This window comes from Otolemur garnettii, unplaced genomic scaffold (genome assembly GCF_000181295.1).
Source record: "Otolemur garnettii isolate 467f Iridium unplaced genomic scaffold, OtoGar3 scaffold00001, whole genome shotgun sequence".
NCBI lineage: Eukaryota > Metazoa > Chordata > Mammalia > Primates > Galagidae > Otolemur > Otolemur garnettii.
In genome coordinates this window covers 7817502-7886241 of record NW_003852396.1, presented here as the reverse complement: position 1 = coordinate 7886241, position 68740 = coordinate 7817502, and the positions used below count along the sequence as shown (strand labels likewise).

The window sequence follows — 68740 nt, the reverse complement described above, 5'->3', positions numbered from 1 at the left end:
AGGACAATTGCTTAAGCCCAAGAGGTTGAGCTTGCCGTGAGCTGTGATGCCAGAGCACTCTACTGAGGGCAACATAGTGAGATTCTGTCACCATAAAAAAAAAAAAAAAGAAAGAAAGAAAGAAAGAAAGAGAAAAGAAAAAAGCCAGGTATGTGGCACATGCCTGCAGTCCCAGCTACTCAGGAGGCTGAGGAAGGAGGATGGTGCAGTAAGCTATGATGATGCCACTGCACTCTAGCCTCAACAACAGAGTAAAACCCCATCTCAAAAACAAAAACAAACAAACAAACAAAAAACCAACACATAGATAGTGCACTGGGACAAGAGAAAATGGAAGGATGGGAGAATAGCGGCGTGCCTGTCCCCAGTGCATGTTTAAGAAAGGTCACAGCATGAGCTAGGTGTGGTGTCTGACTCCCTGGTTCCAGCTACGCAGGAGGTGGAGGCAGGAGGGTCACTGGAGACTGGGCATTCGAGCCCAACCTGGGCAACATAGCACATAGAGAGACTCTATCTCTCATACAAATTAAAAAGTAAAAAACGGCACTTCTAACATCAACTTTTCAAAAAAAGTAATTTGTGAGCTGGAAAAAATACTTTGTAAGGCAAATTAAAAATACATCTCATTGTATCTTGATATTTATTTATTATTTTTACTTCATGACCCCTCAGGTCATGTTTATGTCCATGCTTGTTGACGCCAGGATGTGACTCACCATATTTTGCCTGTAAGCCCTTATTTGCTATCATAATGGAATGGGCCGGCCCGGGACCTAGAAGATTAGAGGTGTTTTTCACCTTTACAGACTTGGAATGAGCAATGTTCTCTCAATCTGCCACCCCTACATTTAGTCTCCTGGAAATGACTTGCCACCTCGAGGTTTTATCTCTTGATTAATGGGTCAGATCTTAACTTTTTAACTAGGTGACTTTTCTACGCTGTGGCTTCATGGATCCCTGTGGCTTTGTCCTGTGAGGAGACTGGGTGACCACTGATAGCAACTGGGTCAAAATGGTGAGGACTCAGGTCAGGAGTGGTTTATTTATGGCAGCCAGAAGCCTGGACTGAGGTCAGGTCAGTGTAGGAGCTATTTTGGAGTCTCATCTTTGGGGCTTAGAAAAAGAAAAGGTTAAAAAAAATGTAGTGTCATAGCTACATGGGGCTTGAACTACTGTGGGGAGAACTCAAGGTGGTCATGCCTATTCCCATTAAATTATCAGTTCTTCTGGAATTGGGAGTTCAGGGAAACTCTCCAACGGTTTAGCAAATACAGAAATGTCATCAAGTTTTCCAGCAGACAAGCACAGACCCGATGCGTTGCTCAATGTCTGTATGGTAAAATTATATGGTGTGGTGCGTGTGAGAGGGGAAAAGCCATAAGTGGAGGACATTCTATCCCCAAGTACAGTGGTGCCAATTTCACTTGGTAGCACCACTGTGGCTTCCAGTAACCTAAAGAAAAATATTATCTTAAACTGGTTCCCTAATGTGATGCATTTTCTTCAAAACAGAAACAGTGAAATATGACTCAATAGTGACATTCTAATGGGATCTTGATGAAATTATTTTGCTTGTTCTTTTTTTTTTTTTTTAGAGACAGTCTCACTTTATCACCCTCGGTAGAGTGCTGTGGTGTCACAGCTCACAGCAACCTCCAAGTCCTGGGCCTAGGTGATCTCCTGCCTCAGCCTCTCGAGTAGCTGGGACTACAGGCGCCTGCCACATCACCCAGCTACTTTCTGTTGCAGTTTTGCCAGGGCAGGGTCTGAACCCACCACCCTCGGTATATGGGGCCGGTGCCCTACCCACCCAGCCTCTAGGCACCACGCTATTTCACTTGTTCTTAATCCCATGTTTTCTCCTGGTTGGTTCATTATTGGTTGTTTTATAGAGGTCTGAGTAACAAGAACCTCTTTATTTTAATTTTGATTTTCTTTTCTGCCCAAGGTTTGAGAACTCTGCCTCAGTAATTATTTAGAACAGGTTTGCCCAAAGGCTGATTCGAAGTGCTGTGTGGAAATAATACACGTCCAGTATGAATCAGTGTCTATGCTGGGATGTTGCTGTTGATCTGGACAAATCTGACTGTTCTACAAGTCAAAGTTGGTAGTAGTGAAGACACAGGCAATTTCAGAATTACGTAACAAATACACACTCTGTTTCTAAGATGCTCATTTGTCGAAAGTTTTATTTATTTTATTTTTTTGAGACAGAGCCTCAAGCTGTCCCCCTGGGTAGAGTGCTATGGCTTCTCTGCTCACAGCAACCTCCAACTCCTGGGCTCAAGCGAGTCTCCTGCCTCCGCCTCCCAAGTAGCTGGGACCACAGGCGCCTGCCACAACGCCCGGCAATTTTTTTTTTTTTTTTGGTTGCAGCCATTATTGTTGTTTGGCGGGTCCAGGCTGGATTTGAACCCGCCACCCCAGGTGTATGTGGCTGGCGCCTTAGCCACTTGAGCCACAGGCACCGAGCCTGTTGAAAGTTTTAGAGTGAATCAGAAAGTGAAAAGTATTGGGGGAGGTGCCTATGGCTCAGTGAGTAGGGCACTGGCCGCATATACTGAGGGTGGCAGGTTCAAACCCAGCCCTGGCCAAACTGCAACAAAAAATAGCTGGGCGTTGTGGTGGGCTCCTGTAGTCCCAGCTACTTGAGAGGCTGAGGCAGAAGAATCGCCTAAGCCCAGGAATTGGAGGTTGCTGGAGCGACTCTGCTGCACTTTACTGAGGGCGAAAACGTGAGACTCTGTCTCTACAAAAAAAAAAATAAATAAAAGTATTGGAGTACACCTTACTAGACAATCACACAGCCTGGGATGACTCTTATTTTCTTTTAGCTTGGTCCTGGAGGCCAGTTGTTGTTTGCTGGCAAAGGGCAGCAAAATATGCCACCCCAAAATATGCCACTTCAGCACAAAGATTATTTTGAGCTAAAGGCCATTCAGAAGAAGTAAATAACAAGAAAAGCTCTCTGCCCTCCCTCTATTTGCAAAAGTGGGCATATAAATCGGTCAAGATATTCCCCTTCTCTCTCTACCAGAAAGGACAGAAGTTAATCCCAGAGACCTTTAGCGGCCTGGAAGCTGCATGGAAGCCATCTGCATATCAAATGGGATGACTTATCCCTTACCTACCCTCAGCTTCCCCTAATATTTACCTTCCCACAATTTGCCACCCTAGAAACTCAAAGTCTTTTCCCTTTGTTCTGTCACCTCTCTCCAAATTAATTGCTGTTTTGCAAAGATACTGTCTGAGTCCAAGTTCTAACCAGCCTTTGAGTTTCTCTTTACTGAGTACTCCTTTGTGTATACTCCACACACAAGTTAACACACTTGTGTTTGTCTTTCCCTTGTTAATCTTTTGTCAGTCTGGTTTACAGGGCCCCAGCTGGGGAACCTACGAGGGCAGAGGGAAAAATGTTTTTTCCTCCCCGACCCCAACCTGGGACTCTTGAAGCAAACAAATTATTGATGTTTCAGTATGTTGTTAGCAACAAGCTAAAGTGAATTGGCTGATTTTGTCTCATGCTGGGTCATTTGTGTACGTTTATAATGCAGTGCAGGTGTTTAGGGACACTAAGAAAATTCCTTAGTATAGAAGTGATTGATTTAAGGAATATAGTTTTGAGGATTATTGAGTTTGACTACACCTCCCTCTCTGGCCATCTTGCACTGTCCTTTATATTCTTTTTTCTTTTCTTAATTAAATCCTAGCTGTGTACATTAATGCAATTATGGGGTACAATGTGCTGGTTTTATATACAGTTTGAAATACTTTCCTCAAACTGGTTAACATAGCCTTCACCTAATTTTCTTAGTTATTATGTTAAGACATTTATATTCTACACTTAGTAGATTTAACATATACTCTTGTAAAATGCACCATAGGTGTGGTCCCACCAGTTGCCCTCCCTCCACCCATCCTCTCTCCTCACCTCCCCCTCCTCTTTCCCCTTCATCTTGGGCTGTAGTTGGGTTATAGCTTTCATATGGAAGTGTGGGTGTTTATAAATTGGTTTCATATTAGGGCTGAATACATTGGATACTTTTTCTTCCATTCTTGAGATACTTTGCTAATGAGAAGATGTTCCATCTCCATCAATGTAAACATAAAAGAGGTAAAATCTCCATCTTTTTTAAGGCTGCATAATATTCCACGGTGTACACATATCACAATTTATTAATCCATTCATGGATCCATGGGCACTTGGGCTTCTTCCACAACTTAGCAATTATGAATTGGTCTGTAAATAAACATTCTGGTGCAAATATCTTTGTTATAAAGTGATTTTGGGTCTTCTGGATATATACCTAGTAGTAGAGGAGTGGAAGGACTGAATGGCAGGTCTATTTTTAGATCCCTAATCTAAAGGGAACATATTAGTCTGCATTCCCACCAGCAATGTAGAAGTGTTCCCTTTTCTCCACATCCACACCAACATCTCTGGTTTAGGGATTTTGTGATGTGGGTTAATCTTACTGGGGTTAGATGATATCTCAAAGTGCTTTTGATTTGCATTTCTCTGATGATTAAGGATGATGAGCATTTTTTCATGTGTCTGTAGGCTGTGTGCCTGTCTTCTTCAGACAAGTTTCTATTCAAGGACCCACACTTTTCACCATTAACAAAGATAGACTTCTCACTGGATAAAAGATTTAAATCTAAGACATGAAGCTATAAATTACTAGAAGAAAGTGCAGGGAAAACACTTGAAGGAATTGGCCTGGGAGAATATTCTATGAGGAGGACCCCTCCCCCCGGGGCAATTGCAACACCAAAAATACGTTACTGGGATCTGATCAAACTAAAAAGCTTCTGCACAGCCAAGAGCACAGTGCATAAAGGAAGCAGACAGGCCTCAGAGTACATAAGGCAAGCAGACGGGCCTCTCCCATTCTGGGAGAAGGTATTTGCAGGTTATGTCTCCAACAGAGGTTTAGTAACCAGAATCCACAGAGAACTCAAATGTATTAGCAAGAAAAGAACAAGTGTCCTTTATATTCTAACAGGAGAACTGGCCGGCCCTAGCATAGCCTGTGAGGCTGCTACATAATATCTTAGGGGAGTTAAGGATTTTCAGGGTATATACTGTGCCTGCAGCCCCCTTTCCAAGAGTGGTTCATTATGCCCTGGTTACTTACCACAGTCCTATTGACCACCATAGCATCATCCTGGCCACCTAATTTAATCAAGACCCTGGCCCCAAAGGTGAACATTTATCAGCTTGCCAGAACTTGCTGCAGGAGGGGCAATTCTTTATTAGAGAGTATCTAAATTGAACGAACCAGATCCTTACTCTTAGAATACATCACTTGCACAGGCACACACACACACACACAGAGGAGGAGGCAGCAGAGAGGGAAGGTAGCAAGCAGGGCACTTTGAGGCAGCAGAAGCCATCAATAAAGAGGAACTGTAAATGAAGAACTGGGAGAGGCAGGGGTTAGTCTGGGCAGCAGCGAGTTACACCGGAGCAAAGAAACAGAAGGACAGAAGCGAGAGTCGGGCAGCGACCCCGGGCGAGCGTCTGGCCTGGTGGCAATATCACCAGAGCTGCTGCTGGCCAACTAGAATGGCTATGGAATTAAAGGGGTTCTTAGTTCTCCAGGAAGGCTGGCGAGATGATTGTAAATATTTGAGAGGTAACGGGGCCTCTAGGAATCCCTTCAAATATATCCAGATAGTGACCATTTGGTCAATCTTTGGGTTAAGTTGGCCCTTACAGGATACCCTACATCCGGTTTCTTATTTTTCTCCTTTTTGTCTTTATTCTTTAGCCTGCTGTAGCCTGTCAACACTGGTGGGCCTCTGTGTCCCGGCAGTGACACAGCTGACCGTGGGCTTCATGGCTTCAACCGCCTTTCCAGACGGCCTTTCCTGTGGCCTGGACAGCATCCCAGGGCCCTCTGCCCTCTCAGGTAAAGGAGAAAGGCCAAAGAGGAGACTTCCAGGAATATGTCAAGGAAAGAAAGAACCTAATTTATGAGCTGGAAAACACCTTGTTATCTCTGTGCACGGCCACACATGCCATTTCCTCTACTCCGATGTTCTTTGCTCTTTTGCCCAGTCCGAGGCCCTCACCAAATCCCTGCGGAGCTGGTCACAATTCACAGCCTCATGTGCGTGTCCCCCAGGTGACGGCTGCCACCCTATCTGCCCTTAGCACGTTATTATTTCTGTTGCCATCACTAAATGTGGTAAGAGAAACACTGCTCTATGAAAAGGAATGTCAATTTATTTTCCCTTGTTTTGTGTCTAAAATACACCTTCTCTTTTTTCCATGTCTTCTAAAACTTTAAGTGCTCTGGTTCCTGTGTAATTAATTTTTGATGAATACTAATTTTTGGTAATAATAGCAAGAATTAATATTAATAATAGTTATTAAGAATTTGGCCAGATGTGGTGGAGGAGGTGCCTATAGTCCCAGCTACTCTGGAGGCTGAGACAAGAGAATCACTTGAGCCCAAGAACTTGAGGTTGCCATAAGCTATGACAACATGGTACTCTACCAAGGGTGACAAAATAAGACTCTGTCTCAAAAAAAAAAAAGGCTAAATAATTTGCGAAAATCACACAGCTTTTAAAGGCACACCATCGAGACTAATTCAGTGAGTCTTTCCATCACGTTGGTGGTTAACATTTTCAGGTTGTGACATTCCAGGTTTTGAGTACTATTGTTGCTTCAAGTCTCAAATACTAATTTTTAACAATTGCGTATTTTGAAAATATTTTGCATATAGGAATTAAGATTTTTCTTTCTTAGGCTTGGTGCCAGCCACATATACCAAGGGTGGCCGGTCGAACCAGGCCTGGGCCAGCTAAACAACAATAACTGCATCAAAGAAATAGCCAGGCATTGTGGCAGGCCCCTGTAGTCCCAGCTACGTGGGAGGCTGAAGCAAGAGAATTGCTTAAGCCCAAGACTTTGAGGTTGCTGTGAGCTGTGATGCCAGAGCAACCTACCCAGGGTGACATAGTGAGACTTTGTCTCAAAACAAATTTAGTTTTTCTTCCTTAAATGGCTCTTAAGGAAACAATGCACTTATTTCTCAGTCTATAGTGTGTGTGTGTGTGTGTGTGGTTCTGGAAAACCCAGTGGTGATTCAGACATGCAAAATCGATTTCAAAGCTTTTACTTAAGGTATGTAGTACCTTCATCCCTGCCCTAAGGGCATGACTCACAAATTCTTCTTTTCATTTGTATGTTCATTCAGTGTAAGCCCCAAATATTGTCTAGAGTTTAAGCCAGAGAACATGAGTCACATTATTCAGTGACTCCTTAAAATCTCATCAATTTAAAAGAGATTGTAAACAGGAGATTCATGTTAATAATATAATACTAATATTTAGATCACTAACATTTTAATTGAATTCTTACAATTTAAACTGTATTTCGGTATAGGTGACTTTTTGTTTCATCCATTCAGCAACCAAGTAATTTTTGAGCACAACTTCAAAAAACCAAGAGTTAAAAAATAATTGTAAATAGCAGAAAGCTCACACAAAGTCAATTATTAATTACAAGGAGGTTAGGTTCACAGAGAGCACTTTTCAGACCATTAGAAAGAAATCTGTACTGCCTCTTCTCAATTAATTACATCCTGACAAGGGAATTGCCTGTGTTATATTTTGGTGTACACCAAAAAGGCAATTGCATTTATATTGTAGAGCAAAAAGAACAGATAAATACACTTTGTAACAAGTGATCAAGGTCAGTCTGGTCTCCTCTGGGATGGGAGGGAAGTTATGCAGCTTAACTAGGTTATTTCCGTTTGCCTTTTGGAGGGTGGGCGGGCAGAGTCACCATGTTGCCCTGGGTAGAGTGCTCTGGCATCACAGTTCAACAGTAACCTCAAACTCTCGGGCTTAAGTGATTCTCTTGCCTCAGCCTCCCAGCAGGGACTACAGGCGCCTGCCACAACGCCCGACTATTTTTGGGGTGTAGTTATCATTGTTTGGCAGGCCTGGGCTGGATTCGAACCCACCAGCTCCAGTGTATGTGGCTGGCTCCCTAGCTGCTGAGCTACAGGCGCTGAGCCTACCATCTGCCTTTTCATATCTCTAACGCACTGATATCCTTCACCTCAGTCATCCTTTTTCTTCTTTTGAGAGGCTATTTCTCTGTTCCTGGGCAGTGCCTGGATCAGAGCTCACTCTAACCTCACATTCCTGGCTTGAAAAACCCTCCTGCCTCATCCTCCCAAGTAGCTGGAGCTACAGGTGTGTGCCACCACAACCAGCTAATTTTTTATTTTTGTAGAGACAGGGTCTCTATGCTTCCCAGGCAGGTCTCAAACTCTTGACCTCAAGTGGTCCTCCCACCTCAGCCTCCACAGTGCTGGGATTAGAGGTGTGGGAGGTGTGAGTCACTCCACCCTGCCAAAAATTGTCTTCATATCATGGCAATTCAATACAGACCAGAGCTTTTCATAAGTATCTGGCAACTCAGTGCTTCAATATTAATTTCAACTAAGAAATACACTATTTAGCAAAACTATGATTATTATAGACTCATATCCAATTATATATATATATATATTTTCTTTTTTTGGAGACAGAGTCTCATTCTGTTGCTAGGGCTAGAGTGCCGTGGAGTCATAGCCCACAGAAACCTCAGACTCTTGGGCTCAAGTGATTCTCTTGCCTCAGCCTCCCAAGTACCTGGGACTACAGGCGCCTCCTAACAACATCTGGCTGTTTTTAGAGATGGAGTATCACTCTTGCTTAGGCTGGTGTCAAACTCCTGAGCTCAAGCAATTTTCTTACCTTGGCCTCTCAGCATTCTAGGATTACAGCATGAGCCACCTGGCCTGGCCACCTATGTATTCTTTCCCACTGAGAGACATGTATGTAATAAATACAATCATTAGCAGAAGACAGATTATAGAGCCATGAATGACTTTAAAGGTTGGTTCCCTGGCCCAGTTTGTTACTATTTCCCCCTTCACAGACCAGACATCCCAGGCAAACCTGTTAGATGTTAGTGCAGACAAATGTGTCTATATTTCAATCCTCAGTCTTTATAAAATTATATGAAAGAAATAAAAATTGCAAAATTCTATAAAAAACAAGAGAATGAGAGGGTTCATTATCACTTAAGAGCCATCAATAAATTCCCAAAATTAGCAAATTGGTAATACCAGTGTTTCAGTATTTTGTAAAAGTCTGTGTTTAAAACTGTTTTTTTATTTCACCTAAAAAATTTTTTAAGGCGGCTCCTGTGGCTCAAAGGAATATGGTGCCAGTCCCATATGCCAGAGATGGCAGGTTCAAACCCAGCCCTGGCCAAAAACTGCAAAAAAATAAAAATAAAAAATAAAATAAATAAAATAAATAAATAAAAGAAATTTTTTTTAGAGATAGGTCTTGCTATGTCAAGTGGTATGGTCATTAGTAACTTCAGCCTCCAATTCCTGGGCTCAGGTGATCCTCTGCCTCACCTTCTGGAGCAGCTGGGACTACAGGTGTGCACCACTAACCCAGCTAGTTTTTTAAAATTTTTTATAGAGACAGTGTCTTTTGCTCTGTTGCCCAGGCTACTCTCAAACTCTGGCTTTAACCATTCTTCCCACTTCACCTTCTCAAAAACTCTGGGAGTACAGGCATGAGCCACTATGCTCACTTCTGGTCTTTTATTTTTAAAAATATGTTCAGAGTTGATAACATTTAAAAGCATCATTGAGATTAAGTAATTTATGCATTTCAAATAAGAAGTATGAAGGTATTATAGAATATCAAATTTATAAATGTTTGTCAAATATGAATTATCTTTCTAAAATAAATTATCCAAATAAATTGTTAAAGTATTATTAAAATATGTAAAATATTATAAAACTATGTAAAATGAAGAAAATGTAATCACTTATAAAAAATAAACCATAAAATAATATTGTTAGATAATTTTTATTTTTTATAATTAATTATTTTTTATTAAATCATGACTTTGTACATTGATGCAATTACGGGATTCAGGGTACTGCTTTGATAGACAATGTGAAATGTTTACATTGAACCAAGTAACACATCCATCACAATTATACTCATTTCTTAATAGTTTGAAATGTACTATTGCATCACGCACATTAGGTGAGGTCCCCCAAATAACCTCCCTCCTCCCATATCCCCTCTCCCCACCCCTCTCTCTCCTCTTCCGTCTTACTTTATGGACTATAGTTATGAAGAAAATGTAATCAGTTATAAAATATAAACAATAAGTAATATTGTTAGATAGTTTTTAACAGTTCCGTCTTGTGGCTGGTCAGAAGGTAGTGAGTGATCTCACTTGATTGTTCAGAGTTGGTTACAGATTAAACTCCTTGTTCTCCTCTTTCCCCCCTTCTCACTACTGCACTTGACTACTCTTAAAAAAAAAAAAAATTGCCTTGAAAGTTTTATTTCTGAGTCCTGAAAAATGATAAATTTTCTGGTGTTGAGAAAGCTCTTTCTGACTCTATATTACTTTGAGAAAAGTTGAGGAGAGGGCTATAAGCTAACTCCAAATACTTTCCTCTAATACTTTCATCTTAAAATAACTCTGTGATTTATTTCATAATTTGAAAGTACCTTTTAAATTAACCTATCTCAGTTGGGGCTAAGGTCTTTGCACTGTAGTTGCTCTTTCAAAGAATGTTGTTTGTGCTCAATTCCATAGTCTTTATTTCATCCATGGGTGAAGATTTCTGATGCAGAATTTCCTCCATTAATTTCAATACTCTCACGTTCATATCCTACAGTTGGGGGAAAAATCCTCCACTTTGCTGTCATAACTCAATAATTTGAATTCTAATATTGTGTGAGGTCAGTCACGAGAACTAATAGCAATGACATACTGAGTGTTTTAAATGATTTATATTTTAGTTCTTGGGATTGTGACGTGCCTCCCCCCATCACCTGACTAGAGAATGAGTAATGGTGTAGTAAGTGGGCCCAAAATCATTCATTTAATTTGGATATGGAAAATTACCTTGGGAACAAATGAAACCCTCAGATGACTGTCTCAGTTTTTACTAGTTAAGCAACGTGCTCGTCTCCACAAGTGGCAAGCACTGTGAAGTCAGCCAGAAACTGGCAGGTGCAGGACTTTCCAGAATGTGTAAACTGGTTACCACAGCAGGAGGAATGGATCCAATTCAACACCTTGCTTGTTCAGATTCATCAGTTTGCGTATTTGTACAATAGGAGGGCCAGTCTGCCCAATCACTTATGTTTGCCAAGGTTTTGGAAAGTTGGGAAAGACTTTGGTTTTGGAAAATATTAACACATGTCCTCAATGGTGCTTTCCTGGGCAAATGGCTCAATTCCTACATCTGGACTATATTATCCCAGTTAGGGTTGGATTGAGGAATAAAACGGTCCTGGCAGCAAGGTGACTAGCTGGATTCCCACATTGAGGGAAACCATTATTAATATTGAAGGTCCTTGTGCCCTGACTTGTTGGGGAAATTCTTCCTACCCCTGTAGTCCTGCCATCTGGGTGTCTGGGACAGACTTCCTAAGGTTCGTGGCCATTCTCTAGTAAATGAGAATGAAAACACAAGCGTCTGGCCCTTGGGAGGTTGCAGAATAGAAGCCACTTCCCTTCTCAACTACGTTCTTTCTTCCCTTTCCTTTACTCCTTCCTTCTGATCCCTCCCCCCCCCCCACACACCTTCCTTTCAGGTCAGAAGGCAAATTACAAGCTTCCTGTTACACAGCCAGTTTTAGAGAGAAAAATCCTCAAAAATGCAAAACTAATATTCTGTATTTCAGGTCATTAAGCAAGGGAGGAAGTCTTTGTTGTCACCCGTAAACGTTTATTTTGGACAAAACAATGTGCTGTACTCACTCTGTCCTTGAACAAAAAGTAGTGCAAATAAGGTAGGGATAAGAAATAAATCCCGTGCCAACGTTTTGACCCGATAGCGGCAGAACAGGAAGGTGGAGATCTAAATTATCTCCTTCCAAAGCCCCACCCCCAAATGAAGGTCTCTGCAGCCCCCACCCGCGGCAGCAGAGACAAGGGCATCTGCACTGACGCTGTTCCCCCTCTGGGGACGGCGACCAGTCCCCTCACCCACGCTTCTAGAGCACAAGAGCCTCTAAACTAAGGTGACCAGACATCCTGCTTTTGGCGGGACAGTTCCGATTTTTAACAATTTGTCCCGCGTCCCTCAGCGTTTTAAAAAAGTCCCAACTTTGGACAAGCTAGGGAAGGGCGGGACAACGGGAAGGGAATATATAGCTGCTGAAAAGGTTAATGTAACTCCTTTTGGGAATGAAGAGGTTAATGTAACTGCATTTGGAAATGAAAAGGCTGATGTAAACTCCCTACTCCCCTCCTGGGCAAGGTCGCCCAGGTGGACTGGTGCCCTACTTCTTTGAGCCACAGGCACTGCCCTATACATAATGTTTTTTTAATGTATTAGATTAGTAAATTGTACTTATGTTGAAATTAAAATATATATATATGTTACAAAACTATTTTTGCATTCTATGAAAATTTTTGTTGCTCCATATAGACCAAATTTTTAATTAAGACCTCCCTCCCCATCGTCAATGGTATCCCGCTTTACCAATGTTAAAATCTGGTCACCTTACCCTAAACCAAAGAGGAATGGAATTGCTCCGTGCACAGGTAGGTAACAGGCCCCTCCTCTGGCTGTTTTCCTAATTTAACAAGTAGTTTTCCCATTTAATGGTCTGCATTTCCTGCTTGCTTTCCAGCACTATTTGAAAGCACTTTATCAGCTTCGCTTGAGATGCACAAAGTAGCCAGAGACCCACTCCAGCACATGCGAGACTTCTTGGGTCTAGAGGCAAAAGGCCAACTCAGTGCTGAAACTTTAGACCCCATGAGGCAGCCAAGATGTGGAGCTCTTGAGGTAGTGAAGTCTAATTGTTTCCCTAAGAAAATGAAGTGGCTCAGGGATAGCTTGATGTTTAGGTAAAAACGTTGCTCAATTTCTTTTCTCTGTATGTCTTATATTGTAATATTGCTGTAGTTGTCAGACTACATATTTATGTGTTAATAAGTAGTTTGGATGCTGAGTGTGATGGCTCACATCTGTAATCCTAGCACTCTGGAGGGCCAAGGCGGGTGGAAAACTGGAGCTCAGGAGCTCCAGACCAGCCTGAGCCAGAGCTAGACCTCATCCCTAAAAATAACTAGTTATTGTGAGCGCGCCTGTAGTCCCAGCTACTTGGGAGGCTGAGGCAAGAATCACCAGGGCCCAAGAGTTTGAGGTTGCTAAGAGCTGTGACACCACAACACAAGGTGGGACTCTGTCTCAACAACAACAACAACAACAATAATAATAAAATAAAATAAGTAGTAGTTTGGGGTATACACAGTGTCCTGACCATCCTAGTCAGGAGTCTGTGATTCTAATTCTAGCTCCAAGTTTACCTCTTTGTGTAATTTTGAGGAAGTTTCTCAGTCTTTTCCAATGTAATATAAAAGAATTAGGCTGGTTGATCACTGCAGGTCTTTGGGGGATCTATAAATCCATATTAATTCTAAGTCATATTCTCTATATTCCAGCCCAGGTTTTATCTCTGTTACTTGACTCCTGAGTCAGTAATTATTTTCTAGGTGGCTTATAATATCCTAGAAAAAAATAAAAACTTTAAATTAAAAATATGATAGGGAATTAATGATTTCATTTTTTTTCTTTTGTAATAATTATCAATGAGAATTGAATTTTAAGGAATCATTAGTTGTGTCCTTACCAAATTAGCTTGGTATAATTGATCATTTTCTTGAAAATTGGGAAAGCTCAGAAACAACAAATATTAATCCACATCCTTGGGTGGAGTTGTCTCTTTAGAAGGAACTAAGGAAATTTCATCCCAAAATATAAATTCCTGCCATAAGGAATACTTTGAATTGGAGACCAAGAAACACTGGGGCAGCCTTCCCTCTCTCTGCAGAAGCTGGACCTGGCTGAGCAGAGGATCAAAGGGGGCAGTTGAGTCCCCTTGCCCCTTCCCATTATCTCAAAATAGTTCAGGAATGGGAATCCGGAATATAGGTAGACCTGGCTCAACCCTTTGGGTCATAAACACCTGTCTCTCAGGGTAATTTACAAGTCGACCTGTTTCTCCTCCAACCATTTCAGCCTTCTGAGCAAACTGTTTCTACCCTATTCTCCTCAATTTACCCCCTCCCTTCTAAAATGCTGCCATAAAGGTATCTGAACCCCTTTGGAAAACTGGTCATCACTCTGTGGTTTCTCCCCCCGTACACGGTAAACAAATCCTTCTCTTAGTAATCTGCCTTAATTATGAGTTGATCTTTCAGTGAACTTTCTGGGTAAAGGGCAAGTTTCCCTTCACCCCTACACTTTCTCTAACAGCTCAAGTGAAGGATTAAGACAAGAACTAATTCCAGCAAGAAATCCGCAGATAATCTCCTTGAACCTGTCCTTTGTCTCCTTTCATTTATTCATTCGTTCATCCATGCCACACATATTAATATAGTGTGTAATTGTGACAAGCGTGGGGCTAATCTCGAGGGATATAAAGATGAATAAGAAACATTTTTGCACTCAACCTCAAGTACATCACAAAGATATTTCTCTACCAGTGAATGTCTTTTTGAGGTAAAATCTAATTGATTTAAACAATCCTGTTGTGGCTGAATATTTTAAATAGTGTGCATACAACTCATTTCATAAAATGTTGGAAAAGGGAAACACTTAAGGGTTTTTCTCTATTAACATTTAATTTTACTCAAAAGGCAAATCAAAGAAAGCAATAGCTAATTATCTCCTAGAATTTATGAACTTAAGGATTCTTTAACCCTTTTAGAGAATAGTATCTTTTAGTGCTATGCCTCAGAACTCTGGGACCAACAATTCAGTCTTTTAGTATAACCACTAATTGGTGTGTAGCATAGGCTGAATATTAGTTTATTACTTATAGTCAATTATTTCTTGTCTTGCACTTCAATGGAAATAAACGAGATTCAAATATTTTAAATTAAATGAAATCTTATACCTTTATTTAAAATTGTGATTGTCGGCCAGGTAAGGTGGCTCATACCCGTAATCCTAGCACTCAGGAAGACTGAGGCAGGTGGATTGCTCAAACTCAGGAGATCAAGACCAGTCAGAGAAAAAAGGAGGCCCTGTCTCTACTGAAAAGAGAAGAAACAAAACAAAGCAAAAAATTAGCCAGGCATGGTGGCAGGCACCTGTAATCCCAGCTATTTGGGAGGCTCAGGCAAGAGGATCTTTGAGCCCAAGAGTTTGAGATTGCTGTGAGCTATGATGACACCAAGGCACTCCATTCAGGGTGACAGAGTGAGACCCTCTTTCAATAAATAAGCAAACAAACAAAATTAAATAATGCCTGATAGTAGTTTTTAATTCTCAGGTCAGTTTAGATTATTCTAAACCAAAGATACTTATAAACACATCAAAATAAATGCTTTTTCTAAGAAAACTGTAATAAACTGTGCTGTACCTCAGATTTATGATTCTATAAGGAAACAAAAAAAATCATCAAATGGATATTTTTTAAAGAGTACAGAAATACTTAAAATGCCATATTTGGGGGCTTGCTGAAGTGCCTCTTGCTTGTGTATGTTGGTCAAAATAGCTATTCAGAGAATCTGCCCTCTGAAATTGTAGCTCACACCAGCCAAGTAGCTTTCAACATTTGCAGTGATGAGACCCAACTTAATTTCACCAGAGTTTTCTGGAACACTGCTGATGGAACATTATGATCTTCTTCGGAAGCAGAGGTAATAATAAAGAGAAGATTGTTTTTACTGAAAACTTCCCTTTTATTTTTTTGACAGAGTCTCACTATGTTGCCCTCGGTAGAGTGCTGTCACATCACAGCTCACAGCAACCTCAAACTCTTGGGCTTAAGTGGTCCTTTTGCCTCAGCCTCCCAAGTAGCTGGGACTACAGGTGCCCGCTACAACACCTGGCTATTTTTTGGCTGTAGTTGTCATTGTTGTTTAGCAGGCCCGGGTCTGATTTGAACATGCCGGCCCCAGTGTATGTGGCTGGCACTCTAACCACTGAACTATGGGCACCAAGCCAGACTTCCCATTTTCAAATACACTCTACCTGACTTGATAAGCTTTGTTACTGTCTTGATGACTTCCCATAGTTATTTTCCAAGTTGTTTCCCTTTTAATGAATGGTGATATCCCCATTTCATAGGTCCTTTGGACAGCTGGGTCCTGCCTGGGGAAGGTCTGGGAGGTAACATTTGCTTTGATGATAAAGTCTGGACACATGATTCCAAAAGTAAAGGTTCTTCAGTTAGGACTGGTATGATCACTGAACTTGAAGAGTGGTCAAAATTACAGAATGTCCCATTTTGGAGAAAATTATTTTGTCCATTTTATGTACATAAGTGGTCGAAGTTTTGTGCTTTTTAACTCATATTCCCAAACAGCAATTAAGGTAAGAATCAACCAGAATGCTTTCTGAGGTCTTGGAGGGTTAAGCTAATACCACAGGGACTGTGTGGTGTCGCTGCAAGGTTGACTTAACCCAGTTTTTTCTCCTAGTGGTTGAAGAAAGTGTAACAGAGTTTACCAATTGTTGATCTTTTAAACTGCAATGTGGTGAAAATATTTACCGTGATTCACAAACAAAACATATTGTCATGTGTCCTGATATAAAATGTCTTTATTTCATGTTTGGCTGCTTTCTAAGAGTTAAACTAAGAGGTAGGAAACACACATTAAGGATCTATCTACAATCTTCTAATTTTTTAATTAGAAAAATAATGTGTTATTCTGTCTCTGAGCTAGCATAGAAAATACATTTCTCACAGTAACCTAATGGCCTTTAGAAAAGCTTGCTATAAAAACTTCCCTCAGTTGGACAAATGGAATTAGGAGGATGTGTGTGTGTATATCAACTACATACTAATGCTTAAGTTTGCCAAATACTTTCTGCCAGAAGCCTTGCTGAATCAATAAGAATTATTGTAATTGACATGTTTGTTATTTTTATGCAAACATTGCTAAATGCTTTGAAATAGACTAAAGCCTCAGATCTGAATTTCTTTTGTTTGTCTATTACTGCTTGAGGTTCAGCATTTGGTTCTCACAGTGTTAAAATAAACTTTAAATAAACTCCATAATCACTAATTCTAAATTTAATCTTTGTAGCTACTATACTTTAAGTATTTGCCATTTACCAGGTACGTTGGGTATTAGTAATACAAACAATGAAGCTGGGCATGGTGACTCATGCTTGTGTAATCCTAGCACTTTGGGAGGCTGAGGCAGGAGGATCACTTGAGGTCAGGAGTTTAAGACTAACCCGAGGAAGAGTGAGACCTTCTCTACTAAATACAGAAAAATTAACCAGGCATCATGGTGGGCACTTGAAGTCCCAGCTACTCAGGGGGCTAAGGCAGGAGGATCCCTCAAGCCCAGAAGTTTGAGGTTGTTGTAAGCTGGGCTGAGGCATGGCACTCTAGCCCCGGCAAAGAATGAGACTCTGTCTCAAAAAAGAAGTATATCTACATATAGATATAGATAAACAAAAGCTAACCTCTATTACAGTTAGTGAGCTGTTATAATGTACCACAAGCTTTACAATTGAATTCTCACTCCAATCCCATAAGACTAGTTTTATTATCTCTACTTCATCAATGGAGTAAATAAGCTTTGGTCTTTTCTGGTTTCACATTAAAACTAACCAGTGAAATTGTCCAAAACATAGGTAAACACAGGGCAATATCTGAGAGTAATAATTAGTAATAAACCATGAGATAAGTTCTGAAGACTTTTTCTTGCCATATTTCAATTGAGACAACAGAACTAGAATGCCAATGGTTATTCTGTGTTTGAAAAGAAATTAAAGACAACTTGAAACAAATGAAGGGGCCATCTTGGGTCATTATTTTCTTACTTTTTGGTCCAAGAAAGAGATTATTCAGTGGTCAAATTTCAGAGAAATATGAACTAGACTCACACTTGATACCATCATAGAGTTACAAGGAGGAAAAATTATCTTTAGAACATAAATGTCAGACTTTGGACCTAATGCTGTATCTTCTTTGGGAGACAGTGGAATAGCTTGGGAAACCTATCCCATGATATTTTGCAAGTTCCCCAGCTCAGCTTCCCTCCAATTTTCCTAGTTCTCTCTGCTTCAGCACACTTTTATTTCTGTTCCCTGAACAGGAGCTTGTTTCCACCCTCATACCCCTGTGCTTATTATTCTTTTTGCCTAGACTAATGCTTTGTTCACAGATATTGGCATGGCTGAAATCCTCTCATTCGGGTCTCAGCTTTAAATACATCTCCTTAGAGAGGACTTCCTTGGCATTCATTTGAAAATGTACATCCTCTCAGCCCTGGCTATAATTCTTCTACACCATCACCACCTCATTTTATGTTCTTAATAACACTTGAGGGGAAGAGCAAGATGGCATACCAGAAAGATTGTTCAGCTGAGTTCTCCTAGAACAACTGCGGGAAAAAAGAGAACCCAGCCATACCTGGTGTGGGGATCTTACCCAGAGTCATGGGTTCAGGGAGCACAGCAAGGAGGTGGTGAGCTGGATACAGTGTCTGATCCAGATCTGTGGAAATCTGATGAATTAGGCAAGTAATTGCCACCAGCTGTGATTGGCTGGCCCCCCTACAGAGGTCCAAGATGGGAAGAAGCCTTTCCACATTTTCAGTTGTTGGGGGAAGCTGCGTGGAGAGCTGAGTGGAAAGCATGGAAGAGTGGGCAGACTTGAACAGTACACAGCAACCAGATTTGAATGCCAATTGGAGTGGATTTGCCATAGGTTTGGTGGCTGGCAAGGCAAGGCAAGGCAAGGCAGTCATACTGAGAAGATCTCAGTGGCCTGGGGGTTGCCATTGTGGAAACTTTGTGAGAAGGTCTTAGCAGGGACCTAAAGCACGACTGTCTTAATTCCACCTGCTGGGATCAGATCTCCACTCTTGGGACAGATTGAGAGACTCTCACACCCCATGGGAACTGTAGTTAGGGGGTACTGTGAGACCTGCCCCTGAAGGATTCAAGTGAGCTTTAAGATCCCAACCCAGCAGGGTCTGAATGCTGAGGAAACAATCAAGCAATCAGTGAAGGCAACTAAGTTAGGAATAAAAACCATAGAGGTTGCTGGCTGTGGTGTCTCTTAAGAAAAACTACAGCACTGCCTGGTATCCCAGTGACATATTATAAGATTCTGTCATCAAGAGCAACGACTTCAGTTTGAAGCAATGGAGGCAGTGAGAAGGAAAAAGGAGGACAAAGAGTTGAACAAGAAGAAAGAACACATGAGGAGGAACCAACAAAAAAAATTCAGTCAACATGAAAAACCAAAACAGAGGATGTCCCTTAAAGGACCATTAGGCAGCTACTGCAGAAGACTCTACCTATAAAGAATTAATGTACTTGACAGAAAGATAATTTAAAATATGGATGATAAAGACAATGAAAGAAATGCATGAGAAAATGGAAAGATAGAACCAAAAGTCAGATGAGGGATATATAGAATATAGAAAGGATATGGAGGAGCTTAAGAAAATGAAGGAGCCAATCAAGGCATGTAAAAATGCAGTAGAAAATATCAAAAATAGGCTAGACCATGGAGAAAAAAGAACCTCAGAGCTAGAGGATATAGTTTTGGAGTTAACCCAGGTAGTTAAAGAGGCAGAAAAGAAGAGAGAGAAAGCAGAACAGTCACTCAGAGAACTATGAGACTCCATGAAGCATTCAGACATACAAATAATAGGGATTCCTAAAGGGGAAGAAGAATGTCCCAAAGGAATAGAAGCTCTACTGGAGACTCTCATAAATGAAAACTTCTCAAGTTTTACTAAAAGACACACTCCTTTCAGATGGATTTTGAACCCCGGATGAACCCCAGGTCATCTCAAATAAAATAGCTTCTCAAAGACACATTGTAATAAGCCTGTCCAAAGTCAAGAAAAAAGACAAAAGTCTGCAAGCAGCCAGGAGTAAACACCAAATGACCTACAGAGCCAGAGCCATTAGGATGACAACAGACTTTTCAACTGAAACCTTTCAGGCCAGAAGAAATGGATATCCACCTTCAACATTCTTAAACAAAACAATTTCAGCCCAGAATTGAAGCTACTAAACTAAGCTTCAAAATTGATGGAGAAACCGAATCTTTTGTGAATATACAAGCACTAAGAAAATTCACCACAATAAGACCAGCTCTTCAGGAAATACTTAGACCTATTCTACACACTGACCACAGCAATGGACCCTCACCAAAGTAAACACCCAGAAGTTTAAGGTCAAAACTTAGCTCCCACAATGGTGCAAAGAATAAAACTATACAACAGACTTTCATGAAATAAAATGAATAGAACTCCCGCACATTTACCAATTCTCTCAATAAATGTCAATGCAGTGAATTCATCACTGAAGAGGTACAGGCTGGCTGATTGGATAAAAAAGCACAAGCCATCCATATGCTGTCTCCAGGAGATACCCCTAGCCTTGAAGGACAAATAAAGACTCAGGATTAAGGGGTGGAAAACAGTATTTCAAGCAAATGGAAATCAGAAGTAGGGGTTGCAATCTTATTTTCAGATAAAAGTGAATTTAAAGCAACTAAAGTGAAGAAAGACAAAGATGAACACTTTATACTAGTCAAAGGAAAAATTCAATAAGAAGACATTTCAATTTTAAATATTTATGCACCCAACTTAAATGTTCCCAGATTTATGAAACAAACCTTCATGGGTCTGAGCAATATGATATCCCATAACACCATAGTAGTCAGAGACTTTAACACCCCTCTGACAAACTGGACAGATCCTCTGAATAGAAACTAAACAAAGATACAAAGGACTTAAATGTGACCCTAGAACTCCACACCAATTTCACTAATGAATATAGATGCAAAAATCCTCAGTAAAATCCTAGCCAATAGATTACAGCTGCACATTAAAAAAAATCAGTCATCATGACCAAATAGTTTTCATCCCACGGATGCAAGGCTGGTTTAACATATGCAAGCCCATAAATATAATTCACCACATCAACAGAAGTGAAAACAAAGACAATATGATACTCTCAATAGATGCAGAAAAAGTATTCGATAAATTCAGCATCCTTTTCTAATTAGAACCCTTAAGAATAGAGGCATAGGTGGCACATTTCTGAATCTAATGGAAGGCATCTATGACAAACCCACATCTAATATTATACTGAATGGAGTAAAACTGAAAGCTTTTCCACTTAGAACTGGAACCAGACAAGGTTGTCCTCTATCATCACTACTATTCAGCATAGTGCTGGAAGTTCTAGCCAATACAATCAGTCAAAAGAAGGAAATAAAGGGCATCCAAATGGATGCAGAGGAGGTCAGACTCTCCCTCTTTCCTGACAATGTGATCTTATACTTAGAGAACCCCAAGGACTCAACCACAAGATTCTTGGAAGTGGTTAAAAAATACAGCAATGTCTCAGGATATAAAATCAATGTCCACAAATCAGTAGCCTTTGTATAGGCCAATAACAGCCAAGATGAGAAGTTAATCAAAGAGGCAATTCCCTTCATAGTAGTTTCAAAAAAGAAAAAAAAAAGAAAAGAAAAATCTAGGAATATATATGACAAAAGTGGTGAAGGACTTCAAAGAAAATTATGAAACCCTAAGGAAAGAAATAGCAGAAGATATTAGCAAATGGAAGAACAAACCATGCTTAACAATGTTGTTAAACTGTCCATACTTCCCAAAGCGATCTACAGACTCAATGCTATCCCTATTAAAATACCATCATCATACTTTCAAGATTTGGGAAAAAACATCATTTTGTATGGAACCAGAAGAAACCCCATACAGCCAAGGCAATTCTTAGTAATAAAAACAAAGCCAGGGGTATCACCCTACCAGACTTTTGGCCATACTACAGGGCCAGAGTGAGCAAAACAGCATGGTATTGGCATAAAAATAGAGACATAGAAATTTGAAGCCGAATAGAAAACCATGAGATGAAACTAACATCTTACAGCCACCTGATCTTTGATAAACCAAATAAGAATATACACTGGGGGAAAGAATCCCTATTCAATAAGTGGTATTGGGAAAACTGGATAACCACATGTAAAAGACTGAAACTAGACTTGCACCTCTCACCACTTACAAAAATTGATTCAAGATGGCTAAAATATTTAAATTTAGGGCATTAAACAATAGAACCCTTGAAGAAAGTAGTGGGGGGAAGCACTTGCAGATATTGGCTTGGGGAACAGCTTTATGAAGAAGACTTATATGTCAATTGCAACAACAACAAAAATAAACAAATAGGACTTAATTAAACTGAAAAGCTTAAGCAAACCAACAGCCTTCAGAATGGGAAAAGATATTTGCATATTATGAATTGGACAAAAGCTTGATAACTAGGATCTACAGAGAACTCAAATTAATGAACAAAAAAGGCCCAATAATTCCATGTATCACTGGGCAAAAGAGGTGAATAGAACCCTCTCTAAAGGAGACAGACGGATGGCTAACAAACATATGAAAAAATACTCATTGTCCCTAATAATCAGAGCAATGCAAATCAAAACTACCCCGAGACATCACCTAACCCCAGTGAGAATGGCCCACATCACAAAGTCTGAAAGCTGCAGATGCTGGTGTAGATGTGGAGAGAAGGGAACACTTTTATGCTATTGGTGGGACTGCAAACTAATACAACCTTTTTGGAAGGAAGTATGGAGAATCCTCAAAGAACTCAAATTAGACCTCCCATTTGATCCTACAATCCCATTACTGGGCATCTACCCAGAAGAAAAAAAAATCCTTTTATCAGAAGGACATTTGCCCTAGACTGTTCATGGCAGCTCAATTTACAATCACCAAAATGCGGAAACAGCCTAAATGCCCACCAACCCAGACATGGATTAACAAGCTGTGGTATATGTATACCATAGAATACTATTCAGCCACTAAAAAAGATGGTGACTTTACATCTTTTGTATTAACCTGGATGAAGTGGAAACACTTTCTTCATAGTTAAGCGTCACAAGAACAGAGAAACAAGAATCCAGTGTACTCTATTCTAATATAAAGGCAGTAGATGAGCTAATACAAGGCTGGGTAGGGGAATAAGTAAGTGGGGAGAGGGGAGGAGAGAGGAGGATGGGGGGCCACGGTGTATGGCACACCTCTTGGGGTTGGGATACAATTATAAGAGGCACTTTATGTAACAAATTCAATCAGTGTAATCTCATTCTTTGTACCCTCAATGAATCCCAAACAAAATAATTAAAAATTAATATTTAGAGAACAATATTTCTTTAAGAAGGAAAAAATAATAAAAGAAAAACTTTCTTTAATCTTTTATCCTTGAGAGCTTAATAGATTTTAACACATGGAAAATGAAAGAAGTTTGAAATATTTTTAATTCATTTTGCAGAAGCCCCCACTGGGGAGTTCAGTTTCAAGAGTTTTACTTTTGATAAGCAAAAAATTAAAGCCATTGGTTGTTCTGTCTTTAGCTAGTGGACATCATACTGAGGGCTGTGGTCTCTTGTAGGAATTTCGTTTGCATCAGGAAGATGATTAGAGAAAGGTTATTTCCAGCTATGCTATGCTTGGCAAATTAATATTTTCTGAAAAACTACTCACAACTTTATTCAATACAAAAACTCAAGCAATTAGTCCAACTCTTCATTCTTAGAGTTTTATGCTAAAGTTCAACATTTCTTGACTCACTGCCCATGACTCATTATTTTGAAAAGGTGTGTTCAGTAGTCGGACCTCACCTTTGATAATCACAGCAATAAAACTCAACAGTGATGGTCGGAGTTACTCATGGAGTACCCCTATACAACACTTGTTTTTATATTCCAAGGTTATTTACTGATTCTTGCTTATTCTTTTGACCTTATTGCTTTGGTTTAAGAAATCATCCCATTAGGTAGTCTTGCAACTGAAGGGCACAGTTTATCAAACAATTATAAAATGTTCGAATTTTTTTTTGAAACAGGGTCTCACTCTGTCCCCCAGGCTGGAGTGCAGTAGCATCATGGCTCACTGCAGCCTCAAGCTCCTGGGCTCAGGTGGTCCTCCTGCCTCAGCATCCTGAGTTCTTGGGACTACAGGCACGCACCACTGTGCCTGGCTGGTTTTTGAAATTCTTTGTGGAGACGAGGTCTTGCTGTATTGCTCAGGCTGGTCTCGGCACAGGTAGTCCTCCTTCCTCAGCCTCCTGAACTGCTGGGATTGCAGGCATGAGCCACCGTGCATGGCCAAAATGTCGAATCTTTAGAAGTTACTGTGTTCTGACAAAAAACCCCTTTGTGGGTAAATGGAATATAAGTGGTATAAGAGAGATATACCCCCCAAAGTTCCTGTTTAAGTAAGACATTTATATCTGGAGTGTCATAGTGCTAAAATTCAACAATTAGAGATTAAGGTTTTGGTTAAATAGAAAACTTCTTTTAAAATACAAACTTTCTTAAACAATTTATACCAAAAGTTCACCTAACATCAGAAGATCATATAAAACAAATCAATGACCTTATATAATATTCATACAGCAGAATAATATACAGTAAAAACTGAGCCATGACCATGAACAGCAATGAAAATAACCTAAATTAGATTATGTTAAGCAGAAAAAGACAATATAAAGTAGGTACGATTCCATTTACTTAAAATTTAACAACAAAACAAAACTGAAAAATAAATAATAATAGATATTTTTGTGACTTTAAAAAGCTATAAAGAATAGCTAGTGGCCAGGTGTGGTGAACATGCCTGCAGTCTCAGCACTTTAGGAGGCCATGGCAAGAGGATCACTTGATGCCAGGAGTTCAGGACCAACCTAGACAGCGTAGTGAGACCCTGCCTTTACAAAGAAATTTTTAAAATGCACCCATCATGTTGCATGCCTGTGGAGGCTGAGGCAGGAGGATCATTTGTGCCTAGAAGTTTGAAGTAGTTGTGAAGTATGATGACACCACTGCACTCCAGCCAGGGCCACTGAGTCAGAACTTTCTCTAAAAATAAATAATAGGCTGGGCACAGTGGCTCACACCTGTAATCCTAGCACTTTGCGAGGCAAAGGCAGGTGGATTACGTGAACTCAGGGGTTTGAGACTAGTGAGCAGGAGTAAGACTTGCGTCTCTAGTAAAAATAGAAAAATTAGCCGGGTGTTGTGGTGGGTGCCTATATCCCAGATACTTGAAAGTCTGAGACAGGAGAATCCCCTTGGACCTGGGAGTTTGAGGTTGCTGTGAGCAATGATGCTATAGTACTCTAACCAGGGCAACAGTGAGACTTTGTCTGAAAAAATAAAAAATAAAAATATATAATAACAACAATTTAAAAAAGAATAGCCAGTAAAAGATTAACACCAAATTTAGGTCAACAGTTACCTCTAGGGAGGAAGGTATGGCTGGGAAGATTCATGTGGGGGCTTCCAAGGTATTACAAGTGTTATATTTCTTGTGCATATATCATAAGTTCTCTAGTGCATGACACCATCTAAAAGTTTAAAGCTAATTTTATTTTATTTTTTAAAATAAGTTGTATTGTGTGTATTTAAGGTATACAATATGTGGCAACCCATTCGAGACCCCTTCCATTGTGTTGGAAGCTTTTTTTTTTCAATCCATCCTCAATAAACTATTATATTACTCTATCGCTTCTGTTAAAAAATATATAAATAAATAAATGTAAAAAACAAACAAACAAAAATAACACTAGAAGGCTGGGCGCAGTGGCTCACTCCTGTAATCCTAGCACTCTGGGAGGCCTAGGTGGGTGGATTGCCTGAGCTCACAGGTTTGAGACCAGCCTGAGCAAAGTGAGACCCCATCTCTAAAAATAGCTGGGTGCTGTGGCAGGTGCCTGTAGTCCCAGCTACCTGGGAGCCTGAGACAAGAGAATCACTTGATTCCAAGAGTTTGAGATTGCTGTGAGCTCTGACGCCATGGTACTCTACTGAGAGTGACAAAGTGAGACTCTGTCTCAAAATTAAAAAAAAAAATACTTAAAGTATACCAAATTGCTTTTTTTTATGTCTACTTTTATCTTCCTTTTAATGTGTAGGAGTCCTTGTCCGTATTATTCACTCTATGTCCCCTGTGCCTATAACAGTGCCTTGCACAATGGCCTGGCTGGGTGCTATGTAGATTGTGAGTTAATGAAACGTATTAGGTGCTTACTATTAACTCTTAATACGTATTGAATGAATGAAGAATAAACAAAGGCCTGTCTGGTTAAATGAGGGAGGTTGAGATCAAACCTGGGTCTGTCTGACCTGAACTATATGCATTCATCGCTGTGGTAAACACTCCACACTGATGTTCATTCAGGCTTGGGTCTCCGGGTCTCCTAGACCCCAGGGGACTCCTCCTATCAATGGCAAAAGCAGTCCTGTCTTTTAGCTTTTCTTGTGTGAAATTCAATAGATGTTATGGAATATTTTTGTTTGTTTGTATGCCCCGAGTAGACTGCCATAGCATCATCATAGCTCACGGCAACCTCAGTCTCTCGGGCTCAGGCGATCCTCTTGCCTTAACCTTTCCAGTAGCTGGGACTACAGGCACACATCATAATGCTTGGTTAGTTTTTAGTAGAGATGGGGTCTCGCTCCTGCTCAAGCTGTTCTGGGTCTCTTGAAATCAAGAAATCCACTTGCCTCGGCCTCCCAGAGTGCTAAGATTATAGATATGAGCCACTGGGTCCAGCTTGAATTTTTTTTTAACTTTTTTTCTGTTGTGGGCTTCTGTTGTAACTTTGAAGTCATCTCTAATCGCCAATTGATATGATCTAGTTATGTTATTTTGCTTTTTACAAATTAGATTTTTGGCATAACATTTTCCGGTTTCCTAAAGAAGAGCCATTGCTAATCCATTCATTGGGGCCGGATCTCCTCAACCAGACCAACATAGTTTATGAAGAGCTTATGAGAGATCTTCTATTCCTGTTCAGAGCGGAATGCCTTCTTTCACTTCCGCAAGAATGTATGCAGGCCTTTTCCCATCTGTCACACAGTGACATACGGATACTGCTAGTCTCAGGTTTGCTGGCCACATGGAAGGCCTACAGCCCAAACTGTGCCCCATTATAATGAGGGTGCCTCTCATCATATCTTGAATTCCATCACTAGTCATTCTGCTCTTTGGAGATTGGAGGCTTGTAATCTTTTTAATCGTTACAAGAATTCTGAAGAGGAACATGGTCTACTTTAAGGTATCTACTGTTGGCTGGTGTTGTATGCGGTTAAGACAGCTAGGGCTCAGGTTCTGAGACACGTGGAATAGAGAGGAGGACAGGAGATGGTGATTATGGGGAGATGGAATGCCAGTGTGGGGGGAGAGATGAAAGTTGACTCAGAGATATGAGAGAAACTATGTTATCCCACACACTAGAAGGCAGCTTCTCGAGAGCAGGAATTTTTGTCAGTTTTGGTTATAGACACTTTAACTCCAGAACCAAGAACAGTTCTGACATCAAATAGTGAATGAATGAATGAGCAAATAAATGAATGAATATGATGGCCCTTCACAACCTTTGATAACACGCAGTGGCTGTTGTAACCAGAGATAACTCACGGAGCCAGACTATGAGGCTGGCTCTTTTACCTGCACCGTCCCATAAGAGCCTTCTTGTTGCCCTGCTCTGACAGAGAAGGAAAATAGGGTTGGAAGGTTAAACAAACCGCGTAAAATCAGGGAGCTAGTGAATGGCAGAGCTGGGACTTCCGCTGCTTTATCTAATTCCAGGGCCTGTGCTCCTGATCTCTGCATAGCTCTGTTATGCCGCCCACAGGGGGCCAGTACTCACTGCACAGAAAGATAACCACTGGGACAACCAGGACTGCAATGAAGAAGGGAATTTTTATTTTTGTCACTATTATTTATTTGTTGAAGCCAGTCTCACTTTGTCACCGTCGGTAAAGTGCTATGGCCTCATAGCTCACAGTAACCTCAAACTCCTGGGCTCAAGTGATCCTCTTTCCTCAGCCTCCCGAGTAGCTGGGACTACAGGTGTCTACCACAATACCCAGCTATTTTTAGAGACAGAGTCTCACTTTGTTCAGGCTTGTCTCAAACTCCTGAGCTCAGGTGATCCGCCTGCCTCAGCCTCCCAGAGTGCTAGGATTATAGGTGTGAACCACTGGGCCCAGTCTCAAAATTCTTTATAGTAACTTTATTATAAAGTAGGCCTTGTGTTGATAGGCCGTGATGTTGCCAAACTGTGGGCTGATGCAAATGTTCTGAGCATGTTTAAGATAGGGTAGGCTCAGCGATGATGTTTGGGAGGTTAAGTGTATTATTTATGTTTTTGATTTATGATATATTCAGTTTACAACAGGCTTATTACAGTGATGTAATGCACCATAAGTTGAGGAGGGCCATCTATATCAATATATACAGTAGAAACGTCCATAGCTGACCACCTCCCCACACTGACCACCTCCTTAAATTGAACTAATTTTCATAGACCAGATATGCACCATATGTACTCAGCAGAAGTTCTTTAAATCGACCACCTCTGTATGTTAACCAGTTTGTTACAGTCCCTTGCATAGTCAACTTACAGAGGTTCTATTGTGTGTAAACACACACACATATGGGAGGGGATATATGTGTAGTGTATGTGTGTGTGGAGAGAAGACTGTCTCAAAAATCTTGAGGTGTTACAGGAATTTTCTTTTCTGAGTTTCTATTTTTCAAACAATATATAGTAGCATTGTATTACATTTTGTATATTACTTTTAAATCAGAAAATGAGTTTAAAAATAAGTAACAACTTCTGCTTTGGAGAATTGAGGTAACAAGGTAAGACTAGGCTGTTCAAAAATAGAACTTTTGCTTCATTATCTAAATATAGGGATCTTTAAACATATTGAAATTTCTTAAAAACCACTAAAGCATGTCTCCATTTTTCTATTTGGTTTTCATTTCTGTTATTCACTACCAAACAATCTAGATTTTTCCCTTTTCAAAGTCATTCAGACAGGGTTGGGCTAGAAGGTGTATTCTGTTGGGGGTTGTTTTCTCTTACAGTATCTCCTTCAATCTGACAGAGGGAGACATTTCGTAACCACTCTTTATAACAAGACACAAGAAACATCGATGTTCAGTAAGCAGTGAGCCCAGGAAACCAAGTCTTGAATTTCAGGTGCCATACTCCAGTCTAAACCAAGAAGAATTTCCTTTATTTCTTGCAATTGCTATTGATTTTCTTTTGGGGATCAACCCAGATAATCTAGCATCTGTGAAGAACATGTAATTCAAACATTACAAGTAGCTGACCTCTGAACTTGTTGACCGCTTTGCAGTTGTGGCATCTAAACTGAGTCTGTGTTTTGTTCCAACCTGTGCGTTATGCCATGATTGTGCATACTTAGATTAGGTGGGGTGTTATTACACTTTGTTCTAGGACATAAATGTGATTAGTGTTTAATACTGACCTGGAGCTCCTGGGCTGGAGTAGTCCTCCTGCCTCAGGCTCACCGGGAGCTAGAACCATGGCATATGCCACCATGCCCAGCTAGTTCTCCTTTTTAAGAATGTGTAAGCCTATTCCAGGGGGTTATGAACAAAAAAGAAATCAGAAACTAAAACAAAGCAGCAACCATCAGAGAGTGTTTATAAAAAATGATTATTTCATACAGTTGCAGAGTCAAATCACCTATGTTTTAGAATAATAAAAATATAACTAAGTGTCATTGATAGTGAATATTTATAATACTGTAAACTGAAGCCAAAATCTTGATCTTGAAGGTTCTTCAACTTACAGGATTCTCAGAACTTTAACCCAATTCCAACAATCGATTGTGTCTGTTATTCCCAATCTGGGACCACCTTGTGTTTACTAGCTGATTATTTATGGACAGTTTGGTTCTCTTTTAGGTGATGTTTTGAACTTAGAAACTGATGATGATGTAATGCTTGAGAAAGTCCCATATTGCTGGTATCTGAATCAGCGGTAGACACATACTCCTAATTTAGTCTGGTTTTGTTTGCTTGTTCTCCAGGTTTTCACATTTCACAGTGATTTGGTGGACACTTGGTAGAGCCGTATTAAAGTACCGACTCAGCCCCATTGTTACAGGTGGCATTTGAAACCACAAACCACTTCTCCAGTGGGAACAGTTAGGAACCTGAGACAGGATTTATGTTGACGAACTGTTTGCCAACACATTACAATGTGATGACACATCTCTAATCACTTCTCCATAAACAATATCCTATAGAGCAGTCTGATACATTCTTACCAAATAAAGATTTATTTTAATCTTCTGGGGAATGTCTATTTATCCCAACTAAAGAAAATTACAGAACATGTAATAGCACATTCTTATTAACTTTCTGCATATTTTTCTTTTCTGCTGTTTTTTTTTTAAAGTGGAATGAGAAACAACATACTAAAACTGTTTGATAATAAATATCATTTTAAAGTTGAAAACCGTGGCATTTATTTATTCTAATTTTTTGTTAAAATATTCTTATGGGAAAGGTAATATTGTTTTGTTTTGTTTTGTTTTTTTAACAAAGTCTCACTTTCCATGTAGGTAGAGTGCCATGGCCACATAGCTCCCAACAACCTCAAACTCCTGGGCTCAGGTGATCTACTTGCCTCAGCCTCCCTAGTAGCTGAGACTACAGGTGCCTGCCACAATGCCCAGCTATTTTTTAGAGACAGGGTCTTCCTCTTGCTCAGGCTGGTCTCAAGCTCCTGAGCTCAAGCAATCCACCTGTTTCAGCCTCCCAGAGTGGTAGGATTACAGGCGTGAGCCTCCGCTCTGGGTCCTGGGAAAGGTTATATTATAACGATCCTGTGGAAAAGGCTCTCGTTTCACTCTTCATTTTGTTTCCATAGTAACTAGCATGGTATCTTATGTAGTTGATGTTCTATTAATGTATTTGTTGATTTAATAACTTAAAAAGGTTTCTTCTAGTTTCCAGTGGTAACACCTCCACAAGTACTTATATGAAAATCTTTGAGAACAATCTATTTGATTCTTATTTTTTCTCTTTCAAGCCTTGAGAAAATGTCATTTGTTTTTAAGTTTCTTCACAAACTTCTTACTTGTTACCTAATGACACATTTTTCTGAGACAGTGTTGCTTTGTGGCATGGGCTGGAGTGCAGTGGTGGCATTGTTGCTTGATGCAGCCTCAAACTCCTGGGCTCTAGCAATCCTCCTGCCTCAGCCTCCTAAGTAGCTAGGCTTCAGGCTCTTACCACTTAACCCGGCTGATTTTTCTATTTTTGTTGAGGCAGGGTCTCTCTCTTACTCAGGCTGGTCTTGAACTCTTGGCCTTAAATATATTCCTTCCTCGGCCTTACAATGTGCCAAGTTTATAGGATATGGACCACTGCATTTGGCCTCTCTAATGAGATGTTTTAGAAAGATTATGAAAATTTATTGGAAGCAACAAATGCTTTCCCATGATGTAGTTCCTATAAGCGTAAATAGATAAATTTGGGGTAATTTTTCACTTACCATCATGCCAATGCGTTTAGATTCCATCTGCAGGACTCAATCCTGTAGGTGTGCTGCAGCACCTCTAAATCTTAAGGATTATTATTGTACATTGAAAAGGCTTAAAATAAATCACTGTTTTGCATTGCTGATTAAGCCCCAATATAATCTTGAACTCCTTGGAAACTACCTATTCTAAGGGTACATTTGGCTGTCTTTGAATAAAAGCTTAGTTTTCCTCCAGCTGATCACTTCCCTTCCACAGGCTTTTCTGCTTCCCTCTAAGGTTCTGGGCTACTGTGGATTGTAGCATTTTACCCACAGGTTGGAACCCCCCTTTCCTCCTCAGCCTAAAGTTGTGTTCAAGTTCCCTCTCCTTGTCTTAATAGGTTTCTGACTTGAGCTTCATTTTCTGACTCTTAATCACTTAGCTTGCATTTTCAATCATTTATTTAGAGAAGTACAATACATCTGGAAATCCTTGCCTATTTTGTTCTACCCATCTAAAGATGGCACTTCAACTTCACGGTGTTGAATCTGTGAGATTCTATAAGGAACAAGACAGACTCATAAAACTATTTTCTTTTTTTTTTTTTTTGAGACAGAGCCTCAAGCTATCCCCCTGGGTAGAGTGCTGTAGCATCACAGCTCACAGCAACCTCCAACTCCTGGGCTCAAGCGAGTCTCCTGTCTCTGCCTCCCAAGTAGCTGGGACCACAGGTGCCCGCCACAACACCCAGCTATTTTTTGGTTGCAGCCATCATTGTTGTTTGGCGGGCCTGGGCTGGATTTGAACCTGTCACCTTAGGTGTATGTGGCTGGCACCTTAGCCACTTGAGCCACAGGCGCCAAACCCAAAACTATTTTCCTGAGTTGTTGGACCAAGGTTACTTCTATTGTTCCAATTTAAAAATAAAAATTTAGAAACTTGAAATTGGCCACATAAGTAACTACCACAGTCCTAGATTTTTTGGTGTTACCAGAGATGTGGGACCCAAACAGCTCAGTCTTAAAGAAACATCTGAGAATGCATTTAGATGGATGATGTAGAGGCCGTCCTGCGCAATGGTTAAGAACATGGAGTCCTGAGTTGGCTGGTCCGGGTTCAAATCCTGATAGCAGCATTTATTAACCATATGGCCTCATGCAAGTATTTAACTTCTCTGTGTCTCAGCTGGCTCATGTGTAAAATGGAAAACAAGTCTTCCCATAGTACCTACATAGAGCTATTGTAAGGATGAAATTAGATAATTCCTTTTAAACCTAGTGTGTAGCGATCCCTCCATATGTGCTAACCCTCATTGTTGTTGTGTTCCAATGTAATCGTTCTAGCTCTGCCTAGACCTGTAGAAATTCCTATCTGTTGAGAGGTCCCACATGTCAGTGTGTTCAAATCCATCCATAAGACTAATCTTGAGGAGTACCTCCCAGCCTTCAAGCCTGGGTCTGGTCCAATTTCATGGCCCTCAGGTAAATATCATATTTTCTCTGTATTTGCTCTAGAGAGAATACAGTTTAGAACTCATCAGGCTATAAGAACATTCTGAAAACGGGACCAAGTTTCTCTTTATGAAAGTAAATGTACCATCTTGATATCCTTGATATTTGAAAAAGTAAAAGTAGCTGCTTTCCTGCAGGAGAGAAAAAAAGTTTTTTGCTAAGTGAAGTGAAAAATTTACTTCTCCCTGCTTCTCCCCGCAGATTCCATAAATATGCTGAGGCTGTTTGTTTTGCCGGATGGGTTTTGAGACCCTGCTGAAATAGGAGATGCCCTCATTTCTATTTCCCTCAAATTCTACCACAAACCACACTTGGGAGAGAAAAGAAGTCGCCCTGTAAGCATGTTTACCTTCAAGTGCCTAGGAAGTGGCAACGTATCTGCGAGGGATGACTCACCCCCTCAGGTCTATAAAAGCCAAGGTCCTGTCTGTGCCAAGGCAGCAGCCTCAGGCCAGCCGTTCAGGATGCTCCCAAGGGTCCTGCTTGCCTTCCTCTTCCTGAGCTGGACTCCTTGTCGGGCCCTACCCCTTCCTAATGGTGATGATGATGATTTGTCCGAAGAAGACCTCCAGTTTGCAGAGGTAGAGTATTTCGCCAATCCTGATGATGTGGTGCGTCTCATAAATTCCCATCTTTTTAATAAGCAGGTCACTCTGGTCTCTGTTGCAGCACTACCTGAAATCATACTACCACCCTCTGAATCTTGCGGGAATCCTGAAGAAGACTTCAGCCAGTTCCATGATTGACAGGCTTCGAGAAATGCAGTCTTTTTTTGGCTTAGAAGTGACCGGTAAACTTGACGATAATACCTTAGATGTCATGAAAAAGCCAAGATGCGGGGTCCCTGATGTCGGGGAATACAATGTTTTCCCTCGAACTCTCAAATGGACCAAAACAAATTTAACCTACAGGTAAATCACAGGCTATCTGTCTTTAATATTTGTTGGTTTTTTCCTTACAGTATTAAATATCTAATATTAATGAGGCCTTAAATATTTAATTGGAAGTTAAGTAAGTCCAGGAATAGCTTTAATACTGAAACTGTCTCATAACATCTATTTTTGTTATGTCAACCCTGCACTTGTTTTCAGTGGATGTCTCAAGGTACTTCTTTGTACTGTCATTTCTTCTGGAAATGAAACCAAAATATAAGTAAAATTAGGGTCGGGAAAAGTTGCAAATGTAATACAGTCATGTATTTATTACACCACTGTTAAGATGGATGGTGCTCTTTCTAGGAACTTTACAGAGCTATTTCATTTACTTAGGGCTATATCAATATACAGTAGAACCTCTGTAAGTTGACCGCCCAAGGTACCAGAACAAACTGGTCAATCTCTGGAAGTGGTCAGCGTAAGGAACTAGGCCTACTGAACTGATACGTACGCGTGGCTCATGCCTGGTCTAGGAAAATCAGTTCAATTTAAGGAAATGGTCAATGTAAGGAGGTGTTCAGCTAGGGAGGTTCTACTGCAATTCCAAATTTTTAGCATGCAAAATAAGTTATGTTAAACATCTGAATATTTTTAACCTAAGGTGCCGAATCAGATATTTGAAGATATGCAAATTCTGTTTGAATTCTTGTATGGCATCACAATTAATAGAAAGCACTGGACTGGGGGTTGAACAGCAATATTCCAAGAAAATACAGGGTAGCCATGAAGTTCATGTGCAATTTAAAATAGTTAAAAAAAATAATAAAATAAAATAAAATAGTTGTTACCTTCCAGTAGTTCTCTTACCTTCCAGAAATTTAATTGAATCTGTCTCTGTTGAATAGAATTGTGAACTACACCCCTGACATGACTCATTCTGAAGTTGAAAAGGCATTTAAAAAAGCCTTCAAGGTGTGGGCTGATGTGACACCTCTAAATTTTACCAGACTTCACGATGGCACTGCTGATATCATGATCTCTTTTGGAACTAAAGGTAATGATGCAGAATCATTTTAACAAGATGGTTATATTCTTATTCATAATTGGTACCTTTTTAAAATTCCTCTGTCAGTCATTCATTAATTTTTATAGTTTTCAACAAAAATTCACCAGACATGTGTGCTGGTTATGACTTGGTGTGATCAGATCCTAACTCTTGCTTTCGTGTGTAGAGCATGGTGACTTCTATCCGTTTGATGGACCCTCTGGTCTCCTGGCTCACGCTTTTCCTCCTGGACCAAATTATGGAGGAGATGCCCATTTTGATGATGATGAAACCTGGACAAGTAGTTCCAAAGGTATTATTCTTTTAAAGATATAATTTATTGATTGTTAAATTAGTGAACCCACTGGTACGAAGTTAAGCATAATAGTGAATTATATTTTCTATTGGATTACATTTTCTAAAAAGAGAAGTTTATCTCGTATTTAATATCTCTATGAGAGACATTTCTATAAACCATTTCATGTTAGACATGAAAAATGAAGATACTTTAATTCTGATCTCTCTCTAGGAACTTTATGGAGCTATTTCATTTATTTAGGGCTATATCAATATGTAGTAGAACTTGAGGGATATCGACTAACTTTGTTGGTAGGAACAAAAGTAGGACCTAAATGTCTTACCTGTCAGATAAGGTCATATTACAGTGTATTACCTTTTGGCATGTTGAAGAAGTACAGTTTATTATAAATATATATCTAAAAACTATTAGGGCAGAATCTCTGAATTATGAATGAATTGTATGTGAATTGAAATAGGTTAATAGTTTTTCCTTGGTAGTAATATTAATGACATAAGTTCAGTCAAATTTCTATTCCCCATTATATGAGTTACTTGTTTAGACTTGTGTATATCACTCCTTTTATAAATATCACTCTGGGAAATTAAGACAGGGTCTTATTTCAAACAATATGAGACAGACAGGATGAAGGTTGTATTTACAAAAGGAAAATAAAACTGAATGGTGAATTAATTCAGTTAGTAGTTGAGTCTGCAAGGTTCAAAAGAATTGGGAATGTTAATTTAGGAAAAAAAGCCCTGGGTTGTTCCAATTAGGGATTACTTAGCTATGACAACTAGAAGTAGTCTTCATAGACAGCTGATTGTTATTATTCATTTAAATAAAAAGGATTGTTTTTCAAAGGGTAAAGTATCAATATCTTAAAAGTCTTAAAAGATCAATATCTCAACTCCAATGCCTTCAATCTATCGTTGAGAGATAAGTGAGAATTTGCTTATTTATGTTCTTGAGTATTTTACAGGTAAGGATGGTATTAGGAAGAAAGAATAACATCTAGTAATATTAAGAGAGAGACACATGGGCAGTGCCTGTGGCTCAAAAGGGTCGGGCGCTGGTCCCATATGCTGGAGGTGGTGGGTTCAAACCCAGCCCTGGCCAAAAAAAAAAAAAAAAGAGAGAGAGAGAGAAAGAGGAACAATAAGCTCAGATTTGGGTTCTTATATAAATTCTAAGTTCAGAATATTTTTTAATCTCAATGAAATAAAATAACCACAAACAAATCTGGATTAACTTTACAGCTGAGGTTAAGAGTGGCATCCAATACCAGGCATTCCAGTGAGGAGGTAGTTACCATTCAGATGACTGGCCTGATTGCCCTTGTGAACTGCAGGGTTTGTTAAATCGGTTGTTCGTTTTCCTCATGCGCAGGCTTAGATAGGGAAGGGTGTTTAAAGACAAACTGAAACTGCCAGCTTCAGCTCTCATGTAGTCTATGTGCAACTCACACCATGTATTGCCTTATATATTCCATTTTTCTTTTAGTCTTCTATTAAAATTTTTTCCAATTTAAAATACTAGCTCTAGGAGGCTAAAAGCTGTTGGGAAGAATGGTGTAAATACAGGGACAGAGTGGGCTAGGGCAGAGGCAGCACGGCTGATCACGTCCAGAGTTTGTATTCTTCTGAACTCCGGAGATACGCTGGGAAGAGTAATTCGGCTGGAATTCGTCCCTGGGTGTGGACCTAGAGACCCCATTAGGGCCTTCTGCTTGGTCATCTCTGGGGACGCTGCCTCCTGTCTGGAGGATGTTCCTGGCGGCAGTGTCCCCGTGTGCCCTGTGTGATTTCTCTGCTCCTCCTTTACGGTCATCTCTACCTGTTTCCTCACCTGACCTGAGAATATAAAGAGCAAATCAATATTTCTACTGTTTTCATAGTGATCCTTACTAATTAGTAATTATATGAGAGCAAGCTGTTGGCGTCCCAATGGTGTAGGTAGCTATGATCAAAAGAACACTGAATTATTTATAAGGATTAAATCAATTCGCTGAATCTTTCTTCAAGAAATTGAATATTAATTTCATTTTCAATTTTTTTAAATATCAATTTAAAAAAAATAAGGTTGTGAAGAAAAAGAAAATAACTCACAAAAGAAACATACGCAAAAGACAAAGGAAGTAACCCCTCTTCCGTCTCTGGTCAAGGGAGCGCCTTGTTTTCTCCTGGTTTCTTTGTTTCCTTACAGGCTACAACTTGTTTCTCGTTGCTGCCCATGAGTTTGGCCACTCCTTAGGTCTCGATCACTCCAAGGACCCCGGAGCACTCATGTTCCCCATCTACACCTACACTGGCAAAAGCCACTTCGTGCTGCCTGAGGATGATGTTCAGGGGATCCAGTCTCTCTACGGTAACTTGTCATGCATCAGCTCTAAAAGCAGAATGTAATGGGTTATGAAGACAGTTATATAGGCTGAATAGGTACATATATTTATTCTTTAAATTGTAGTTACGAACCTCATAATAACATCTTTGTCAATGATGAACCTGCATATGCAAAACAGTGGTCCCATAAGATTATAATACATGTACCATATTTTTACTGTACCTTTTCTAGGTTTAGATGCATTTAGATACACAAATGCAGTTGTGCTACAGTCGCCTGTAGTATTATTTGGTGTAGTAACATGATGTCAGGTCTGTAGTCCAGGAGCAATGGGCCACACCAGACAGCCTATGCGTGGTAGGCTGTGCTAAATCCATGTACATACACTCTGATGTGTGATGATGAAATCACCTAATGGCATATTCTTTAGAATTCATCCCTGCCATTAAGTGACAAATGACTGTACTCCTTGAATTTACCACTGCTTTCCCGGTTTTTCTATTAAAAGCTAGAAAAACATACCCATTTTTTTCCCCTTAAATGAAACTACTTGCTCAAGTAGGAATATTCCATTCTCCTAAGTTTTTGTAGAATATAAGTCCTTGTGTTTGTATTTTATACATTGCAAGGTGTGTTTGATACTCTCAAAACACCTCTGCAATAAGAAAGGAAAACATTTTATTCTGTGTTTAACCAACGGAGAAACTAAGCCCTGTAGTGTTCCAATAGTGTACCTATCACAACACAGTTCATGGTGCAATGAGATCTTAACCAGCTTTTATTAATTCTGGGTTTGTTTCACTCGTTCCAGTTTGCCACAGTAAAAACCTCTCATGTGGCCTGTGGTGGTTTTTAATCAACAAATACGGTGACTGTTGTAATAAATTCTTCCTCTTTTCCCCCAAATTGTTACAAAATTTAATATTTATAAAATAATTAAACCTCAATTCAATTATTTATTTATAAATTACTTGTCATATATATAATTAAAGTCACAGAGCACAGTCATTAGTGTAAACAATTCTGAAGCAAATAGTTCAGTAAACTTGAGCACTCTATCCCAACCTATTATTTATTTCCCTCTATGGGTTTAAATCTATCACACAGCTAGAATAGTCCTGGGCATGAACTTGAAGATGGTGAAAGGAATTTGCCAACTTAATTTGCAATTATTACATAGTGTTTCTACATTATTGTGACAAAGGAAGTGATAAAAGAACTCATATGAACCAGACAGAGAAAAAACAGCGTTGGATTATTATTGTGTACCGCAGCCCTGTCTGTGCTCAGAGAGCTGGCGGGTTACAAACAAGTGGCAAGTCATATCGGAGTTGCTGAGGCCTGCCTGTCACAGATGTGACTGCACTGTGGCAGATTGGTAAAGCAAAATCGGCTGATGTTGATGCTGGTTAGACAGTCAAGGGAAGGAGTGGAGATGAGGGCTCCCAAAGGAAGGTATGCCTTCAGAAATGGTAGCAGGAGGAAGGTGGTTCTCAAGATCAGTCCATCCACAGGTTGTAAAGAGTAAGGGGAAATTTTCTCCAAGTTGTTTGCAATCCCCCTCAAGAAATGCAAGTTTATAGTTCAGAAGGATCCCAGAGAGTTTGAAGGATGGACACAGAAGGGCAGTCGTGGCCTTCTGTAGCCTTGTAGCCCAGGAGGAAGGGAACAGGGTCATAGGGCATTTGCTCCATTGTGACGTAGGAGCCTCAGGAATCATGGCCTCCCTGGGAGGGAAGCCTCTTCTACCCTCCATTGGCAGGATCAGCCTGTTATGCTGTGACCAGAGTCATCAGCAATGTCACACTCAGTAATTTCTCTCTTGCATTTCATGACCCAGGTCCAGGAGATGAAGACCCCAACCCTAAACATCCCAAAACACCAGACAAATGTGACCCATCCTTATCCCTTGATGCCATTACCAATCTCCGAGGAGAAACCATTATCTTTAAAGACAGGTGAGATTCTTTCATAGAATTCTATGAGACAAACATTTATGAAGCCGTGTCTGGATATTGACAAAAGACTTGGTCCAACTTGCAAAGGTGAAACTTAGTGAAAATAACAGAACTTTGGGCAGGCTGTTCTTTTACATATAAATGACTGATAAATAGATGTTTTGTTTTCTGATGGATAATCTTAACATTGGGTAGCTTCTTTTTATGTGTTTGATTATAATCTTTCTTATAAAGACAACCAAATCAGTCTAGAAAATCCAATTTATTTCTAAAACGGATAAGTATGGAAAGTAATTACTGTGTTACTAAACTGTTACTAGTAATGTTCAGGTGAATTCATTTTGTTGTGGAAAGACTTTAGTTTTGGATATATATATTGGGATTTGAGAGAGGGAATGAAATGAATCCAAAAGCACAATATTAATTTTTAATTTTACATGGTTCTTATAAGCTTATTTGTTCATTCATTCATTGCTTCCTTAACTGATCCAATGGCATCCCCAGTCCTTCTTTCATAAGGTGGAAATAGTTCTTGGGGTTTTCTCATGAATCAGTTTCGCCAGGCCAGGACATCATGGAAGAAATAGTTTGTATAAGTCGTGTTTTCTTTCAAGAGTCCAACACAATTCCTGGCACAATTGCTCCTAACTTGCAAGACACGCAAAATTGAACAAAGGCATGGTCTCAGCCTCTTCTGACTTAGAGTTCTTACAAAGGGTTTGTGAAATTTCAGACATGAATACCTTGGATAGAGTTGGGATAACCGTAACTTGTCACTGGCACTGAAAGGGAAACAGAATTTCTCTTCTAGGTACAGGGAATGGCTGTGTCTAACTTACTTGTACCAATGTGGAGAGAGGTGACTGGCAGGGTAGAAATATTGCACTTAAAAAATGTGACAGAAAACTCTGTATTTTTACTTTTGTGTTAGATTCTTTTGGCGCCTGCATCCTCAGCAAGTTGATGCGGAACTATTTTTAACAAAATCGTTTTGGCTGGAACTCCCCAACCGTATTGACGCTGCATACGAGCATCCATCTCACGACCTGGTCTTCATCTTCAGAGGTAAGTCTTCCACCTGGGAGCCTCCTCCATGACCATGGTCGGCAGTGGTGGACTGGACACTACCTGAGACTCAGTAAAGTGACGATTGCTGGAAACACACCTAGATTAAGACCCTCTGGGAATGAGTAAGCACCTGAAGTTACTCCATCCAAAGTCTCCAAATTTGACACATAAGAGATGCACATTATTACTTATCAGACACTCTTTCTTTCATATCAATCATGTTAGTTTTTTCTCTTAAAAATGATTTATTAAGAAATATTATAACAATATACATTTTGAAAAAGTAAAAATAAAATTCCCTTGTAAAACATTAGATTGTTTCATCTTCTCACTTTTTCTCTGGTTGTTCATCATTCTGAGTCCTGATTTTTACATATTTCTTTTCATAGTGTAGATACATTTTTATATTCTACTTGTTCCCTTGACATAAAATCATGAAAAAGTTTCCAAACTGCTAGTTTATCTTTCCGAGCATAATTTAAAATGACTACATAATATTCTACTGATGTTGTTCTGTGGTTCTACTATTATAACTAATGGTTAGTGAAGTTACTTTTCAGAGAAGCAAATAACTTCCTAACTGGTATAAAATATAAGTTCTTGATTTAATTTAGTGTTCTTACTGTACTGTTTATTCATGCAGAAGTTTTAATGTGTGTTTTCACTCAGCTCCAAACTTAATATTCAGAGTTAATAAATTGCCAAATTAATTGTGATGTTTGATTGGCTCTATTTATAATGAGGGAATTAAGATCTTAAATATAATTTTTGTTTGAAAAATGCTCATGTTTCTGTTTAATAAACATAGTGAGTGCAAACACTAAGTATTTTATTTCTAACTATGTCAAGTGAGTCTGTCTTTAATGGATTCCCTTGGATAATAAAACTGTCTTTTCACTTATTCTAGGTAGAAAATTTTGGGCTCTTAATGGTTATGACATTATGGAAGGTTATCCAAAAAAAATATCTGAGCTGGGATTTCCAAAAGAGGTGAAGAAGATCAGTGCAGCCGTTCACTTTGAGGATAGAGGCAAGACTCTGTTCTTCTCAGGAAACCAGGTCTGGAGGTACGACAGCAGAACGCACTGACACATCTGTGTCACAGCGGCCGAGCGAGTCTCATGCCTTGGTCTCTACTGTAAATTGGCCTCGCACATCATTGTAAAGGTCATACTTGTCATTCATTCCTGTTCCACGTCGGCCCTTCAGACATGTATTTAAAAGTCTCAATCCTTCTTGAAAACACACACATAAAATCCTCACCACTTTTCAAACACCTTTTTCTTTCTTAGCCATTAGTTGTGCTTTAATCATTTCAAAACCATCTTTTTCTTTGAAACCTTCGTTTCTTTTTTTCTTTCTTGTGGATTCTCTTTCTTGCGTCCCTGCCCTAATTTACATGTGACTCCATCTTCTATGGCCAGATAGAACACCAGCAGGAGCACAAGGTAAGATGGGTTCAGGAAAGGCCCCTGTTCTGTGGAGTCAGCTTATGCATTGGAAATGCTGACCAGGAAGTAGGAGGCTGATAGGTTTGTAAAGTCAAACTTTCTGAAGAGCGAGTGGAGCTGGAAAGTTTAAAATATATGTAGAGATTCAAGTAGCGTTGACCTCTGCAACGTTTAGGAGTCCAGATCCGAGTCTATATCTGGAATTGAGAATATTTCATAGGTGCTGGATGCTCGAAATGTTTAAAATGAGAGCTTCCCTCCATCACTACACACACAGTCTCTCTCGCTCTCTCACATACATGATGACTTGATTGACATAGACATCTTCCTACCAGCCATGCCAGCTTCTTCCTGACACTGTACTCCATCCATTCCCTGCTCTCCATAAGAAGAGTATGACTCAGTCAGGAGGGCTCTCTCCCACATCTCAGACAGGAGGCACCTTTGCAGCCCCTTGAGCTTGTTTCTCTTATGCAATATTCTTTGCCAGAGGCCCCTTCCCTGAATATCTCTCTTTTAAAATTCTACTCTGAAACACTATTCAGAGTTCAACTGAAATATCCCATCATCTACCAAGTCTTTTTTGAATGCCCCATTCTGAGATTATCCCCCCTCTTCCTGCCCTCCCGTGGCAGTTCATGTTCACTCTCTCAGGCTCAACTTCTATCATCTGGTGTTGTAGTTATGTGTAGACATGTCTGAGCTTTCTTGGTAGTTTGGTGGTTCTTACCTTTGACTTGTTGGAACATACCTCGGGATATAAAAAGTAGTTCCTGATAGGAGCTTGTTCTTCTAGATTAATTGCAGAAATGTGCTTGGTTGGTCAGGGTGTGGGGGTGGGCAGGGGAAAAGGAGCATGGAGAATGTAGTTTCAAGGGTGGGAAAGCTATGCTTCCCTTCCTACCTTTGCTGTTACCTCTACAATGTTTTAGTACAGAAATTAAACTTTAAGTATTTTTGTATCCACTGCCATACTTAGCAAGCTCTCTTACACATAGTGGGAGATCAATAGACAATCATTCTATGCATAAGCATGCATTGATTTCACTCTAAGAGCAGCTTGCTGATGACATACTGTTATAATAGATACAGCATTTTTGAGATGGAAATAAATTTGCAACAAAGATGGCCTTTAGGAATCTGCTATACATTTGGTGTTCTAATTCTTGATTCTAAAAAACTACCAGATGTCTTAAGGACTTAACAATGTAAAGCTCTTGTTAATTTTGAAAGGTGCCATCTTGTTCACTGTATTACTTCTAGGGTATTTCTAAGAATTGTAACCTGCTTAAGAGTTTTTTTTCCTTATTAAACAGCTATGATGATACTAATCATATTATGGATAAAGACTATCCCAGACTAATAGAAGAAGACTTCCCAGGCATCGGTGACAAAGTAGATGCCGTCTACGAGAAAAACGGTAACTAGTTCCATTGTATTGACCTGAAAGAAGCTCTTTCCTGCACAAAGAATTTCTCTACAGGACTTTGAGGTGCTAACAGACACACAACAGTTAAGGAATCAGTCACTCCTCTGTGCCTACTCATAGAGACGGCAAAACAAAAAAAGCCACGTTTAGAAAAAATGAGAATTCTACTTAATGATTATTAATTCTATAAATAAGAAACCCCTAGCTTTCAATATCACCTTAAATTAAGCTTAAATATGGCAAGATGCAAAGGATAGTGCCAGAATTCGAAATGGGGGTATAGTGGGGAGTGACTCATGTATAAAGCCTCAGAACCACCATAGGTATACAATGATTTTTTTAAGAAGATATCTTTTCTCTAATTTACAATAAATAACTAATATCAATAATCCAAGCATTTAAACTAGAGCTCATGGCTAGACAATTAAGTCTAGATGACAATTTAGGAGAGCTGGGAATATTTACATTATTAAAAAAAAACTAAAGCAATATATTAAACAACAATAGGGGTTCAAAAGAAAAGCATTGAAATGTTTAAAAAACTGGGATCTGAGAGATTGGACTTTTAATATTAACTGGAGTAAAAGCTTATTATTTTCGCACTCTGAAATGTTCCTTGTGGTCTTTTTCTTATAGGTTACATCTATTTTTTCAATGGACCCATCCAGTTTGAATACAGCATCTGGAGTAACCGTATTGTTCGAGTCATGCCAACCAATGCCCTATTGTGGTGTTAAGTGTCTTTTACAAATTATTATTTAAATCCTAAAGAGCATTTGGGAGGACACTTCCAGAAGTGCGGGAGCAGGGGGAGGAGAGACCCCAGGGGAAAGCTTAGTTCTGTGAACAAGCTTCAGTAAGTTATCTCTGACTGTGTATTATTGTATGACTATGCGTGGCTGGAACCACACTGAAGAACTTTAAAACAATGAAATTGAGGCTCTCCAAGCACTTCTAGAGAAGCTATGGTGCGAGTCCCTACACCAAAACTCAGACACACGGTCAGTGAGAGTCAGCATACTTTTAAAATATTTATAGAGAAACTTTACAAAGGCATAAAAGAAATCACATTTATATACGTGATGAATCATACTTATGCAAAAGTATAAAATGATATGAAAATGGAATTTGGGGGGAGCCTGTATATGGCTATAAGGTAGCCATATATAAAATAGATACATGAGAGGGAAATGTCTGTAATAAATAGATTTCAAAGGAATTGTTTGTGTTTTGCACTGAGAATATTCTCCACCTTCTTCACACAAACAACAGGAAAATAAGGCACTTAAAACAGGTGACAAAGGTGTGGCCTTTGGATCCTATTTGATTTTTACTTTTGGCGATGACTCAAGGGCTGCCCTCAAAAAAATGGAGACAAACTCTTTTTATGAAAATCTTTTGGGCTTTTCAAAAGTCACACACACAAAATTAAAGTTATTATCAAAATAACCTAAGGCCGTGGCATTTCTTTTCCATAAATCATTTGATAATTTAAGACTAAGAGTAGTGTTTTAACCCTATTTTATCTAAATAATTATTTTAATTGTCCAGGGCACCTTGCATCCATAGGCTATTTTCTATAGCCTTGTATAATATGAAATAAAATATATCTTATAAATTGGAGTGTATATGTTAAAGCAGAGCCATCTGAAACAAAGAAGATGGTCTACTAGATTTTGATCTTTTGAAATACGAGGGGGGCTTTTCTTTTTTTTTTTTTAAGTCACATTTTTCACAGTGCCCTTATCAGTGGCTCTCAAGGGAAGAACTACAGTGCTGAGAGATCTCATCCATAAAAAACTCAGGCAACAAAAATGAAGTATATATTTGCAAAATGTATTGGGAAGTGCATTATGTTGTTTGTAATAAAAAGATATTTTCAACAGACCTTGTAACATGGCATATTTTGTCTTTAGATATAATTGTAAGTTTTTCTCAAGACAGGAAGTGTCCATTGCCAATATTCCTTGATGAATGTAATTCTCCTGCGTTGTTTTTGGTAAGAAGACTACTTTCCTAGTTTAGAATTCATTGTACCAGGTTTTGTTAACAGAAGTCCTAACAGAGTTTGCTCAGTGCTCATGTGAATGAGCCCCCTCCTCCTGGCTAGCTTCCTGGGATGGAGCCCAGGCATTTCCAGAATCTTCCCTGTTCAGAGTGTGTAGAAAGAGCAATATATCAGGAGTCAGGGAGATTTACTTCTAATCATTGCTCTGCCGTGAACTCTGCCATGTCACTTGGGCAGGCCATGTAATATCTCTGGGCCTTACTCTCTTCATCTGTGAAGTAGAAGGGTTGGCAGCTTGGGTGACGTTGGGGAAACATGGGGAGGCAGGAAAATCTATGGAGGAAACCAAGCACTATCTAGAAATCCCACAGTCCCCTGGGCTTAAGAAACTTAGGTCCCTTCTGTTTTCCTAAACACTACTCATTCCCAAACATTTAATAAATGTTCAACGTCTCAGGAGTCTGAGGCTGCAGGAAGCTCCAATGCCACCACTGCACTCCAGCCTGGGGATAAAGTGAGACGCTGCCTCTAGACAAAAAAAAAAAAAAAAAAGGCAGAAAAAAGAAAAGAAACAAGGTGGTCTGAGAACTTACAACCAGGAGGATTTGACTGGGGGGACATATGGGAAAGGTGTGTCCATAGGGAGAAGGTGAGGGCTCAGAAGGAGGGTTCAAGAAAGGTTTCAGTGAGAGAGGCACACCCGAGATAATGTTAAAAATGAGAAGTCAACTGGTCCAGTGAAAGGAGTCAGGGATCATGCCCCAGACCCCCAGAGCTACTCTTCCAGACTGGAGTGGATTTCTCAGAGACTGATTGGGAGCGCCGACACTGTTTTATGGTGATTTGGGCTGCTTATGGATTGGGTAAACCATGGCAAAGAACCCCTGGAATACAGCCATGTATCTCCTGTCCATGCCGAACATAAGCCACTGGATCACGCTCTCCCTCTCTCTCTCTCTGATAAACAAAAGGGATAAAAAGCTAATTAACTTTTAAAGCTTGTAAGCAAAAAAGAAAAAAAAATAGCATAGTTATTCTAGGGCAGTGACTTTTGACAGCTGTGCCATGGTTAAGAAGATCTTACATGTGCCATGAAAATTTTCAAAGATCATTAATTAAATGACTTTTGAAAGAGTTCAAAGCCCAGTAAATATATTCTTTTTTATAATCAATATAATTTAAGTGTGCTGTGGAAGTTTAACTATAGGTTCAAGTGGGCTGTGAGATAAAAAAGGTTGAAGAACACTGTTCTAGGGAGTGATTTGTGAATACCTAGTTCTTGGTAATTAAATCAGTTGATGGAAACGTGAGCACATGGACGTCATTAATACTCTGAAACTAAGTGGGCACCTGTTTCCATAAGGGCCCTAGGGAAGCCCTTCCCTGAGGCACAGTGACTTATGTCACTGTAGTAAAAGGCCAGACATTGTCCCTGGCCCTCATCTCAAATAGAGCACTTATTACATCCCAGGAAAACTCCAAGTGTTTGAAATCTAACTCTTCCTTGTGTAGGAAAGGTTGCTTGGGAGCAGTATTTCCCAAAGTGCATTTTGCAGACCAACAGCAGCGGCAGCAAAATCACCTAGGAACATGTTAAAAATATAGTGTGTGTGCTTTAGACCTATTGCTGGGACGCTGTAGCGGGCCCTAGACCTACTGCTGGGACGCTATAGCGTGCCCCAGGCTTGCCGCCGGGAACTGTAGCGCGCCCCAGGCCTGCTGCTGGGACGCTGTAGTCTGGGATCAGCAGTCTGTTTTTAGTTAGGTTATGTCCCTCAGCTTAGGAAACATCTAAGGAAGTGCTTCTTGTAACATATTTCTGGGAGATTTTATAGGTGTTACTGGGGACTTCCTGAGAACACAGTAGTCTACACCTCCTTCCAGAAGACTTACGGTGTGTGCTAGCAGAGAAAAGGCTGCATGTAGTCCATGTTTTCTTCAAAGAAAACAAGGTTTTCCAGACACATATGAATGCAAACATCATTTGCTTTTTTCCCTTTCCTTTTTTTTAATTTATATTTTTTGAGGCAGAGTCTCACTTTGTCACCCTTGGTAGAGTGTCATGGAGTCATAGCTCACAGCAACCTCAAACTCCCGGGCTCAAGTGATTCTCTTGCCTCAGCCCCCCAGGTAGCTGGGACTACAGGCACTGGCCACAACGACTGGCTAGTTATTTTATTTTTAGTAGAGATGGGGTCTCCCTCTTGCTGAGGCTGGTCTTGAACTCCTGAGCTCAAGCAATCCACTCACCTTGGCCTCCCAGAGTGCTAGGATTATAGGTGTGAGCCACTGTGCCCGGCCTTTTCCTTCCTTTTTAAAAAATATGTTTAATTTGATTTCAGAAATATTTTCCCCATGCTTCAGCATTTCCTTGCACAGTGTCTCCCTCTCATAGGTAGATAGATATTTAAATAGACAGAGATACAAAATGTTGCAGGAAGACGAGGCCCAATGGAGAGAAAGAGCACCCAACAGCATGTTTATAAGCGGAAGGACTTTATTTACTGGCTGGGAGTTTACAGCATAGAAGATTTCCAAATGGCCATGCTCCCCACTGGCTTGATCTTTCCCTTTTTATCGACAGTCAAAAAGTACCACCCCACAGGTACCTTTCTCATTGGCCAGTGTGAATCAAGCGGGAGATGCTATTCCAGCCCCGACAGGATTACAGGATTTCACAGAAGTGGAAATTTCCAAGTTCCAGGAAGTTGAGCTTACAAATTCCCAAGAGCTGAGTCACCATGGAGAGGACTCTGCAAGTAAATCCTTGTGGTCTCCTTGAGAAGACCCATTCTCCTAGACCTCACCCTTCTCAGGTATCCTCTCTCAATACAAATATATAGTCAAGATTATTCCATAAGTTCCATATTTGCTCCAGTCTCAATTACAATTCCCAATCTAATTGGTGTCCCTTATACTGTGGTCAGAGCATCAAATTCAAATTAGACAAATGTCTATTTGGAGCTTACCACTGGGAATGAGAAAAGATCCCTGGGAAGAGTAAATTCTGATCTAGAAGGATAAAAGGCTTCTTGAAGAAACTTCAGGAGACTCCATGCAAAGTCCTCCCCACGGTAACTCAGCTCCCAAGAATGTAAAACCTTAGCTTCCTGGAACCTTGAAACTAATGCTTTGCTTGATTCTGCTTCTGTAAACCCTGCACATGCCTTGAACCCTCCAATGAGGGACAACATAATAATTTGTTTGTCTGCCTCTTTGTGAGTCCTATAAAAAGGACAGGGACAGAGCTGGTAGGGGAGCTCGGCCATGTTGACATCTGCTGGCTGGAATAAAGCCCCTTCCTCTTTCAGACACAGGTTTAGATGAATCTTTCTCTCCATCAGGCCTTGTTTTCGTGCAATAGGGGTAGGGGTAGTATTGAAAAGGGAGTTTGTAGACAGCATGTTGGCCCAGGGACAACTGGAGGCCAACTGGAGGTTGTAATCTCAGGGACTCTGGAGGCTGAGGCATGAGAATTGCTTGAGGGAGGCCAGGAGTTCAAGGCTGAGGCAACATACTGAGACCTTATCTCTAAAAAGAAATAAGAAAAATTAACTAGGGTGGTGTCTGTGGCTCAGCAGGTAGGACACCGGCTCCATATACCAAGGGTGGTTTGAACCCGTCACCAGCCAAACTGCAACAAAAATAGCTGGGCATTCTGGCCAATGCCTATGGTTCCAGATACTCAGGAGGCTGAGGCAAGAGAATCACTTAAGCCCAGGAATTAGAGGTTGCTGTAAGCTGATGCCATGGTGCTCCACTGAGGGCAATAAAGTGAGACTCTGTTTAAAAAAAAAAAAAAAAGAAAAAGAAATAAAATAAGAAAAGTTAACCAGGTGTGGTGGTGTTGCCAGAATTTCTCTCTGCCTAATCCTTGATCTTGGAGATCTGAAGAACAAACCCATGGACCATGTGGATAAGTGACAGGACAGAGATTACTGATAGGCAGATTGATACACAGAAGAGGGGGAACGGAATCTCCAGGTGGGGCACCCAAATGGGAAGCCCCCGGGGTCTTCTGTCTAGGAGTTTAAATACTGCTTTTCCAATCCTGCAGGCAGGGGGCTTGGGGAAATCAATCACAATTGACCAGAGGTCTGCAAACAGAAGATAATCCTAAAGTGAGCAAAGGAATTGAGCCCTTACAGTTTTTGCCCAGGTGAGGAAGTAGGGTGCATGCTCTCAACTCCAGGAGGAACTTCCCAGAACCATCAGGCGGCTTTTTTCATGACCCTGCTAGAACCCAGGATGCAGCCTGGGAAGGGCTTGTTTGTGCCTGAAGAGGGGTCTGTGATCAGACTGATTTCTAAACTCACCCAGGCCTAGAAAATGGGCGTCCCTGTCCAGCCCTGACTAACGGTGTGCACCTGTAGTCCTAGCCCCAGGATTGCTTGAACCCAGGAGTCTGAAGCTGGAGTCAGTTATGATTATGCCACTGAACTCCAGCCTGGTGAGAGTGAGACCTTGTTTCTAGAAGAAAAAAGGAGAGAGAGAGAGAGAGAGAGAGAGCGCTCATTTCTGAGTTTAGCAGATGGTCCTAACAGTATCTTCTGTGAAGTAGTTTATAGTTAAAACACAGACTAATCGTTCAGATATTTATAAATGGGGCAAGGATGTTTCCAGACGAGGAGGGTCTGGCCACCTGTCACTGTCAGCTGTGATTTGAGATGGGGATAGGTCCACCAAACTCTCAGAAGGATTCTGGAGAACAGTGACTGTTCTGTTATCCTATTCTAAGACTGCTCTGTTATTCTATTTCTAAAATCACAGTTTTATACATTAAAGGTTCAAAGCAAAGACCATACTATCTCTTATTTTAAATAATAATCAGCATAACTCAGTGACCTATTACAACATTTCTGATTAAAAAGTCAATTTCCTAAATCAATCTGTCTAAACTATTCAAGATGGGCATCTTTAGGATGGAAGCTAAATTTACAAAACAATAAGAATGAGAGACAGGAGGTGAAGGTCACACAGGACCTAAAACGACCAGACCAGCTAAGTCACGTCTGCCCTAGCCTGACAGACTCCATCTTATTCTCACTACATGTGTTAAGGAGATGGAATGAATATTCTACGAGAAGTAATACTACATCTGTAATTGGCTCCAGGATCAAATATCAGTGACCCCCTATGTTTTTTTAATCCTCTCCCTTCACTAACTACCAGACCTTAGTTGTTTCCCAGAAATGGTGGATTTTCTGCAAGACAGAGGAGATGAGATTCTGAAGGCCCCTGGGCAGACTTCTTTAGGCCAAGATTCGCCACACACCACAATCTGTTCCCAATGCAGCCACTTATTAATTACACCATTATCTGCCCCAACATACCTGGTCCCTCCTTTAGAAACCTGTGTTCCCTAGGCTTGGTGGCTCACACTTGTAATCCTAACACTCTGGGAGGCCCAGGTGGGTGGATAGCCTGAGCTCAGAAGTTTGAGACCAGCCTGAGCCAGAGTGAGACCCCATCTCTACTAAAAATAGAAAAACTAGCCGGGCATTAAGTGGGTACCTATAGTCTCAGTTACTCCAAAGGCTGAAGCAAGAGAATTGCTTGTGCCTAAGAGTTTGAGGTTGCTGTGGGTTATGATGCCATGGCACTCTACCCAGGGCTACTGTCTCAAAAAGAAAAAAATAATATTAAAGGCCCATGATCTCTGTTAGTTGGGAAGCAGGTTTGAGGCAGCATCTCCCATACTCCCAGCAGAACATCTTTCACATTAAAAATTGTTTTCTTCCTTGTCAATCCCCATTCTCTCAATAATTGGATCTTGTATGATGTGCAACTGGTCCACAATTAGATGCATTGGTCCAGAGCTAATACACTAAAGTCAGCCAATGCAAGGCCCTCCAATTGAATTGAAGCCAGTAATGTCCTCTTTATCAGATAATGGGGGTAAAAAGCTTGGAAAAAACCTCAAAATGAACTAAATAGCCTAACTTTATTTGAAATGGGAAAAATTGACAAGATCTTATACTGGTGTAACAAATTTTGTCCTTGAAATTTCCCAGGGAGAACTTTTGTGTTTAGCTGGAATTAGTGTTCTTGATTTCCACATCCTCGTGTCGAATAAAAACACTAAAACACATATAGCAGGCCTTGCACGTGCAGACACACATGCACACCCTCCTCAATTTTAAGGACTCATCATGAAGCTGTGAGATTTACCACAGCTCCATTAGGTGGCACCAGCAGCACCCTTTTAAAAATGTCAAATAGTCCAACAATTTGAATAAACTCACAAAACTGGTGGATTGGTCTTTAAGGGAGGCCTGAGGAACTTGACTAAATCACTGATTGGTTGACTCCTGACTTGATGTTATTGACTTTTAAACAGGATTTAATAGCTATGGAATTGAAACCACTTTGCCCCCTGTGTCTTTCCTCTGCAAGTGTCCTTATCACTGAGTGCCTGGGGAACCAGGGTGTGTGACAGGTCAAGCCACCACAATTGGTGGCCTGTGGCCCTGGGAGCTGAGGCTTGTGAGCTGGCCTCTGGGTGACAGAATCCAATAAGTACCACAAAATGCATAAGGTACACAAAGGACAGAATCAGGACTCCAGATGGAAACAGAACTAGCATTTTGCTGGCACCAAAAGAGAGGAAAACCCAACTACCAAGTGTAATAAATCCCATTCCCGTAATTAACAAGGAATAATTGCCTATCACCTGGGGGCATTGTCAAGTATAGGGGAAGAGGTTGTTTAAGGTTTTCAAAGTTTCTTTCTCACATCATTGAGTTCTTCTAATTTTTGCGCTTTTGTAACTGCCTGCTATTTCTTTATCAAATCATAGCTGTGTACATTAATGCAATCACATTTTGCAGGATATGAAATGCTGATTTAGGATTGTTCTACCTCACTGCTCACAAGACACTCGAATTGAACTGCAGCTAATAGTGACCTTTGGAAAAACAAAGATTTGCTGAGTTTACAGCAATAGCATGGCCAAATTTGTAAGCGTTTATCATGATGGCTCATTGACCTGAGGTTGTCAAAATTGTGCCCTTAAATTGGTTCTGTGAGAAGGGAATTTGAATTTCCCCGAATATGTCAAATTCCATTGCATAAATTCTATCTTAGTTATACATGTACACACACAGAGTATATTCAAAATTCATTATAAACCACTCTTGAATTAGTCATTTAATAATGCCACTACATATAAATTGTAAGTACCTCCTACCCAGAAAATTCTGAGTCTCTTAAATTTTGGTTGTAGTGGAACTGGACTCATGTTATTCAGATCCACCCGTTATATGTTACGATTCTTTATAAGTGAAGATGTTGCTGCTCTGATTTTCACACCTTTATGCTGGATTACGGGACATTGACAAGAGTCCTTAACTGTGTCATTATCTCCTGCACCAAAAATATTTCAAATTAGCTACTCAAAGGTGTTTTTGGTTTATTTTTTACAGGGTACATGTACCAGTTGTCTTCCTTTTCTTGGCAACCTTCTTTTTCCTTTAATAGACCAGGCTCTGAAAGATAGTATAGTACAGTTACAAGCCAAACAGCTCATTCCACCCTTCCAATTCTCTCTGAAAAGGAGCGTGTTCTGTGGTTAAGGGCATGGCCTCCTGGGTTGTATACTTTAGCCAGCCTGCACCTGGGCTTAGTGACAGCCTGGTGCCCCTTGGCTTTGTTCTCAAAACAATGCGGTAAAAAAGGAATTCAGTGAGTTGTAAGCGCTTCTGAACACATGGTGTGCAGAATGTATGTTTTGCTGGCTCAGTTTCTGGCACTCTGGTTGGGATCATTTTGGCAGCACTAAATATGCACCAAATAGGCAGGTGGGCTTTTCTGAATCCACTAATTGAGATTTATCTTGTAATAAATATCTCCTAAGTAGCTGTAACCCCAATTTTATAGGAAACATCTAATTGCTTTATGGTTTGAAGCCTATGAGTTGATTCTCATTTCATAGGAAACATTCAAATTGCTTTATGGTTTGAATAAAAGCAAAATAAGATAAGATCAAGGAAGCAAGGTAATAAGGAAGTGAAATAATGGGAATCATTTGCAGTATTAATAGTAAAAGTAGAGCACTTGGCAAGAAAAATTTCCCAGAAACCAGGTATGGTGGCTCACACCTATAATCCCAGCCATTTGGGAGGCCATGGTAGGACAATCTGTTTAGGGCAGGAGTTTGAATCCAGCCTGGCAATAGTGAGACCCCATCTTTATGAAAAATAAAAACAAATAGCCAGGTGTAGTGGTGCACATCTGAAGTCCCAGCTACTGAGGCTGAGGTAAGAGGCAAGAGGATCCTCTGAGCCTAGGAGTTGGAGTTTACAGTGATCACATCACCACCCTCCAGCCCAGGCAACGGGAAGCTCGTCTCGGAAAAATAAAGTCATCCAGGAATTACATGGGATAAGATGAGAGCGCAAACCTATTTTACTAGAATTGTCTTATACGATCTGCATATGTAATATGCTTCTACTTGGTTTTTACATTTAAATTTAAAGCATTTCCTAAAATCTTTCAATGTGGCAGATTTGGAGACTAAGAGGATATGGCAATATTGTATTTCCTATGTTTACATAAGACAAACAAAATTAGAGGAACAGATTAGATCATCTGTTTTTAATTCCTTCATTTTACAAATAAGCTGGGGCCAAGAGAGAAACTATTATTGCTCCAAGATAATGCAATTGTGTTGAAGACTGGTCCATAAAACTCATTGCACTGGGCCAGGCGCGGTGGCTCATGTCCTAACACTCTGGGAGGGTGAGGCAGGTGGATCACCTGAGCTCACAAGTTTGAGACCAGCCTAAGCCAGAGGGACACCTGGTCTCTAAAAATGGTGGGCATTGTGGTGGGTGCCTGTCGTCCCAGCCACTGGGGAGGCTGAAGCAAGAGAATCGCTTCAGCCCAAGAGTTTGAGGTTGCTGTGAGCTGTGACGCCACAGCCCTCTACTGAGGTTAACAAAGTGAGACTCTGACTCAAAAACAAAAATCAAAACAAAAAAACCTCATCCCACTTTTCTCCTTCCAGCTTGTTAATTCCTCTACTCTCTTCCATAGGCCAGGACACTATTTTGTCTTAATTTGTTATTGATCAGGAGACATGACCTTTAATTCTACTAGAAGGATGCCACTGCCACTAGTCTGCTGCCTCCACGCTCCAAGTCCGGGGAAGCTGCGTGTCTGGAGTGATGCTCAGGCCCCACGGGGTTCTCAGCCTGGGCTGCCATCCTCTCTCCACTGCTGAGGCCACTTGTCGTTGACTGACCTTTGTCAGGAGAGACAGAGGGAGCTCTGGTTCAAGCATCTGAGATTCAACAAAGAAGTCTGCTTTGCCACCACAACTTTGACTTTGCATCCAATTTTGAAAACTTGGTTTCTGTATTTTTCCCAAGACTGAGTCCCCACTTTCACTATAGTAGACTGGATCCTTGCTTATTTCCTGTGCCACTATCTCTGCTTTTTCATATGCTGTGCCCAGCACATACTCTTTTTTTTTTTTAAACGAAGAGACAGGGGTCTTGCTATGTTGCCCAGGCTGGAGTATAGGAGCTATTCATAGTGTGATCATCATAGTGCACTATGACCTCGAATTTTTGGGCTTAAGCAATTTTCCTACTCAGCCTCTTGTGGAGCTTTTGCCACCATGGTCAGCTTCTTTTTGCTGTACCTTCAAGGCTTAAGGGACCTCAGAGGCATGGACACGAACATGCCAAGCTATAGGTCCCTCCACACCCCACTCGTACCCAGCTGCCCCTTGGCCACCACCAGAGTGTGCAGGTCATTGAGACGCTCTACCCTTGGGAGAGTGGGGCTGTGGGGGAGACCCTGGCAGGAGGAAATTCAGGGACTTATGGTCTAGCAGCCTTTCCAATAGAAACATGGCACAAGGCACATATACAATTTTAAGTTTTCTAATAACCATGTTAAAAACAGTAAAAAGAAACAGGTAAAATGAAGTAATAATGTATTTCATTTAACTCAATATAATACCCAAAATATTACCATTTCAAATAAATGAATATATTTTTAAAATCCACTCTGTTATTTTAAAGAGACAGCGTCTCACTCTGTCTCCCGTGCTGGGGTGCAGTGGCAGGATCATAGCTCACTGCAGCCTCCAACGCCACCTCCCGGGCTCACAGGACCCTCCCACCTCTGCCTCACAAAGTGCTGGGATTACAGGTGTGGGGCACGGCCTCACATTTTACCTTCCATTTCTCACCTAAAGTCTCCTAAATCCGGGGTGTATTTTATACTTGCCACACATCTCAGTTCTGACCGGCCACATTCCCAGTGCTCACTTGTCACCCGTGGCTACGGAAAGGGATGGCTCAGGGACGGGCTGGGCACCTGTGGAGACTGCAGCCCGAGGAGAGGACAGGGGGACACTCTGCGGGGTGGTTTCATCAGATCCCTTCACTTCCCTCCGTCTGTGAGCATCTTTTTGTCTCGCTTCATTCTAAATCTGCCCCAGAAGCCTTGACAACACCCCTGCTCCTTTGTCCCCGCTGCTCCAGCCTACCAACGCGTTTCTGTTTCCTTTCAAGGTGCAGAATGTGGAGGGGCCCCCAAAGTACAACACACAGCCATCTGAAGGGAGGGGAAATCACCCTCCGGAAGATGGCAGGTTTGATCATGCGGGGCCACCTTGGGAGGCTGCCGGGAAGGAATTGGAGCCGATATTATAATGTAGACAAGGGATCATCCATTAAGTATTGTGAAGTCAGTGGTACCTATCCTGCTCCTAGGAGACGGGTGCGAAACAGCCTCCCTGAATCTCAATGACAAACGTCCTCTCTAAAATGTGGTTGTAAGATACTTCTCTATGTGCCAGCATTGTGGAAGTGCTTCACATGTATTAATTTATTGTCACAAAGTGCTATTTTTGTCCCTATTCTATGAGTGAGGAAGCAAGCTCAGAGAAGCTGAGACTCGTCTTAGGCCAGACAACCAGTCTGTTGAAGAATGAGGATTTGAACCCAGCCTTTCTGTTGGGGTTGAGGGTCCCAGTTCCTCAAATCCGCTTGACCTGGTCTGATTACTTGGCTGAACTCGGAAGTTCAACTGAGGCACAGTGGTAATTTAAAATAAAAAGAGTGGAAACTGGAAATAACTGGGGCAGCACAGGCAGCGTGAATAGAAGGCAAACCTAACTTGTGCAAGTTTCAGTGTAACAAGGAGAGATTTTATTTAGGAAGAGCAAAGGGACAGTTTAGAGCACTTCCAAAGAGAGTGGAAGTGGGTCCCTCTCATGAAAGAGGTGAGGGATAGACAGAGAAACAGGCTGCACAGGGGTGTAAACACCCTCTCTGTCTGAAATCGGCTGCAAGTCTTTCCTTGGCCTCTCTGCACCTCCAGGCATTATTGCTCTTCTCTACTGGCCATTGATTATTGTCTGTTTCTATTGGCACTGGTTACCTACGTCACCTCCCACCCACATCGTTATGGGCCCTCCAGACCTCCTGGTTTAGCAGGCCAGGCTGTCCTCCCACTGCCCTGGAAGCACCTTTCTTAGACCCTTCTCACATTTGGTTTCTACGGCTGTGCACGGATCTGAAATAATGGACGTACAGTACTTAGCAGGCTCCTTGGTGTACAACAAACGCTTCATAAATAACAGCTTCTACTTCAACAGTCCTGCACACAAGTGGTGGAGGTGTGAGGTGAGGGTGTCCCTAGATCAGAGACACAAAGGACATCCTCAGAGCCAGCTGCTCAGTCACTCCCTCAGCTCCACAGCTACCATTCTTAAACACTTTCTCTGCTCATACAACACAAGGGCCCCTTCTCAGCTTAGTCAAATGACTATATGTCGGCTGTGTTTTTGAGGATATGAAGTTCTGCTTTTAAAATTTCAAGAAGGAGCACTTGAGAATTAAAACTAAAAATGTAAATCATTCATTTCTTTGCATCTGACAAGTCCTGCCTCCCTTTGTTTGGTTCTGGACAAGCAGAGGTACTTCCTACGTGGGCGGCAGGAAGACGCTTTTGTCCTTTGTGAAGGCCATCTAGACAGCTTTTGAACCATCCACACGAAATAGTGAATATTCACATATAGTAGCTGAGAACATAGGAAAATGAGCCTAAAAAGGACAAATTATTTTGTCCACGGAATGCAGTGTAAAGTTTGTTTGAGGAAATAGTTTTTCTCTATTAGATGCCTTATTTAGGCTAGTTTTAAATTTTATATATATTTCCCAAGCATATACAAAGCCAAGGGGAAAGGTCCAGTGTCTTCTAAGGTACAAGAAGTACCGGCCAGACAACAGGAATTTCTCTTGATTTCTCTTGGTGAGGACCGGCTGGGATGACAGCAGCACTGTACTTTGGGCGTGGAATACCAGAGACTAACATCATGCTGATCCTCAGGTAGCACGGACAGAAACTTGACATCCAGCCCTCTCCCAAACCTATTTCTCCTCAACTTACACAACTTGACCATGCCACATGACCCAGTCAGCTGAAGCAGAGTAGTCATTTTTTCCAACCATATGCCTGACTTTATTTCTGCATCAGTAACTGAATCAACTCTGAGCATTTACATTTTAGCTGAACACACCAAATTCTTTGGGCCTTAACCAATTGTTCTAAAACCACATGCAGTGGATGTAGTTCTTCCGGAGATACACATCAACCCGTCACACCCTTAGATTACGACATTACGACTGTGTCTTATGCTACCTGGGAGACACGCTACTCTCCTCTCTGCCAACTCCGGTTTTGTGACAGTTGATGCCATTAACTCTAATTCCTCTTCCTTGGGAAAAGGAAAAAGACAGTTTAAGGTGTTCCCTTTGGTGGTATAATCATTGATGATTCTTTACTTAGTGAAGAAAAATGAAGACTTTTGACCCAGGGAGTAAAATCACGCCCTGTGGAAGCACCATTTTATACCAGCTGAATGCCTGTTACTGAACATGAAATCATGATAATCAGACTTGAGTCAAACTTGAGAAGGCTCTTGGCATATGCCCTCAAGACTAATTCCCATGGTTCGAGCTCTCCAGAGGCTGGCAAGCTACCATCGATAAAACTGTCATCCACGTTTCTTAGAATAAAATTTAACTGAGTTTTTATTCATCACTTCCTCATTCACTAAACATAGAAATACTGTGTTATTATATCAGACTAATTCTGCCTACTGAGGTTGCTGGTATAGTTCTCGGAAAGGAACCAAAATTGATTTTGGGATTAAAACTGGGCCATGCCACCTGTGTGCAAAGTTTAAGTAGAAAATGCCATGACGTATTTAGTCGATTGTGTGAATTGGTTTGCAGATTAGAGTTAGCAGATTATTTGCCCCGTGTAATTTTATAAATTGGGGTTAAACAGCCTTCCCAAGGGCAGAGCAGGTAACACTCGTGGCCCTGACCACTGAGAACATAACTGGTGGCCAAGAGCAGAGTAGATTGGGGAATAGCAGTTCCCTGAGGTTGACCGGGGCTCCTTTCTCACCCTCAGGGAGAGTGCAGACGCTCCCCCTCCCTCTCAGCTTCTTCCTGGGCTAGTGTTATTCCACTGCACTCTCCTTAAACACCAAGTTCAGAAAAGCAAAGACAGGAGCTCATTTTATCTTCGTGGCCCTGAGTAGTTGCCACCTTTCCCTGCGGTGAGAAACTGTGACTTCAGCATGCCCCCCAGGGGATGGTCCCCATGGGTGGGGGTTCCTGCAGCCCCGGCTGGTGAGCAGGTGATGGCAATAATGGCACCGATGACGGCTCTCAGGCCAGGGCCAGCCGCACAAGCTTGCTGAATCCGCCCATCACTCTGCTTCAGAGACTGTGGTGTTGGCTACGGTGCTCCTGGGTTTGTGGTCTTAGTCTCACTCAGAAACAGCCTTGTGTGTGAAGGGCTACTTGCTGCCCAGAGAGGACTGGGACCACAGGAGCTGAGCATGACAAAGGGCAGAGAAAGAGGTCAGCGGAATGGGAGGAAATAAGGGCTTTGGATCGGAACAAGAGAACAGAAAGCCTACGCCCTGGGCAGCTATCCAGCCTATGACAAGTTACTGTGCCCAGAAGGCACTTGGGAAACGTGCCTGACCAAAATGGCGCACAAACTGAACAGTGCAGAAGTGGACCACGCTCCCTGGAGTGTGCGTGTATATGTGTGTGCTCACCAGGGGAGCTGTTCCAGCTACACTTGAGTCATAATTCCCTGCAGCTGGGGCCACAGCAGGAATACACAGTGACCAGCCATAAAGCAGAAGGACTGCAGCATTCACAGCCTAAGATCAGAGGTGGTTTCAGAGCCTCTTTTGGCCCAAAGATACACATTGAAATTCCCTCTTTGGAGATGCCCAGAATATCTTTCAGTGTTTTGGCTACAACAGCACAGCAGCAAATGCGATGGTGCAATGCAGTGATGCTAAAATAAAATAGCCCCCAGAGTTTGAATTTGAGCTCTAGAACTTTTAAAATGGGCCAACCACCTTACTCTGTACTTCACATTCCTCTGCATTAAAATAAGATAGTAATTATTATTTTGCCTACCTCACAGGGTTGTTGTAAGGATCACATGAAATATATAGGTGATAAAGTCATGTGTTAATAGGAAGCGTTGTGAGCTATTCCTAGGTCCCAGTTCCCTCCCTGCCTCCCTTCCTTCCTCCCTACAAACATTCCTGCCATCTTCCAAGACCTCTGATGGCTAAGCACTGTGCAATGGGGAGTTTGGCTTCCATACCGGAAACTAGTGTCTGCACCACCTTACTGCGAATGAATAGCTTATACTTCCTCACATTTAAATCCAAGAAACCATCAGTGAGCAAATACTGATGTCAGGAAAGAATGGAGGCACAGTAATTCATATATTATATAGAGAACTAATTTATTATGCAGAAAAGCATCTTTCAGATTTTCTAGAGTAAGAACTATTTTGTCCTTTCCTTTAGTTTTCAGTAGTCCTTTAAAGTGTGTTTTTTAAAAAAAAACTGTTGACTTATAAACTGAGATCTCTTGGGTGTTGCACTGAAAAATTTGGGAAAAGATTTCTGTCATTATACGATGGCTAAGCCAATATCAGCTTGACAGAAGAAGTATAGCCCTGGGACAAGCTGGATCTTTGGTATGTCATTTGTGGTTTTTAAGATGATTAATTGGTGGGAAAAGGAAAATCAATTACATTATAAATACATTTTATTACAGAAAAGAGCTTTAAAACAAACACATCTTAATTAGCTCCCCAGATGTTACTGCTGCACTCCCAGTCTTCCTTGTCATTTGTGGGGTAGTATGCGATTTCTTCACCACCCTGGGAGATCTGTTTTGCCATCAAGCTCCCGTTCTAGTGAATGTAATATGATCCGGGAGACTCAGAGGAAGAGGATGATGAGGTTTGTATCCCCTAGTGTGGCTGCATGCCCAGACGCTGCTCCTATTACAGTGGGCAAACCTTTATTGGGGGTCCCCTCACAGCCTAGTTGAATGAATGAGGTAGATGGAGACCCCTGCAGTCTGCTAATGGTTATTAAGTTGCGCTCTGTTGGTTTTCACGACTGGGCAGAGGGCTTAGCAAAAGCCTACCGTGAATTCCTCCACAGATTCAGCCTGAATCGTCCTCTCTCCCTCCTCGGAACTTGCAGTGCACACGGCTTTTAGTTTCCTGCCAGCGTCTGTATTTCCACCTGCTTGCAGAAGAGTCGAGGGTTGGGGTCGTGTCTTGTGCCTAGAGCTCCGACTTTTACCTAGGTTTTGAATTAATATTAACTAAACTGAGTACAGAAGGCTGGCCTCAGTCTGGAACCATGAGATTCCACAATCGTGCCGATGCTTCTGAGGGAGTCAAGGTCGCAGCAGAAACAGAACCTGAACAGTTCCGTCACTCCCACTGTCAACTGCTGGTGGGCTCAGCGGTGAGTCCGCTTGATTCCCACGGACCCGTCGGCGGCGTCAGCTTTCCTGTCTCTGTGTCGTTTAGGTGGTAAGTCACTTGACTTACTTATCTCTTATTCAGTGAGGATTCCTTCCTTCCCTCTGTCCCCAGTGCCAAATGCTGCTCTGGCGCATGCTCAGGTACAGTCTGTGACCTGCGCCAAGTCTCTTTCTGAACCCACTTTGCCTCTCAGATCCTCGTTATTTGACTTCAACCGAGTCCCAGCTTATCACTGAGACTGCGCGGGCAAGCCCCATGTGTTTCCTACATTTGGGATGTGCTGGGAGCTCTTGGAGGACGGAAGCATTGGAGACTGTCGACTGACATCCTTCCCTATTTTCTTTCTTTTTCTTTTCTTTTCTTTTCTTTCTTTTTATTTTTTATTTTTTGCAGTTTTTGGCTGGGGCTGGGTTTGAACCCACCGCCTCTGACATAGGGGGCCGGCACCCTACTCCTTTGAGCCACAGGCACCGCCAACATCCTTTTGCATTTTCAAAAATAAATGAGACTGCCTGGGACAACCTTTGCAGACTAAAAGATGCCATGTGAAAAAGAGAAGACTTTTTTTTTTTTCCACACAAAAAGGTAGAAATCTAAGTAAAGCCAACAAGTTCTGAATAAAGTTACAGGACCCCTGACAGTGAAGGTGATCCAAGTCCACCCCTGCTCATGCAGACTGAAGTTGGAGGACCTCTGCGCCGCCTGACCCACTGAGCAGCCTGGAGGTATTTGGAGCTTGGTTCACTTCCTCAGTCCTCACAGTGTTAGGATGGGACTTCTCCCGGGGAAGTGAAACCGCTGGGTTTTTCAGGTTATTGCTGGGCACGGCCAACTTAGGGACAAGTTTGTTCCAGGGAGATGTCGAATGAGTCACTTGTGTTCCTAGAATGCAGGCCTCGCCAGGGGCCGGAAGACATCATGGATAAAATTGAGCTGACATGAATGGAACTTAAGGGCTTTGGGGGATCCAGGTGACTATGTCCTCTGCACTATCCATCACAACAGCAGGCATGGTTACCCCACTTTGGGGTCCCAGCAAGGGGACCTGAGCTGAGGGTGTTCCCTGTGGCAGGGTTACCCACATTTAGAAAAGATGACAGTTTGAGGGAAGGGAGTTGCTTCCATAGAAGTCATTGGTTTCCTCCACACCGTGACTCATCTCGCCCGTGTCCTGCCCAAACTTCCATCAGCCTCTGTGCTTCTCCCTGAACGGTACCCATGTAACCTTAGGACCTTCTCTCTCCTTTCCTCTCTCTCCCTCAACCCTTAAATCGCAAGTCTTTGAGATCAGAAAATGCATCTTAACAAAACAAAATTTAAAAAAAGAAAGAAAAGAAAATTCATCTTTCTCAGATACCCTGAAATTACTTCACATCTTGACAAATACACATGTGAATTGCCGATTGACCAAAGGTGAAACTGTCTCTCCGAGGCTGTTCGGTGTGTGAATGTCAGGCTGGCTTTCAATGGGGGAAGAATTGCCTTTCCAGTGGAAATAACTGATCAGATAAGAAAGGTATACAATTTTTCAGTACAAGTTTATATAAGTGACTCAAAACACATAGAAAAAACAGAATATGGAATTTAAAACTCTGTTTTCCAGGAGGTGTTTTTAATCAGTTTACTAAGAACATTGTCTACAAGAGGTCATAATATTGCTCCCTTTACCCTACTCATTGCTTTTCTCTATTATTCATTCATTTAAAAAAATCCCAAATTAGCTCCAAATTAACCCAAAGTGCAAACATACATCAGAGGCAAAGTCACCTAGGCATGTGTTCAGGAAAGAGCGAGAAGGATCCAGTAACTTCTTCCTTACTTAGCAGTATGTCTCTCCCTTGCTTAAAGCCTATCAGTGGTTCCAGTCGGCTCTCAGAATACAGTTCAGACTCCATGTGGCTTACACATATGCGTTGGCCTGACCCCGTGCAGCTCCCCTGCCTGCCCAGCCCAGCCCCTGGCTCCATGACCCTTCTTTCTCCCCACCCCACGTCCCCACTCTGTTGCAGCCCCGGTGTCAGACACCGTTCTCTCAGTCCCCTTCATGCTCTTTGTGCTTTCTGGCCTTAGCGTTGCCATTGTTCCCATCCCAGCTGACCTCCCCCTGACTTTTACATCTCATTTTATCATTTATTTATTTATTTACTTACTTTTGAGATGGGGTTTTGCTCTGTTGCCCACGCTAAAGTATAGTGGCTGATCATAACTTAATGTGACCTCAAATTCTTGGGTTCAAGGGATCCCCCTGCCTCAGCCATTCAAGTATCTGGGACTAAAGGCACATGTTATCATTTCTGGGTAATTTTTCTCATTTTCTATGGAGACAGGGTCTTGCTCTATTGCCTAGGCTGGTCTTGAACTCCTGGCCTTCAGTGATTTTCTCACGTCAGCCTCCCAAAGTGCTAGGATTGTAAGTGTGAGCCTTCACACCTGGCCTAAATCTCATTTTAAATGTCACTTCATCACAGAAGTGTTTCCTGACCCCATGTTTTGGTTAGGGGCACGACCCCTCTTTTTTGCCTTATGATTGCCTATTTCTGCATTCACTAAAGCTCAGTGTATGCAGGGAATGTGAAAACCTTATTCATATATGTGTGTGTATAGATGTCCATGTGAGCTTATATATACACACATGCATGCATACATTACATACAAGCAAACTGAGGAGAGGAAATGTAAAGTGATTCGTTTCCCTTCTTAGGATCCAGTGTTCTGGAGTAAGGTGCTTCCCGGGGAAACCCTGGGTCACCTGGATAGTAGACGTTTATGGCGAGAGTGCTCGTAGACATGAGGAAGATAGGTGGGAGCTCTGCAAGCCCATGGCTGGCGCCACCCTTTGAGGAAGACATGAAAGACCCTCCCAAATTGGGCCCCATCCTTTAGCATTCTTACTATCAAAAACACTGAAAAATAAAGACTTTTTTTTTTGCCATTTGGTATCATAAAAATTTTTCTTTAAAAATTGATACTCCAATAAGCAAACAACATCACAAGAGAATAATTACATATTGAATTGGACTGCTAAGCCGGTATAGCAAGGGTGAGACTACGGCCGTGTGTGTGTGTGTGTGTGTGTACAAGGATGGTGGGAGGGTCAGACCAGAAAGGTGGCTTCTTTACTTTAAAGTTGTCTGCTCCAGAGGTACTTAGAACAACCCAAAAATCTTAAGTCAAAAAAAGGAAGCATTGGGGAATGTCACCTATGCACAATAAAGTTCCTGAAATAATAAGACCTCATTCCTGGTTTGATAAGTCAAATCCTGCCATGGTCTCCTCACCAGGGCCCAGTTTCTAGCCTGCTCTGTCTCAACAGATCTGCACTAACACTCAGACTTCTGGGCTTCTGGTCTGGAGGCTGGAGTTTGGGGGATAGGAGGGGGGAGAGGGATGGAATAGAGCTGGTGGTGGAGAGTTCACACAGCTTTGGCTTCTAGCCTGTGAGGGCCACATCTGGAGAATCAGCTGCAGATCCTTGGGTAGGAATGAAAGCTGAGCCAGGGCTGTGGTTTGATGCGTAACTGCTAAATGTTTAGGCAGGAGGTGGGTCTCCACTTGGATCCTCACCTTTTGCTCCTGCCCCTACCGATTCAGGGTAGACATCTATCCAGCCTGGCTTCATAGTTAAAGGCTCCTGCACTAATTGACTACCTGTAAGTGTGCATCATTACTTCCTACTTTAACTTTCTTTTCAAGGAATGATTTAAATTGATTTTCCGTTAAAAAAAAAAGATGAGTAGAAATTGTGTATATTTAAGATGTACAGCTTCATGTTTTAATATGTGAAACATTCAAGTGATCACCACAGTCAAGCTAGTTAATGGGTTCATGAGTCATGTAGTTACTACTTTCCTTCTTTCCTTTCTTTCTTTTTGCTGTGAGAACTCTTAAGATACACCCTCTTAGCAAATTTCAAGTATATGATTCAGTCTCGCTAACTGCGTAGTCCCTGGGCTACGCGTTACGTCTCTAGAATGTACTCTTCTTGCATCGCTGAAGGTTTGTACCCTTTGACCAATATGTCTCCATTTCCCTCTCTCCCCAGCCCATGGTAATCACCATTCAACTCTCTGCTTCTCTGAATTTGTTATTTTGGATTCAACATATAATGAGATCATATAGTATTTGTCTTTCTGTGTCTGACTTATTTAGTTTACCATAATGTCCTCTAAGTTTAACTGTGTTGTCACAAATGGTAGGATTTCCTTCCTTTTTATGGCTAAGTAATAGCCCTCTGTGCGTGTAGATCACATTTTATTTATCCACTTATTTATTGATAGATACTTGCCATATCTTGGCAACTGTGAATAATGCTGAAATGAGCATGAGAATGCAGATATTTCCATGAAATTCACATTTCATTTCCTTTGGCTATATACACAGAGGGAGTGAGTCAAATATTAAGGTTTGCTACCACTGATTCTATTTCTGTCTCTACTGACTTACCAAGTTTCTCACATTCAAACTCCCTTTGAGAGAGGATCCAATGAGTTGACAAGTCACTATTCAGTATGGAGCCCCTCTGTTGAGCAGATCTTTTCTGTGCATGTTTCAGAGACCATTTTCCAACTGTGAATGCTTTGGGTGAGGTATTACTCTTTGATAGAATCATCTGTGGTCACACTGGCAAATAGCACTGTCCACATCAGCATGGTGACAAAGAATCATCTGTGGTCACAATGGCAAATAGCACTGTCCATAGCAGCATGGTGACCTTTGCTCAGGAAGCTACTTTAGGCAATGGCTTTGCAGAGCCCGTGAGCAAAGGAGGCCCTCAGCTCCATGCCGTGTACAGACTCTTTCCTTTATCTCACACTAGTATGCAAGCCACTAGATTCTACTTTTGTACTAATTTTTTTTAAGTCACTTAAACAATTATACTCATTCCTACCTAGAATACCACACATGAACTTTATGTCCACTCTATATATCAGCTAAGAAAATGTATGAGAATGAAACTAAATTGCTTTGACTCTTCTGCAAAAGAGGAAGAGAGAATAAGAACTCTTCCTACTTCAGTGTATGACTTAGAGCTTTTCATATCACTCAGGAAGATGTGGTTTGCTTCTTTCACTGTAAACTTACTGTGGTTTTAGCAATACCTCATGTGTTTGAGAATGATTTCATTTCCTCTATAATGATCAGTAATAGTCACAATAAAATTAAGACAGTAGGAAAAATCAGCTGTGTCTATATATAGATAGCAAATTAACTCCTTTTCTTTACATAATAGTTTAGGGCTATTTTAGTGACTTTTTTGGGTATAATCTACAGGGAAGATTTGTTATAGAGCTCATATGATCAAGTCATTAAGTTCCTTTAACTACTGGACTGGAAATTTTTTTAGTTCAACAATTTGGTCACATAAGCCTAGTTTTCCCTCATAATGTTATATAGTGCCTACATCTCTGAATGTTATGCTAGGCTTAAAATAATTTATGAAGCAGACCCCATCGGCAATCTCAACAAAAACAAAAATAAATAAATGGGAGCTGATGAAGTTAAAAAGCTTCTGTACAGCCAAGAAAACCATCAAGATAGTGCTAATAGGCAACCAGTGAAACAGAAGAAAATGTTCACATACTATGAATCCAATAAAGGGCTAATAACCAAAATCTACAAAGAATTCAAGAAAGTCAGCAAGAAAAGATCAAACAATCCCATTAAAAAGACATAAACCGAAGTTTTTCAAAAGACAATAGACTAATGGCTAATAAACATACGAGAAAATGCTCAACCTAACTAATCATCAGGAGAATGTTAATTAAAACCACACCTAACCCCAGTGAGATGGCTTTTACCAAAAAGTCCCAAAACAACAAATGTAGAGAGGAAGGTATACTCACACACTCTTGGTGGGACTGCAAACTAGTACAACCCCTATGGAAAATAGTATGGAGATTCCTCAAAGAACTAAAAGCAGACCTACCATTTGATCCAGCAATCCCACTACTGGGTATTTACCCAAAGGAAAGAAAGTCATTGTATCAAAAAGCCACTTGCACTTGAATGTTTACTGCAGCATAATTGACATTTACAAAGATGTGGAAGCAACCTGAGTGCCCATCAGTTCATGAGTAGGTTAATAAAATGTGGTATATTTATACTATGGAGTACTACTTAGTTATAAAAAATGAATTGATACCTTTTGCAACAATCTGGATAGAACTAGAAACCATTCTCTTAAGCAAAATATCTCAAGAATGGTAAACACAAATACTACATGTACTCTCTATTAAATTAGAACTAACTGATCAGCACAGAGCAGCACATATAAAAGTAAAACTCAATGGAAATCAAGCAGGTGAGAGGGTGGGGGAGGAGATGAGTGAAGTCATACCTAATGGGACAATATGCACTGGGTGATGGGCACACCTGTAACTGACTAGTACTCCGGTAATATTCTGGGGGGAAAAAAAGCTGACCTCAGTCTTTTTTTTATGCCTAACTTTGGCTGTCACGGATGTAGTAGAATTAGACAATGGGCTTTCCCATGACTCTTTTGAGTTGTGGTTCCTGGCTCCCTTCACCTAGTTCTACAAAATGTGGAAGTGGTGTCAAAGGTTTCTCTGCAAAAGACTTGTCTCAAAGTCTTGGTTTCTCTTTGGGAAAAGAGGAGAAAGAGGGGTGGCACCTGTGGCTCAAGGAGTAGGGCACTGGCCCCATATGCCAAGGGTGGTGGGTTCAAACCCAGCCCTGGCCAAAAACCGCAAAAAAATAAAGAGGAGAAAGAGATGAGAAAAGGTGAAGCTTGGATCTTTTCTTACCACCATGTTTCCCCGAAAATAAGACCTATCCAAAAAATAAGCCCTAGAAAGATTTCTACGCATTTGTTAAATATAAGCCCTACCCCAATAATAAGACCTAGTGAAGGGTGGAGTGGTAAGGAAGACTAGAATACCTTTTATCTGCCACAGCTCCTTTCTCCAAGCCATTGGCACTTGCACAGGTGCGTGTGTGGTAACTGTGGTCACAGGCATCCTATTGTGCACATGTGAATGGCTAGGGGAAAGGAGTTCACGCATCACTAGCGCCAGCCCCACCAACAAGGTTGGCTCCCCATCAGGTTCTAGAAGAAGATGACTTAACTGTATTTTAATAAATGTAGATCATTTTATTATACTTAATAAAAATAAGACATCCCCTGAAAATAAGCCCTAGTGTGTCTTCTTGAGAAAAAATAAATATAAGACAGTGTCTTATTTTCAGGGAAACATAGTAGAGAATCAAGGAAAGCTTCAAATGTTGGATTTCTCTCCTCTGATTATTCTTTGTAACCATTCACCAGAGGACCATGTTTAAAACGTTCATATTTATCTGGGCATGGTGACATACAATCACAGTTCCAGCTGCTTGGGAAGCTCAGGTAGGAGGATCACTTGAGCCGAGGAATTTAAGGCCAGCCTAGACAACAAAGTAGGACTCTGTTAATGAAGAAGAGAAGAGGAGAGGAGAGAAGAGAGAAGAGAGGAGAGGAGAGGGGAGGGGAGGGGAGGGGACAGAGAGAGGGGAG

At 41.0% G+C, this 68740-nt stretch overlaps 1 protein-coding gene across 1 annotated transcript; it reads left to right on the top strand.

Moving 5' to 3' along the window:
* The first annotated feature begins 33355 nt into the window (after window positions 1-33355).
* On the top strand, window positions 33356-44604 carry MMP13 (matrix metallopeptidase 13). Its single transcript, XM_003780804.3, has 10 exons — window positions 33356-33484; window positions 33573-33814; window positions 34684-34832; window positions 35011-35136; window positions 37327-37488; window positions 39305-39422; window positions 40354-40487; window positions 41398-41557; window positions 43258-43361; window positions 44007-44604. Exons 1-10 carry the CDS (start codon window positions 33368-33370, stop codon window positions 44105-44107), a joined length of 1413 nt encoding a protein of 470 aa, XP_003780852.1. The 5' UTR covers window positions 33356-33367; the 3' UTR covers window positions 44108-44604.
* Window positions 44605-68740: the final 24136 nt, after the last annotated feature.

What these genes read in the sequence shown, in the direction of transcription:
- MMP13 (XM_003780804.3), top strand. Translation starts at nt 33,368, where the DNA reads ATGCTCCCAAGGGTCCTGCTTGCCTTCCTCTTCCTGAGCTGGACTCCT. An exon ending in AAAACAAATTTAACCTACAG is followed by an intron (nt 33,815 to 34,683) that starts GTAAATCACAGG and finishes TCTGTTGAATAG; the next exon opens with AATTGTGAACTACACCCCTG. An exon ending in TCAGGAAACCAGGTCTGGAG is followed by an intron (nt 41,558 to 43,257) that starts GTACGACAGCAG and finishes CTTATTAAACAG; the next exon opens with CTATGATGATACTAATCATA.